This window comes from Salmo trutta, chromosome 37 (genome assembly GCF_901001165.1).
Source record: "Salmo trutta chromosome 37, fSalTru1.1, whole genome shotgun sequence".
NCBI classification, from domain to species: Eukaryota; Metazoa; Chordata; class Actinopteri; order Salmoniformes; family Salmonidae; genus Salmo; species Salmo trutta.
In genome coordinates, this window is record NC_042993.1 from 1532071 (window position 1) to 1603401 (window position 71331).

The 71331-nt window shown below is 45.6% G+C and overlaps 3 protein-coding genes across 11 annotated transcripts in view; 2 read left to right on the forward strand and 1 right to left on the reverse strand.

The window, feature by feature from the left end:
• The window catches only part of LOC115176596 (RUN and SH3 domain-containing protein 1-like), a 17513-nt gene extending 5787 nt beyond the window's left edge, over positions 1 to 11726 (forward strand). Inside the window, exons 2-11 of the mRNA XM_029736678.1 lie at positions 4738 to 4860; positions 5150 to 5226; positions 5928 to 5945; positions 6677 to 6851; positions 7394 to 7499; positions 7585 to 7631; positions 7785 to 8302; positions 8418 to 8662; positions 8765 to 8923; positions 9064 to 11726. Coding sequence (XP_029592538.1) covers positions 4738 to 4860; positions 5150 to 5226; positions 5928 to 5945; positions 6677 to 6851; positions 7394 to 7499; positions 7585 to 7631; positions 7785 to 8302; positions 8418 to 8662; positions 8765 to 8923; positions 9064 to 9229 — 1634 coding nt within the window. The 3' untranslated portion in view covers positions 9230 to 11726. The remainder of the gene's footprint in view (positions 1 to 4737; positions 4861 to 5149; positions 5227 to 5927; positions 5946 to 6676; positions 6852 to 7393; positions 7500 to 7584; positions 7632 to 7784; positions 8303 to 8417; positions 8663 to 8764; positions 8924 to 9063) is intronic.
• Positions 11727 to 15276: 3550 nt separating this feature from the next.
• Positions 15277 to 43375, reverse strand: LOC115176938 (histone-lysine N-methyltransferase ASH1L). Of its 7 annotated transcripts, XM_029737345.1 has the most exons (13): positions 43146 to 43375; positions 42032 to 42062; positions 36383 to 37095; positions 30722 to 35060; positions 22695 to 23001; positions 22210 to 22383; positions 22008 to 22099; positions 18971 to 19044; positions 18843 to 18888; positions 18483 to 18618; positions 18209 to 18372; positions 17612 to 17706; positions 15277 to 17421 (listed from the first exon to the last, which is right to left on the reverse strand). In XM_029737345.1, the coding sequence occupies exons 3-13, from the start codon at positions 36950 to 36952 to the stop codon at positions 17308 to 17310; spliced, it is 6111 nt and encodes a 2036-aa protein (XP_029593205.1). In that variant the 5' UTR covers positions 36953 to 37095; positions 42032 to 42062; positions 43146 to 43375; the 3' UTR covers positions 15277 to 17307. The 7 variants fall into 7 exon arrangements, 5 of the variants coding, with proteins under 5 accessions (XP_029593205.1, XP_029593204.1, XP_029593206.1 ...); XM_029737344.1 differs by lacking the exon at positions 42032 to 42062; XM_029737346.1 differs by lacking the exon at positions 43146 to 43375 and having other exon boundaries at positions 30722 to 35057; positions 42032 to 42468.
• A 480-nt stretch (positions 43376 to 43855) lies between these two features.
• On the forward strand, positions 43856 to 52959 carry LOC115176940 (28S ribosomal protein S29, mitochondrial). Of its 3 annotated transcripts, none has more exons than XM_029737351.1 (13): positions 43856 to 44027; positions 44274 to 44315; positions 46988 to 47101; positions 47190 to 47291; positions 47385 to 47493; positions 49196 to 49288; positions 49387 to 49517; positions 51060 to 51140; positions 51723 to 51887; positions 52107 to 52166; positions 52279 to 52368; positions 52613 to 52730; positions 52827 to 52959. In XM_029737351.1, exons 2-13 carry the CDS (start codon positions 44277 to 44279, stop codon positions 52910 to 52912), a joined length of 1188 nt encoding a protein of 395 aa, XP_029593211.1. In that variant the 5' UTR covers positions 43856 to 44027; positions 44274 to 44276; the 3' UTR covers positions 52913 to 52959. The 3 variants fall into 3 exon arrangements, with proteins under 3 accessions (XP_029593211.1, XP_029593212.1, XP_029593210.1); XM_029737352.1 differs by lacking the exon at positions 43856 to 44027 and adding an exon at positions 44067 to 44126; XM_029737350.1 differs by lacking the exon at positions 43856 to 44027 and having other exon boundaries at positions 44135 to 44315.
• The last annotated feature ends 18372 nt before the right edge of the window (positions 52960 to 71331 follow it).

The window sequence follows — 71331 nt, forward strand, 5'->3', positions numbered from 1 at the left end:
CAGAGAGAGAGAACAGCATACCACTACTGTACAGAGAGAGAGAACAGCATACCACTACTGTACAGAGAGAGAGAACAGCATACCACTACTGTACAGAGAGAGAACAGCATACCACTACTGTACAGAGAGAGAGAACAGCATACCACTACTGTACAGAGAGAGAGAACAGCATACCACTACTGTACAGAGAGAGAGAGAACAGCATACCACTACTGTACAGAGAGAGAGAACAGCATACCACTACTGTACAGAGAGAGAGAACAGCATACCACTACTGTACAGAGAGAGAACAGCATACCACTACTGTACAGAGAGAGAGAACAGCATACCACCACTGTACAGAGAGAGAGAACAGCATACCACTACTGTACAGAGAGAGAACAGCATACCACTACTGTACAGAGAGAGAGAACAGCATACCACTACTGTACAGAGAGAGAGAGAACAGCATACCACTACTGTACAGAGAGAGAGAGTGGCACTAACTATGGACAGTGATAACCTCATCTTTGCCAGTCACCTGCACATATACGTTTTATAATACAGAATACACACTGACGGAAGAGTAGAACATGAAACCACTAGCTTAAACCACTGGAAAAAGGTTTGGGCGTTGTTGAAATAATGGTGAACGACTGAGAGTAGGAAACGAAAGAGAAAGGCTTCTCTAAACCTGAACTTTGACTCCTCTGTTCATGAACCACCTCCATTGACTCTGTCATGTATTGTGGTCAGTCTGTGTGCATCTGTTGGGTCAGACTATTGGACATATGTTGTTGTGTGGGTACTGGGTGGTGTACTGCGTTACTGCATGTTGTGGTGGGGATCTACTGGTTTACATTGCATTCTTCTCTCAACAGACACTAACATTCTCTCCATTTCTCTCTCTCCTCCCAATTTATTTGCAACATACATTTTTGCTCCTCTCCTTGTTCTCATCCCTCTATCCTATCCATCCTTCCAACATTTGTCCATGGCTCTACTTCTCATTTACCTTCCCCTCTTCTCCGCTTTCGCTTGTCCTCCGGCCCCCAACTACCCCTACCTGCCCCAACTACCCCTACCTGCCCCCAACTACCCCTACCTGCCCCAACTACCCCTACCTGCCCCCAACTACCCCTACCTGCCCCCAACTACCCCAACCTACCCCTACCTGCCCCAACTACCCCTACCTGCCCCCAACTACCCCTACCTGCCCCCAACTACCCCTAACTACCCCTACCTGCCCCCAACTACCCCTACCTACCCCTACCTGCCCCCAACTACCCCTACCTGCCCCAACTACCCCTACCTGCCCCCAACTACCCCTACCTGCCCCAACTACCCCTACCTGCCCCAACTACCCCTACCTGCCCCAACTACCCCTACCCCTACCTGCCCCCAACTACCCCTACCTGCCCCCAACTACCCCTACCTGCCCCCAACTACCCCTACCTGCCCCCAACTACCCCAACCTACCCCTACCTGCCCCAACTACCCCTACCTGCCCCCAACTACCCCTACCTGCCCCCAACTACCCCTACCTACCCCTACCTGCCCCCAACTACCCCAACCTGCCCCCAACTACCCCTACCTGCCCCCAACTACCCCTACCTGCCCCCAACTACCCCTACCTACCCCTACCTGCCCCCAACTACCCCAACTACCACTACCTGCCCCCAACTACCCCTACTGGCCCCCAACTACCCCTACCTGCCCCCCCACCCACACACACACACCACTTACTCACACTCCTACCCCCTGAATGCCCCCCTTGTCCACCTCAAATCCACATTTCCACCTCAACCTGCCCCTGTTACTCATACTCCTCTCCCTTCTCCCCTCCTGCCCTTTGCCCCTTTTGACTGGGCAGTGTCCTCACCCCCTCTCTCCCTGGCCCACTCCCAGCCCTCCTCCTATTTCCTCCACTCTGTAATCCCCCCTTACCGCCCAGGATACTGTGGTGCTCATACGAGACCAGTCCCCAGGACCCAACCTCACAGCCACACTGAAACCCAGTCCACAGCCACGGCCCCTAACCCCTACACTACCCAGTCCACAGCCACGGCCCCTAACCCCTACACTACCCAGTCCACAGCCACGGCCCCTAACCCCTACACTACCCAGTCCACAGCCACGGCCCCTAACCCCTACACTACCCAGTCCACAGCCACGGCCCCTAACCCCTACACTACCCAGTCCACAGCCACGGCCCCTAACCCCTACACTACCCAGTTATCTAACCCCTTTGCTACACCATACACTCATACAGATTTAAATGAAGACAGCCATGGAACTTATTCTAAGAATGATATTGATTCTGGATATAGCTATAGTGACTATTTTAAGAAGGATGGAGGCCTAGACTCTGCACGTCGTTTTGGAAAGGACTTCAAGAGCAACATTGATAGTTTGTATCGTTATGTGAATGACTCCAAGACTAAAGAAAAGCTGGAGTATGGCTTTGGCTCTGAATCAATCACTAACTTTGACTCCCTGTACTGCACCGCCAACGCCACTGATAAACAGCCTCACACCGGCTCACACACACTCGTCAGCAATGACACACACACTCAAGGCTGCACCACCCCATATAAAAACGTTGACGCGATGATGATGGCATATGCCAAAACACACACCGTCGGTTCCCTTGGTTGCACTGACACACACACATACACCTCTGGCCCTGGCCAGAGTAGAACCTCTAAAGATCTCCCTCCGCTCCCCTCCTGGTACCTCTACCACCCCAAAAACTGTCCCATCCACAGGGGTGCTCCTCCCCGCCTCTCCCCCATCGGGGCTCTCGACCCCCCCCATCGCTCTGGAGCCCCCCCTCCAGGCCTGGACGCATCCTGCCTCAGCTCACCCCTGTTCCCCCGCTCTCACACCCTCCATGCCCTGGCCGCCCCCCTCTACTACCCCTTCCTCTACCCCCCTATCCCCCCCAGGAAAACCTCAGACCCCCCAAAACTCATCCAGGCTCCGCCGCTGCCACCCGCGCTGAGTAAGAGCTCTCTCTCTCACACTCCCTCCCCCTGTCTAACACCCTGCTCGCCTGTCTGTCACTCTGTCTGTCTGTCTAACACCCTGCTCGCCTTGTCTGTCACTCTGTCTGTCTGTCTAACACCCTGCTCGCCTGTCTGTCACTCTGTCTGTCTGTCTAACACCCTGCTCGCCTGTCTGTCACTCTGTCTGTCTGTCTGTCTGTCTAACACCCTGCTCGCCTGTCTGTCACTCTGTCTGTCTGTCTAACACCCTGCTCGCCTGTCTGTCACTCTGTCTGTCTGTCTGTCTGTCTGTCTAACACCCTGCTCGCCTGTCTGTCACTCTGTTAGTCTGTCTAACACCCTGCTCGCCTGTCTGTCACTCTGTCTGTCTATTTAACACCCTGCTCGCCTGTCTGTCACTCTGTCTGTCTAACACCCTGCTCGCCTGTCTGTCACTCTGTCTGTCTGTCTGTCTAACACCCTGCTTGCCTGTCTGTCTGTCTAACACCCTGCTCGCCTGTCTGTCACTCTGTCTGTCTGTCTGTCTGTCTGTCTGTCTAACACCCTGCTCGCCTGTCTGTCACTCTGTCTGTCTGTTTAACACCCTGCTCGCCTGTCTGTCACTCTGTCTGTCTGTCTGACACCCTGCTCACCTCTCTGTCTGTTTGTCTGTCTGTGTGTTTATCTACATCTCTATCGCCCTGTCAGTCTGTCTGTAGTCTGTCTGTCCGTCTGAGTGTGTATATCTATCTCGCTGTCAGTCTGTCTGTTTGTCTATCAGTCTGTCTGTTTGTCTGTGTGTATATCTATATCTCTGTCTGTCTGTCACTCTGTCAGTCTGTCTGTCCATGCTGTTGTGTGTCTGTGTTGCATGGAGTGCTGAAATAGACACCTCACCTTAATAAAGCTATGACCTTCAGCTTCTGTTGAACCATGATAATCACTGTGATGATGATTATCACGCTTTAGTGTGTGTGCATGAATGTGTGCATTGGTGTAGATACGTGTGTTTAGGTACGACTATACACGATGTGTAGTGATTAATGTAGTGGTGAATGGCTATAAACTGGGCTGAACACTAACCTTCTATAGTGTCATATGTTTCATCATGAGGTCAGACAGGAATGTTCTCACACCTTACTGATACCACAGGAGGCTGTTGAGGGGAGGACGGCTCATAATAATGGTGGGAACGGAGCAAATGGAATGACATCAAACACATGGGAACCAGGTGTTTGATGTATTTGATCCCATTCCAGTCATTCCTCTCCAGACATTACCACAAGCCCGTCCTCCCCAACCAAGGTGCCACCAACCTGTGACTGATAGATGACTTCTGCATGGCTGTCTTCTCCAATAGGAGGTTTTATGTTTCCTGTGTCTGTCAAGGTTAATGCATCCGCTTCCCATTCACATAATGTACCACCCTCAGAAGGGACGATGTCCTGTGTAGAATATTGGAAAAGCAAAGTGTACAAGACAACCATTTTAGAATCTGTGAAAAATATTGGACTGAGATGTTTCAACAAACTAAGCTATGCTATCACTATGCTATCACTATGCTATCACTATGCTATCACTACTACACTACTACTGATAGTACTGCTACTCTACCACTGCTTTAACTAACTGCTAAAACAAGTAATATCACTAATACTGAAACAGTTACACAGAAACACCAAGTAACATTGCTCTTCCTCTCGGTGAGTCCACCACTGATTAGAGTAGAGTAGGTTGTAAGTGATCCTTCCTCTATCTCTGTCAATCTCAGCGGTTCGTAGCGTCTCATTCGCCGGCTCTGTACAGAGAGGCGGGACTTCCTGGATGGGCGATGACGTGAAGGCCCCTCTGAGAGGCCTAGGGCTGTCCTCTCTGTGCCTGCTGGAAAAAAGAGGTACAATATACCTGTATATATTTACATTTGAATCATTTAGCAGACGCTCTTATCCAGAGTGACTTAAGTGCATACATTTTCATACTGGTCCCCCGTGGGAATCAAACCCACAACCCTGGTGTTGCAAGCACCATGCTCTACCAACTGAGTCACACCGGATCATATATAGCCTAGATGTATATTTATATACAGTCTATGTGATATACAGTACATACAGTACATTTATTCATGTACATTTACACTGTTAGAGAAATGATGTTTGTGTATGTCTAACTGTTCCCGTCCACAGCTCTGGTCAGTGCAGTCAGTGTGGCAGTGGAGGCCATTTTGGCTCAGTTCAGCTCCTCACGGACCCTGGTGCAGAAGGTCAGTTTCCACTGTCTCTGCGTTTAACACCATGTTTAACACCATGTTTAACACTGTCTCTTCAGTAACATGGTGTACACACCACATGATGTGAGATATGGAAAATGGCCTTGAGTTTTTAATCATTATGTCTGTACTTTAATGATGTATTTCTGAGGGCATGCCTGTTTGTTTCTACTGTTCGCTGTTGTCTGATGCTGGCAGCAAACCCAGCTTCTCCTCTGTGGATCAATCAATTATATTCATTTCAATTAGGAGAAATATGAGGGCCAATCATCTTCCTCCGATTTCACATTTTGGTTTTAGATCAGGGGAGGTAATCCAATCAGTACAAACCTCCACCCCCGCGTTTATAATACCTAGCTACCGCTCCTAACGACGTATTGTTAACTGTTGCTATGACAGGGTTTCCACACCGACAGGCAAAGTGAAAAACAGACAGACAGAAGATCAACCAGCTCAAACTCCCCAAAGACTTCATTGCCTTATAGGATTTGTGTATCCGTGTCTCTGGAATTAGACGCCGGCCAGTAGCAGCGCTGGTTGCATTCAGCTCATTGGAACTTAACGTGTGACACTTGATGGCTCAAACAGCCTGTTAGTGGCTCTATATCTATATATGAATCCTCCATATATGAATCATCCATTGAATAACAGGACATATGTGTCTCTTTCTGTCTCTCCCTCTTCCTCTCCCCTAGTCTGCCTCCATTAACAAGGTGCTAGGTTGTCTTCAGATATCCCTATCTTTGGCTCAGTAGTCAGAACCTCTGTGTACTAACTCCATCCTTCCACATCCCTCTTTCCCACATATTTCTCTCTACTCCTTTCCTCTTCTATATCTCTCTGTTTTCATCCTTCTCTATTTATCTTCTCTTCCTATCCATAACACCCTCTCCTTTCTTCCCTCTCTCTCCTCTATTTCTCCCCTCCTCCCTCTCCTCTCTCCTCTATTTCTCCCCTCCTCCCTCTCTTCTTTCCTATTTCTCCCCTCTCCTCTCTTACCTCTCTCCCTTCCCTCCCTCTCCTCCCCTATTTATACCCTCTTCATCTCTCTCTTCTGCCATTTCTCCTCTCTTCCCACTTTCTCTCCTATTTCTCCCATCCCCTCTCCTTTATTCTCTCTCTCCTCTATTTCTTGCCTCTCTCTCTCCTCTTCTATTTCTCCCCTCTCCCCTTTTTCTCTCCTTTCTTCCCCTCTCTCTCCTCCTCTATTTCTCCTCTCCTTTCTTCCCCTCTCTCTCCTCCTCTATTTCTCCTCTCCTCTCTTCCCCTCTCTCTCCTCCACTATTTCTCCCCTCTCCTCTCCTCTCTTCCCTCTCTCCTCCTCTATTTCTCCCCTCTCCTCTCCCTCTCTCCTCCCCTATTTATTCCCTCTTCATCCCCTCTTCCCTCTCTCGCATCCTCTATTTTGCCACTCTCCTTTCTCCTCTCCTCCTCCCCTTTCCAGGCTCTATCAGGAGACAGCAGTGTGAATCCGTCTCTGGGTCGGCTGGTGCTGCAGTGTTTGTGCCCCGCCCTGCGGAGCCTGCTCTCCGACGGCCTCAAGCCCCACCAGAGTGATTTGATCTCGGGCAGGAGGCCAAACTCAGCCTGGGGACTGGTCCAGGCCTCCACCAGGCCAGGTAGGAACTCTGGAGCGCAGTACAGAGGTGGGTTACAAGAGAGCATAGACAGCATAGGAGGGCTGTGGTTGTTATACCCCCTGCCTTTCCATATATTTATATATCTCTCTCTATATCCATCTCTCTCTATTTCTCCTTCTCAGACATGATGGAAGTACATAGCCAATCTCTCAATATCTCTCTTCCTCTTTCCAATGTGTATCTCTCTCACCCTCCCAGACATCATGTGGGTTCATAGTACTTTCAGTCTCTCTCTCTTCCTCTCCTCTCTCGCTCTAGTCTGGCGCTCATTATTCTGCAGTGTTGAGTCATCCTTCTCTCTGATTATCACTCTCTCCCCTCCTCTATTCCCTCTTATTCTCTCCTTCCCACTACTCTGCTGATCAGGGTTATTCCATTGACTCAGTACTTGTTCATTTCAATTTCAGTCAATTCAGGTCAAAGGTAACATAACATGTTGATTAGATATTGATTTGTTTCTCTGTGCCAAAGCTTAACCAAAGCCTTTCTTTCTCTCGTCTCTGCTCCCCTTCTCCCTCCAGGGCCCAGCACTCAGTCCCTGTACAGCCTCCAGGCTAGAATAGGAGAGCTGCCCCAGCTCAGGCAGAACAAACACAGGTTCAACGCCTTCCTCCTCGGCCTCCTCAAGTAAGACCTGGCTCTTCTCTCCTAGGGGTTTTTATGTTTGACTTTTTCAATTCCAATTCTCACCTGCTTCTTGTCTCTCGTTCAGCATCAAGCTTATGGATTTCTGGCTGTCCCATCTCCAGTCATGCAGTGGTAAGTCTCTGAAGCCTAAAGTTCATATCCGCAATTTATCTGTTTGAATATTAATATGTTATAACATTATTTCTCTCCTCCCTTCACCCCACCCTCTCTCTCCCCCTCCGTCTCTTTCTCTCTCTCTTTTTCGCCTCCCTCTCTCTCTGTCAGATGTGTTGGTGACGTTCTACCGGCCCTCCTCCTTCATGCGTTTGTCGTTGACTTCCTGCCAGCCTCTGTTTGAGGAGCTCCTCCTCCTGCTGCAGCCCCTCAGTCTCCTGACCCTTAACCTCGACCTGCTCTTCCAGCACCACCACCTGGAGCCAGCCAATCACAGCCCAGAGATCCCCAGCCCACCCAATCAGGACCTGGGATTCAGGCGCTCGCCCCGGGGGTCCGCTTCCCAAGGCAGGGGCAGCAGCAATCTCGAAAGCCTATCAGAGCTGTACTTTGGGAGAGCAGAACCCGAGGCGACCAATCGTAATGCGAGCTCGTCGTCCCTGGCCAACTCAGGGGTGGGAGGGTTGGTGGAGTCACTGAAGCCAGAGAGTCTCAGTGTGGGGCCTGCGAAGGTCTCTGGGGGTCTTGCGGAGACAAGTCCTCAGCTGATGTGGGTTCAGGAGAAAGGAATGATGGAGCTAGCACCTCCTAATGTTGAGGAGGCCAGTCTCTCCCAACAGGCAGGACAGGTGAGCACAATTCAATGTGTGTGTATTTGTGTGTCTGTTTGTGTGTGTTTGTTTGAATGCATGGGTGGGTGTCCGTACCACACAGCACTTTTCTGAGCTGTTATTCTCTCCCTAGGTGATCCAGCAGGGATGGGGGGCTGTGGTACGCTGGGGGGGCAAGCTGGGCCAGAACCTGGCTGAACTCAGCCTGTCTGCAGTACAGAACCAGGAGGGGACATCCAGAGACCCCCCAGAGCCCCAGGCCAGTACCCAGGCCTGGAGTGACCCTCCTCAGGTCGTTGGAGCATTGGCGGTCCCCTGGGGTTTGGGACGGCTGTTTGGAGCCTCCAATAACCCCACGATACCCACACTTCCAACCAGGTGCGCTGGTGTGTGTGTACGTGTTTGTGTGATAGAGTTTTCTGATACTAGACAGTTGAAGTATCTTACTCTTATCACTGATGTATCTCTCTCCCTCCCCAGACGTCCATCTCAGTGGTTGTCTCCAGGGGTGTCTGTTCTGACCCGGATGGTGAGCAGCAGTTCCAGTGCTAACCAGAGGAGGGTGCTGGAGCCCCAGCAGGTAGAAGAGGTGGTAGAGAGAGAGATGGAGGAGACATGGGACAACCCAAGACCCCTCAGGTATTGGAAATATGTGGAAATATATCTAGATTACATGTTTAGTTTGTTCAGTTCAGTAGTCATGACTGTCTATGACGGTGTTACGTCATTCTTATGACACTTTTTTACAGCAGTATCACTTATTTTTCTCTCTTTCTCAGGTCAGTCAGAACACTATGCGACCACTCTGGCACAGGGGCGGAGCTAAGCTTCCAGAAAGGGGAGGAGTTAGTGGTTTTAGGGGGTGTCGATCACGACTGGATTCGCTGTCGTCAGGGAGACCGAGAGGGGCTCGTACCCATTGGCTACGCCTCACTGATCCTGTGATTTCAGACACCTGATCAGAGTTTTGATTGTTTGAATATATATGGGGGAGGGAAAATGAAGTCATGAAGCTATAATGTATTTAGGCAACCATAGAGAGGCTGTGGCGAAGTCCCAATGCTCTCAGAGAAATAGTTCACTCCCGAATCTAAGTTCAAATCACGTTTTCATATCTCTAAAGTAGTCCAAAGTCGTATGTCAAGGTTCCCCAACTGGCGGCCCATGATTTTATTTGGCCCCCAAGTTTTCTGAGCAAAGGGTTAGAATTACTTGTTGGACATAAGACTAAAATCAGCAGTAAATGTTGGAAATCTGTTCCAAAGTATTCCCACACATAGAGAGAGATGTGATTGTTTACAAATCTAAGCAAGGTTTGAAATGATTATATTTTAGTCAAATGACATATCTGTTTGGGCTTCTTGCGGTCAATTTGCAGTCTACAAATGATTTGTGATTATGTTCCAGCCCCCTGACCATCCGTAGCTGAATCTAGTTGATGATCTCTGGTCTAAGTGATTTAGTTCAGTCCGTACGCCGCACCATCTGTTGTGTAGATCCCACTATATGCACTGGTAGAAATCTGCAAAACTCAATCCCTAAAGAACTGTACCATCGAATGCCATCTAATTAGGGGGATTTAATGAAGATTTAATTTAGCTCACCAGATGGTGTGGAATATGGACCCAGCACGACTTCAGACCACTTTTGAAGTGTGAAAACTTCAGACAAACACTTATCTTGGTGTGGACTATCCCTATAAATGTCCTCCATTCATCATCTCCTCTCTTTGGTGACCACTGATCTGAGAAGGACTGGATAAAGCTTTGTAGAATTCTATTCATAGGTTGCACCTCCGTCACGTCATGCCATTGTTATGAACTTTCTCAAGCCGCCATCGGCGTTGCCCTAAAGTGGTGATAAGTCCAGTCGTTCTGAAATAAGTCCAACTACTGTTTAGTCTAAATTACACTATAGTGCCTGTGGAAATACGGTGACGTTGCTAAAGTAGTCAAATATGTAGTAGGAAACAACTTCCCCAGCATGATCATGTCGTCAAATTTACTTTAGACAGATGGCTACGTCATCATCTAGCAAAATTCGGCAAAAATAGCTAGCAAAGCTAACGTTAGCTAGTTACAATCAGGTGGCCTCCCCTCAATTTAAGCTAGTTAGCTAACGTTATACTGCATCTAAAGTCTATCTGGTGACATCAAAATGATGACGAAAGGGTTTCCTAATAATAATTTGCCTGTTTTTGAATGTCATTGTATTTCCAGGCCACTGTAATGCACTTTCGATGAAATCTTCAGCGCTTATTGACGATGCATTGAGTAGAATGCTCATTCGGGCATCAGTCCAGACGAACGTTAACTATTGTGACGAAACATGCAACGCATACATTCAGCTTATCCAGACACTTTCAGATCAGCAGTCACTATGGGAAGATTTATAGCCTGGTAGCCAGGTCGGTTTCTGCTCTAGCCAACTCCTTCGCCTCAGACCCAGACCTTGCCGCCAGGCTAACCGGTGAAGGGAGCCATGGTAGAGTATTGGAGCGTAGCCCCTGTTACGTAACGTAGTACCATAGTGAAATGTAGCTGTTTTCTGTGTTCTATTTGACCTTTCACCCCTATTGATCTCTCCTCTTTCGCCTGGTCTCTGAGTGTGTGTTTGACATGTTCCCACTACAATTAATAGTCAGTTTAAAAAGGATAACTATTTGACTGTATAAATATACATACATAATATATAGGTATATGAATATAGATTAATTTAACTGCGATAGATAGATAACCAAGAGAAACAGATAGTCAAACGTTACTATAGATACGGTTGATCATGAATCAAATTGATAAGTGATCTGGCCTTTTATCCCCAACTCACCAGTCACTACTCTATAGTCATTATACACACGGACAGCTCCAGTGTTTTTGTCAATTATTGGAATCCAGTGGCTTCATCTTAGTGTGTGTTGTATGCATTGTCTTGACTTCATATCCTTCATATCTTCATCATAACCTGATAGATTTAGTCTCATACCTTTACACTGTATTTATTGTATAATGAATGCTTTGAGTAAATGCAGCAGGGTTGGGCTCAATATGGCAGTCAATTCAGGAAGTAAACTGAAATTCCAATTCGATGATTGAAATAGGGGCCTTTATTTTTCATGACTTCATAATGAATTGAAAAGGAGAAGCTATTTATGTTTTTTAATTAGCTGATTTTAAATTCAAATCACTTCCTAAATTGGCAGCCTTCAATTTCGAATTGAGCCCAACCATAGAATGCAGAAGAGTATCTATCTATACGACACATATCTATCTAAAGGACATTCTAGTATCCAACAGTATATAAGTATAACTGGCAAAGCAATGCTGTAACTTCAATCAGTCCACACCTCTTAAACCTCACTAACACATACTACTCAGTGCTTATGGAAATATCAATGCTTTGAGACGGACAGATAAACAGACAGATAAACAGATAGGTAAACAGATAGATAGACAGATAACAGACAGATAAACAGACAGATAAACAGACAGATAAACAGACAGATAAACAGACAGATAAACAGACAGATTAACAGATAGATAAACAGACAGATAAACAGATAGATTAACAGATAGATTAACAGACAGATTAACAGACAGATTAACAGACAGATTAACAGACAGATAACAGACAGATTAACAGATAGGTAAACAGATAGATAGACAGATAACAGACAGATAACAGACAGATAACAGACAGATAAACAGACAGATTAACAGACAGATTAACAGACAGATAAACAGATAGATGAACAGACAGATTAACAGACAGATAAACAGATAGATTAACAGACAGATTAACAGACAGATTAACAGATAGGTAAACAGATAGATAGACAGATAACAGACAGATAACAGACAGATAAACAGACAGATTAACAGACAGATTAACAGACAGATTAACAGACAGATAAACAGACAGATAAACAGACAGATAAACAGACAGATTAACAGACAGATTAACAGACAGATTAACAGACAGATAAACAGATAGATAAACAGACAGATTAACAGACAGATTAACAGACAGATAAACAGATAGATAAACAGACAGATTAACAGACAGATTAACAGACAGATAAACAGATAGATAAACAGACAGATTAACAGTCTGAGGGACTTGAGACCTGTCTCTTTCTACTCAGCCCAGGGTTGATCAACTCTAGTCTGGTTACTTTTCCTTTACCTCATAGATCAATTAGTATTTTTGATTCCCCAGATATTTAACTCGACTGGTTACCTGGGCATTACTAAGTCTGACTACAAGACAATTGAAAGACTACAGGGACCAGTAGACAATGTGGGTTTCCAGGGCCATAGTTGTACATTCCTGACCGAGACTATCCAAGCTTTCAGATGAAGCAGTAAGCTACTCCCTGATGTACTGTATGTGTATGAAGATACCACGACTGTCAAGCCTATGTGTTTGAGGAAGAGGCTGTCCTTCTCCCAACCGTACCTCAGCTCTCATATGTACCTTCCTTCTTTCCCTACCTGTCATGCTAACCCGTGTAAGGTCAGCATTTTTAATACCGTAGTAACGATAGTGGTAGTAGAATAACGTTAAAGTAATAATGTTTATTACTATGTTTATCTTCTGATTTGGTTGGTAGTTATTCTGTAGGCTTGGTAATGATGATGCATAATGATGTACTTCTCAAAGGCTTCTGGTTTAAAGGAACTGTTTGTATGCTGTTTTTTTTGTTTTGTCACTTGCGGGTGACATGGCGCTTCTTGAAGAGTTCAGATTACTTGAGGAATGAAGAATAGAACATATTACCCATAAATTCAAATTCAAATTCAATGGGAATATCACTCTTTTCATTGGTCAGAAAAAATATAAAAGGTTACCATGCCAACACGCCTCTGTGGTGTAGCACAGGGTTAGTGTCCCTATGACAACCCTATGACAACATTAGATTGGAAACATTGTAACTTTGCACTTGCATTACACAGGTTACTTTGCCAAATCTTCCACCAATTGCAATGGTATGGCACTGGCTAGTATGTCAACAACCTAACTAGCTAATCCAAATCGCTGCGTGTCTCAAGACAATGTGTAGCTAGAATAGATAGTTGTTTACCAAACAGTGGAGCCACTGTGTGTCATGGCCAGTCACACTAAACCCCTGGTTTTCTAAAGGCTTTAGCTGGGTCACGGCAACAAAACAAGATAGACAACTACTTTCTTAGGCCAGTAAATTGACATGAGTCGTTTTAGAGCTATCTATAATGTATAATTACAGCTTGTAGTAAATTAGGCTGTATGAGGGAGGAGCTAGTTAGTGTCAGCAAGGCCCACCATTCAATGTGCCACGCCTAGATGCAGGTGAAGGGTAAACCTAACTTCAGGAAATACACATGGTCTGTGACGGTAACAATCTCAGTATGTTGACAAGGATTTTTTTGTTATTTTTGTCATTGATTCGGGTATATTTTCCATTGTGTGAGATAATCCATGATAAATGCATTGATTTGTATGAAAAGCTGTACATTTATTGGATGTCGTATTTATTGACCCTGGAGTCCTTGAAAGGTATATAGCTCTGTTGTATTTGTCCCCTCACGTCTATCTCTCTCTCTATCTATCTGGGGTTCTGTGTATCACAGGAGGTTGGTGGCACCTTAATTGGGGAGGACAGGCTCGTGGTAATGGCTGGAGCGGAATATGTGGAATGGTATCAAATACATTAAACACCTGGTTTCCATTTGTCTGTTCCAGCCAATATTATTATGAGCCGTCCTTCCCTCAGCAGCCTCCACTGGTGTGTGTGTGTGTGTGTGTGTGTGTGTGTGTGTGTGTGTGTGTGTGTGTGTGTGTGTGTGTGTGTGTGTGTGTGTAGCAGTGGGTTCTGTATCTCTCTGGTGTGATGTAGCCTGCCCTGTACCTCACTGTTCCATAGTGTACTGTGTCCCTGTAGCGTCAGTGTCTGACTCCCGCATGTGCTTGTTTGTAAATACCCAATAAATAATCAACATAAACCAAACCTCAAAGTCTCTCATGTGTCTAATTTCTTCTCTCTTTCCCTCAAACTCATCTCTGGACCTCAAAGCCACTTCCACTGTGTTTTTTCATTGTTCCCCTCTAATGAGGGACTGATTTAGACCTGGGACACCAGGTGAGTGCAATTCATTATCAGGTAGAACAGAAAACCAGCAGGCTCCGGACCTCGTAGGGTAAGAGTTGAATAACCCTGCTCTATTCCATCGAGCTATGGCGAATGCTTGCCTAGAAAGTATGTGGTACCTCGATATTAAAGCCATTCCAATCAAAGAGCTTAGTGTATGTTTTCATCTGACCTAGCCACTTCTGTCAGAGCAGTGAAGGGGAGTGCATGAGGGAAGATCGAGGGAAGGACTTACTCTCTGAAATGAGAAACTATCCCTGTTTGAATACTTTAAATGATTTCCTCATTAAAGTACCCACAGACCTGAAAGGGAGGGATTGGCTAGGCAGCTTTAGCTCACACATGCAGTGGAGGCTCATGGGAGGAGCTATAGGTGGACGAGCTCATTGTAATGGCTGGAATGGAATAGATGGAACGGAGTGGTTGCCATGTTTGTTTAGTACCGTTCCATTAATTCCATTCCAGCCATTACAATGAGTCCATCCTCCTGTAGGTCCTCTCACCAGCATCCACTTACACATAGCCTACATAATCACATACAGATCAGTGATTTGCTGAAGGTAAGTAGGAGAGAAGGGCCTCAGGCTCAGTCCTGCCTCTGTCCTCTTGAGGTCACGTCCTCAGATGAGGGTTGTGATGGAGGAAAACGCTGTATCACCTGGCCATTGGAGTCATTCAGCTTTACACCAGCAGATGGTGCTGTATATAACACATTTACATGTTGGTTATTTAGCAGTGGCTCCATTATGTGTAATGAATATCCCACCAGTTATGCAGCGTCTTCATAAGGATGGAGGAGCAGCGATATTCATGGGCCTGTGATAGTATGAATGGTTAAGTGCTTTAGAATATAACAAGTCCACAATGCTCTGTAAACAAAAACGCCATTTTATTGTTATTGATAATAAGGTCAATGTTTGAAATGACATTCTGTCAGATGAACTCTGTGGTATTTTCTCCAAAGACAGGTTATAAGCAGCAATTTAAATTGTACAACAAAGGGCTGGATTCTCACCGCATCGCAGAAGTATCACGGGAGATCTGCGTTATAGCTCCATTTAAATTTAAAGGCAATGTTCGTGGAGACTGCATTCACGATAAACACTGCCTATGTCGGCTTAATCGGAAGTTACCTTTACACTTGAATGCGATCTTCCGCGATACGGATTGAATCCAGCCCAAAGTTACATTTCATGCAAACTACATAAATAACCCTTCACTACATTGATGAATGCTATAATATTCCTAATCACCCATTAGCAATAGTGAGTGAAGCAAATACACAGGTCAACTATAAAACATTCAACTTAGTGTTCAAAGTCAAACTAGAAACTGCACCAAAGAGAACTGTACAAATGAACGGTTACAAATCTCAGATTCAATTCATTTTCCTGATTGACCAAATAAAAAAAAAAGAACATTCCATCAGTCAGAAAAAGTATACAGGTGAAGAAAAGAAAGTCATATATAATCATAACAATATTTAACATAGGTCAGTTATGTTTAACACTTTGTAGCAAAATGAAGGCCTTTGACTATTAACTTTAACGCTTAGATAATAACTATCAATTATGAAATTGATTCATTACATTACTTAGGTCAATGTTACTGCATTATCATTGGTACAATATAACGATCTTGAAATGATCATATTCACTAAGGCAATAAAAACTACTTGGTTTGATACATAGAAGGGTCTCTAGCTGGTACTGGTAGTGATATTAAAGTTACTGTACTGAAATCCTTACAGGACGTATTGCTTTTGGAGGTTGAACTCACTTAGGCGTCAGTTTATTTACAACATGGCACTTTTACATTAAAGGCTTGATTCAATACGTAGAGCTGAAGAGAACATTAAAGGCAATGTCCCGCATTAGCGGAGACTGAATTCACGGTAAAAACTGCATATGTCAGCTCAATTGGAAATGACCTTTACACTTGAATCATGCTATAGCGCCGAACTTCAGCGACAGGGATTGAATCAAACCCTAAGGGCTGTGTATCGCGGAAGATCTGCATAAAAATGTAGAGGTAGGCCTCCCAAGTGGTGCAGCGGTCTATGGCAGCGGTCTATGGCACTGTATCGCAGTGTTGCGGTGACACTACAGCCTGGGGTTCGATCCCAGGCTGTGTTACAACCGGCTGTGACCGGGAGTCCCATAGGGCGGCGCACAATTGGCCCAGGGTTGTCCGGGTTAGTGGAAGGTTTGGCCCAGGGGGCTTTACTTGGCTCATCGCGCTCTAGCGACTCCTTGTGGCAGGCCAGGCACCTGCAAGCTGACAGTCGTCAGTTGGCCGGTGTTTCCTCCGACACATTCCGGTTAAGCAAGCAGGTGTTAAGAAGAGCGGCTTGGGTCACGCTTTGGAGGACGCATGACTCGACCTTCGCCTGTCCGAGTCCATTGGGTAGTTGCAGCGATGAGACAAGATCATAATTGGATATCACAAAAAAGGGGGTAAAATTGTAAAAAATGATATTGTCATGGTAATTTCAGATTGAGCCGACATGCAGCGTTTACTGTGAATGTAGTCTGCGAGAACACGGGAACATTTCCTTTACATTTAAATTGAGCTATAACGCGGATCGTCCGCAATACGAATTGAATCCAGCCCTAAGACTCTATGGTCTCCATCCATCCCTTCCACCCTCTCTGACTATTAAATCAGACTGTCACTGGTCTGCTGACCGTCTGTCAATCATTCTCAATGGTACAGTAAACAACAACACCCTCATTCCTCTCAGAAACAAAGCCCAAAATCATCTTTATAACAAATCATTTCAGGGAAGCTTTTTCCCCCCAACACTAGTGCAAAGTTAGCTGAACTGAGCTACTTGGAAGAAGAAGAGAGACTGAGCTGAGATTTCCCCCCTCCTTCCTTCCTTGTCCTCTCTCACCAATCATGTCTGCCGCAGCTTCAGGAGTATGTTGTTCAGTCGCTCCTTCCGGACCTCCCTCCAGCCCTCCTCTTCCTCCTCCACCTGTTTTTTCTCCTCTTGTCTGTTCTGAGTGAGCTGTGGTGGGGGCAGATGCGACATCAGGAGTTAGTTATAAGAATTAGTGACACAGACAAAGAACTCCATATGAATACTTCAAGACAGCCCTCATGGGAGACACTAATGAGTGAATATCTTTACAGTTACAGTACAGGGGAGAGCACTCAGAGTAGAGTACTCAGAGTAGAGCACTCAGGAGAGCACTCACATGGAGCGTGGTGCTGAGGGGGTTATGGGGGCACTGGGGATCACGAAGGGGCTCACTAGTCCACACAACCTTCTTCTTCACCGCCATTTGTCGACCTAGAGGGAGGGGAAAGAACCTTAGTGCCCATGGATGGTATTTTGTGTGTGTGTGTGTGTGTGTGTGTGTGTGTATATACAGTAGATGTCCTTAAAATTCCCTTATGAGTGTCTGTTCTTAGCTGGTGACTGTTTGATGGAAATCCATTTTGGTTGATAGTTTATGGGGAAAGCTGAACCTAGCTGGATGTTCTTGGACGGCAGTGAAGAGATGACAGAAATGGGAAAGCACTTATTTCTGTGGTTGGAAAACTGCTGTGTGTGTAATGCTGAATATGATATGGCTCAATAAATACTGTAAAACAGAGAGCTAAACTGAGCACTGAGATGAACACACACATTTATGTCCATATAAACATACACTCAGTACAATACGACTGAAAGACAATAAACACATTTAAAATAAAACACACTGACACACAGGTGCACACAAACAGGCGTGCGAGCACACACACACACACCTACAAAAACTTAAACTAACACACACACTTGCTTCATGGACCTGACATGATGTGGCTGTTGTTGTCCCCAGTAGCTACATAGCTGGAAACTCCTCCTCCATCTTTCTCTCGTTCCCCCTCTCTCCCCCTCCTCAGGCGTATCTGTCTGTCTCTGACCCTCTCCCAGTTCCTCAAAAGGAACACGCGGTGCTTCAGGACGAACACCCTGACAATCAAACAAATACATAAATAAGATCATTATTTTGAGAAATGCACACAAACTACTAGTCTGCACCTCCATGTGTACTGACATGGCGGGTTGTCTTCTGTCTTTACCTGTCACTGGTGGTCATAGGCTCCATGTCCAGGTAGGGAAACAGCTTCTTACTGGGACTGGAACACTCCTCCTGGGGAGAGGGAGGGAGGGACACCCCTGTCTGGTGACTGGACAGGCTCTTCTCTTTTGGTTGGTCTGGGAGGAAAACAAAGACAGAGAGATAATGAGGTATGGACCCCTCCACACAGACTGAACACTTTCAACATGTCACTGCAACAGTGGGATGTCCCCCCCCCAACCAAGTAGGGTGGTAAGTCACGTTGAAGTCAAGTATTGATGTACACACTACAGTATTAACGTTGTGTATGGTATGCACCGTATGCACATACAGGAGCCAGCTGTGACTTTAGGGTACTCACAGGATGAGATCTCTCTGGTCAGAGGAACATCTGGCTCTTTGTGGAGCTGGAACACACAGAGACATGGTCATTCAAGTGAGTGAGTTTATTCTGTGTGTGTGTGTGTGTGTGCATAGTGTGTTACACACCTGGCTGTGCCTGAAGAGCCACATGACGTCAAAGGGCAACTGAAAGTCAATACGTCTCATTCTTAGGTACTTCCCTGTGAGAGAAAGGGGGTGTTAAAAACCTGACACACACAATCTCACTCACACAATCAATCTCTCACACACACACACACACACACACACACACACACACACACACACACACACACACACACACACACACACACACACACACACACACACACACACACACACACTTCATTCTGTTAGGTGACCTAAACTGGAATATGCTTAACACCCCAGCAGTCCTACAATCTAAGCTAGATGCCCTCAATCTCACACAAATTATCAAGGAACCCACCAGGTACAACCCTAAATCCAAAAACATGGGCACCCTCATAGATATTATCCTGACCAACTTGCCCTCCAAATACACCTCTGCTGATTTCAATCAGGATCTCAGCGATCACTGCCTCATTGCCTGCATCCGCTATGGGTCCACAGTCACAAGACTACCCCTCATCACTGTCAAACGCTCCCTAAAACACTTCTGCGAGCAGGCCTTTCTAATCGACCTGACCCGGTATCCTGGAAGGATATTGACCTCCTCCCGTCAGTAGAGGATGCCTGGTCATTCTTTAAAAGTAAATTCCTCACCATCTTAAATAAGCCTGCCCCTTTCAAAAAATGTAGAACTAAGAACAGATATAGCCCTTGGTTCACTCCAGACCTGACTGCCCTCGACCAGCACAAAAACATCCTGTGGTGGACTGCAATAGCATCGAATAGTCCCCGCGATATGCAACTTTTCAGGGAAGTCAGGAACCAATACACTCAGTCAGTTAGGAAAGCAAAGGCTAGATTTTTCCAACAGAAATGTGCATCCTGTAGCTCTAACCCCAAAAAGTTTTGGGACACTGTAAAGTCCATGGAGAATAAGAGCACCTCCTCCCAGCTGCCCACTGCACTGAGGCTAGGAAACACTGTCACCACCGATAATCAATAATTTCAATAAGCATTTCTCTACAGCTGGCCATGCTTTCCTCCTGGCTACCCCAACTCCGGCCAACAGCTCCGCACCCCCTGCAGCTACTTGCCCTGCAGCTACTTGCCCAAGCCTCCCCAGCTTTTCCTTCACCCAAATCCAGATAGCAGATGTTCTGAAAGAGCTGCAAAACCTGGACCCGTATAAATCAGCTGGGATAGACAATCTGGACCATCTCTTTATAAAATGATCTGCCGCCATTGCTGCAACCTCTATTACCAGTCTGTTCAGCCTCTCTTTCGTATCGTCCGAGACTCCTAAAGATTGGAAAGCTGCCGCGGTCATCCCCCTCTTCAAAAGGGGTGACACTCTAGACCCAAACTGTTACAGACCTATATCCATCCTGCCCTGACTTTCAAAAGTCTTCGAAAGCCAAGTTAACAAACAGATCACTGACCATTTCGAATCCCACCGTACCTTCTCCGCTGTGCAATCTGGTTTCCCAGCTGGTCATGGGTGCACCTCAGCCACGCTCAAGGTACTAAACAATATCATAACCTCCATCGATAAAAAACAGTACTGTGCAGCTGTATTCATCGACCTGGCCAAGGCTTTCGACTCTGTCAATCACCACATTCTTCTCGGCAGATTCAACAGCCTTGGTTTTGCAAATGACTGCCTCGCATGTTTCACCAACTACTTCTCAGACAGAGTTCAGTGTGTCAAATCGGAGGGCATGTTGTCCGGACCTCTGGCAGTCTCTATGGGGGTGCCACAGGGTTCAATTCTCAGGCCGACTCTTTTCTCTGTATATATCAACAATGACGCTCTTGCTGCGGGTGATTCCTTGATCCACCTCTACGCAGACGACACCATTCTGTATACATCTGGCCCTTCTTTAGACACTGCGTTAACAAACCCCCAAACGAGCCTCAATGCCATACAACACTCCTTCCGTGGCCTCCAACTGCTCTTAGTAAAACTAAATGCATGCTCTTCAACCGATCGCTGCCCACCCGTCCAGCATCACTAATCTGGACGGTTCTGACTTAGAATATGTGGACAACTACTAATACCTAGGTGTCTGGCTAGACTGTAAACTCTCCTTCCAGACTCATATTAAACATCTCCAATCCAAAATTAAATCCAGAATCGGCTTCCTATTTCGCAACAAAGCCTCCTTCACTCACGCTGCCAAACATACCCTCGTAAAACTGACTATCCTACCGATCCTCGGTGTCATTTTCAAAATAACCTCCAACACTCTACTCAGCAAACTGGATGCAGTCTATCACACTGCCACCCGTTTTGTCACCAAAGCCCCATATACCACCCACCACTGCGACCTGCATGCTCTTGTCGGCTGGCCCTCGCTACATATTCGTCGCCAGACCCAGTGGCTCCAGGTTATCTATAAGTCTATGCTAGGTGAAGCTTTATCTCAGCTCACTGGTCACCCTAACAACACCCACCCGTAGCACGCGCTCCAGCAGGTATATCTCACTGGTCATCCCCAAAGCCAACACCCCCTTTGGCCACCTTTCCTTGTTCTCTGCTGCCAATGACTGGAACGAATTGCAAACAATCACTGAGGTTGGAGACTTATATCTCCCTCACTAACTTAAACATCAGCTATCTGAGCAGCTTACTGATCGCTGCAGCTGTACACAGACCATCTATAAATAGCCCATCCAATCTACCTACCTCATCCCCATATTGTTTTAATTGACTTTTGTTGTTCTTTTGCACACCAGTATTTCTACTTGCACATCATCATCTACACATCTATCACTCCAGTGTTAATTTGCTAAATTGTAATTACTTCGCTACTATGGCCTATTTATTGCCTTACCTCCTTACGCCATTTGCACACACTGTATATAGACTTTTTTTATATTGTGTTATTGACTGTACGTTTGTTTATTCCATGTGTAACTCCGTGTTGTTGTCTGTGTTGCACTGCTTTGCTTTGCTTTATCTTGGCCAGGTCGCAGTTGTAAATGAGAACTTGTTCTCAACTGGCCTACCTGGTTAAATAAAGGTGAAATCAATTTTTTTTAAATAAAAACTCACCAACATGTATGGGAGCAGGCAGGAGGCTGTAGTCTTGTTCTCCTGGTGTATATTCCAGTCTCTCTCTGTTCAGCTGGTTCTTAGAGGAGGGACTGGGGAAGAGACACATTTACACTAGGAAATGAATAGAATACACACCATTTGTGAAATCAATTCAGAGTATGTGAAGTTAGTTTGTATGAACAGGTGAATGAAAACTCACTCTGTAGTTTTGTAGTCATCTGAGTAGAGCCCCGCCATCTGAAACCTCTTCCTAGGCAGCTGGTCAGCTCCCTTATCTGATTGGCTGGCTGGGGTTAGGGATGGAGTTTGGGTTAGCTCTGATTGGCCTGTGCATATGGAGGGGGTGTGGGTGACTGGCTCACCTTCACCAGAACTAAGAAGAAGGAATAAAGTGAGAGAGCGAGAGATAGGATAGAGAGAAAGAAAAAGAGAGAGAAAGGGCACTGGCTTAGCACACAGTGCTGTCAACCATGTGTTAATATACTTTGTCTGTGTGAGGTATTAAGTCTTCAGTGCACATCTAGCAGCTAGTTTCAGGGTATGTAAAACAGCATGCATTTTCTAGACTTTCTCAGTAACGTTTTGATCGCTGTGGGAGTGAAATGTTGTTGCGTTAAACTTTACGACCATCTGCGAGGGCACTCGCTGGGTCAGTTGGGATAAGGGTGAGTTCTGACGGTTTACCTTTGGAGACAGGATGGACGCTCGACCTCTTTCTCAATGCGCCTCCTCTTCCGTCTTCTCCTCCTCTGGCTCTGAATCACAGCTTCAATCACCTCTTGTACGGAATCTCCTCCTCCTCTGTTTCTGTCTCTGTTCTGGACGTCTGTCTCAGTTGGAGGGTTTGGTTGGCTTGTAGGAGAGAGAAAGGGGGAGACCAAAGGGGAGGCTAGAGGGTTCTTCCTGGGTCGTCCAGGCCCTCTCTTAGCCCCAAAACTCTGACCGGTTCTCAGCCACTTCAGTTGCCTCCTGCTCAGGTCATAGCGTGGGTCTTGAGTCCAGAGAGAAGTCATTGGAGCGAGGACAGGGAGTGAGAGAGAGAGAGGAGAGAGAGAGGTGGGAGACAGAGAGAGGAGAAAGGGAATGATTGGGAAATATAGAGAGGGGAGGAGAGAGAGGTGGGAGACAGAGAGAGGAGAAAGGGAATGATTGGGAAATAAAGAGGGGAAGAGAGAGAGAGGGGAGAGAGAGAGAGGTGGGAGAGAGAGAGGAGAAAGGGAATGATTGGGAAATAAAGAGAGGGGAAGAGAGAGAGAGGAGAGAGAGAGGTGGGAGACAGAGAATGATTGGGAGATAAAGAGAGGGGAAGAGAGAGAGAGAGAGAGAGGAGAGAGAGGTGGGAGAGAGAGAGGAGAAAGGGAATGATTGGGAAATAAAGAGGGGGGAGTAGAGAGAGAGGGGAGAGAGAGGTGGGAGACAGAGAGAGGAGAAAGGGAATGATTGGGAAATAAAGAGGGGGAAGAGAGAGAGAGGAGAAAGGGAATGTTTGGGAAATAAAGAGGGGAGGAGAGAGAGAGATGAGAGAGAGAGGTGGGAGACAGAGAGAGGAGAAAGGGAATGATTGGGAAATAAGGAGAGGGGAAGAGAGAGAGAGAGGAGAAAGGGAATGATTGGGAAATATAGAGAGGGGAGGAGAGAGAGGTGGAAGACAGAGAGAGGAGAAAGGGAATGATTGGGAAATATAGAGAGGGGAGGAGAGAGAGGTGGGAGACAGAGAGAGGAGAAAGGGAATGATTGGGAAATAAAGAGGGGAAGAGAGAGAGATGAGAGAGAGAGGTGGGAGAGAGAGAGAGGAGAAAGGGAATGATTGGGAAATAAGGAGAGGGGAAGAGAGAGAGAGAGGAGAAAGGGATTGATTGGGAAATAAAGAGAGGAGAGAGAGAGAGAGAGAGAGAGAGAGAGAGAGGAGAAAGGGAATGATTGGGAAATAAAGAGAGGGGAAGAGAGAGAGAGAGATGTATATGTATCAGTAACTGAAACAGCAGCAGTCTGTCTCAGTGTGTCCCTGGGATGGGGTGACTCTACACTTCCTTTGCACTGCTGCCTGGTATTCCCCTCAAATCATATACTCCCCTTCTGGGAATCACAACAAGCAGTCTCTCTCACTCACTCACACACTCACACACGGTATGCACCAGAGGAGGCTGGTGGAATGAGCTTTAGGAGGACGGGCTCATTGCAGTGGCTGGAATATAATCATTGGAACAGAGTCAATCTTTCCATGTATTTGATGTGTTTGGTACCATTCTACTGATTCCATTCCAGGCATTACAAAGAGCCCGTCCACCTATATCTCCTCCCACAAGCCCCCTCTGGTATAAACACCCCCCCACACACAAACACCCACACACACAAATTATACATTAGAATGTGTGTGTGGGCTGTGTGTGCTCAGTCACATATGTGTCTGGTTAGATGATGTGCGACTGCCAAACAAATCCATCCTCCCTCCTCCCCTCTCAAAAACAACTCTCTACCTCCCTCCCTCTGCCCTCCCTCTCTATCCTCCCTCACTATCAGTCCCCCGCCATCCCTCTATCCATCACTTCTCCTCAAGTATCTCCTTTCTTCCCATCTTTCCAAAATTCCCCAACATTAACACTGACTGAGCAGCCTTTCCTTCTAGGGTTTTTCCAGCCAGCCAGTGTAGAGTACAGTATGTTGGCCAGCCAGTCAGGCAGGCAGTGTACAGTATAGTATGTTGGCCAGCCAGCCAGGTAGGCAGTGTACTGTATTGTTGGCCAGACAGCCAGACAGTGTATAGTACAGTATGTTGCCCAGCCAGCCAGCCAGCCAGCCAGGCAGGTAGTGTACAGTACAGTATGTTTGCCAGCCAGCCAGGCAGGCAAGCAGGCAGTGTACAGTATTATATGTTGGCCAGCCGCTCAGCCAGACAGTCAGGCAGTGTACTGTACAGTATGTTGAACAGCCAGCCAGACAGGCAGGTAGTGTACAGTACAGTATGTTTGCCAGCCAGCCAGGCAGGCAGGCAGGCAGTGTACAGTATAGTATGTTGGCCAGCCAGCCAGGTAGGCAGTGTACTGTATTGTTGGCCAGACAGCCAGACAGTGTATAGTACAGTATGTTGCCCAGCCAGCCAGCCAGTCAGGCAGGTAGTGTACAGTACAGTATGTTTGCCAGCCAGCCAGGCAGGCAAGCAGGCAGGCAGTGTACAGTATTATATGTTGGCCAGCCGCTCAGCCAGACAGCCAGGCAGTGTACTGTACTGTATGTTGAACAGCCAGCCAGCCAGCCAATGTATAGTACAGTATGTTGGCCAGCCACTCAGCCAGGCAGTGTACAGTATGTTTGCCAGCCAGCCAGCCAGGCAGTGTATAGTAAAGTATGTTGGCCAGCCGCTCAGCCAGCCTGCCAGGCAGTGTACAGTATGTTGGCCAGCCACTCAGCCAGGCAGTGTACAGTATGTTTGCCAGCCAGCCAGCCTGCCAGGCAGTGTACAGTACAGTATGTTGGCCAGCCAGCCAGGCAGGCAGGCAGGCAGTATACAGTATATGTTGGCCAGCCAGCCAGCCAGCCAGGCAGTGTACTGTACAGTATGTTGGCCAGCCGCTCAGCCAGCCAGCCAGGCAGTGTACTGTACAGTATGTTGGCCAGCCGCTCAGCCAGCCTGCCAGGCAGTGTACAGTATGTTGGCCAGCCACTCAGCCAGGCAGTGTACAGTATGTTTGCCAGCCAGCCAGCCTGCCAGGCAGTGTACAGTACAGTATGTTGGCCAGCCAGCCAGGCAGGCAGGCAGTATACAGTATTATATGTTGGCCAGCCAGCCAGGCAGTGTACTGTACAGTATGTTGGCCAGCCGCTCAGCCAGCCAGCCAGGCAGTGTACTGTACAGTATGTTGGCCAGCCGCTCAGCCAGCCAGCCAGGCAGTGTACTGTACAGTATGTTGGCCAGCCAGCCACGCAGTGTACAGCAAGTCAAATTAAATGAAGCTTTATTTACACAGCAAATTTCAGACATGGAATGCAACGCAATGTGCTTCACATAAAAAATAAAACATATGAAAATATTTACTACACCACAAACATAAGAGGATAAAAAACGAAAGAATAACAATAAAACCTGAATGACTAAAAGCACCCTAAGGAAAAGCAAAGGTATGTTTTAAGATCTATTTTAAATATGTCCACAGTTTCGGCCCCCCTCAGGTTCTCTGGCAGGCTATTCCAGAGACAGGGGGCATAATAACTAAAGGCTGCCTCCCCATGTCTCTTGGTCCTAGGCTTTGGGACAGTTAAAAGGCCAGTGCCAGAGGACCTGAGGGACCTACTGGGTACATAACTTAATTTACATGCATTGGGGTGCACAATCGTGGATTGTTTTAAAAACCAATAGAATAATCTTTAAATGAATTCTAAAACTCACAGGCAGCCAGTGCAGAGACCTTAAAACCGGTGTAATGTGTTCTCTCCATCTGGTCTTGGTCAGTACCCATGCTGCAGCATTCTGTATGTTTTGCAGTTGACCAATGGCTTTCTTGGGTAGACCAGACAGGAGAGCATTACAGTAGTCAAGCCTGTTTGTAATAAAAGCTGAATGAGGATGAGTCTCTCTGTACCAGCCTGAGAGAAAAACAGCCGCACCTTGGCAATGTTCCTCAGGTGGCAAAAAGCTATTTTGGTCACATTCCTAATGTGTGATTCAAAATGGAGTTCAGAACCTAAAAAACACCTAGCTTTATAGAATTACATTTACCGTATGTTGGCCAGCCAGCCAGCCAGCCAGCCAGCCAGGCAGTGTACAGTACGTTGGCCAGCCAGCTAGCCAGGCAGTGTACAGTACAGTATGTTGGCCAGCCAGCCAGGCAGTGTACAGTACAGTATGTTGCCCAGCCAGCCAGGCAGACAGTGTACAGCACAGTATGTTGGCCAGCCAGCCAGGCAGTGTACAGTACAGTATGTTGGCCAGCCAGCCAGGCAGTGTACAGCACAGTATGTTGGCCAGCCAGCCAGGCAGTGTACAGTACAGTATGTTGGCCAGCCAGGCAGTGTACAGCACAGTATGTTGCCCAGCCAGGCAGGCAGTGTACAGTACAGTATGTTGGCCAGCCAGACAGTGTACAGTACCGTATGTTGGCCAGCCAGGCAGTGTACAGTACCGTATGTTGGCCAGCCAGGCAGTGTACAGTACAGTATGTTGGCCAGCCAGACAGTGTACAGTACCGTATGTTGGCCAGCCAGGCAGTGTACAGTACAGTATGTTGGCCAGCCAGGCAGTGTACAGTACCGTATGTTGGCCAGCCAGACAGTGTACAGTACCGTATGTTGGCCAGCCAGGCAGTGTACAGTACCGTATGTTGGCCAGCCAGGCAGAGTACAATACAGTATGTTGGCTAGCTAGGCAGTGTACAGTACAGTATGTTGGTCAGCCAGGCAGTGTACAGTACCGTATGTTGGCCAGCCAGGCAGTGTACAGTACCGTATGTTGGCCAGCCAGGCAGTGTACAGTACCATATGTTGGCCAGCCAGGCAGAGTACAATACAGTATGTTGGCTAGCTAGGCAGTGTACAGTACAGTATGTTGGTCAGCCAGGCAGTGTACAGTACAGTATGTTGGCCAGCCAGGCAGTGTACAGTACCGTATGTTGGCCAGCCAGGCAGTGTACAGTACCGTATGTTGGCCAGCCAAGCAGTGTCCAGTACAGTATGTTGGCCAGCCAGGCAGTGTACAGTACAGTATGTTGGCCAGCCAGGAAGTGTACAGTATGTTGGCCAGCCAGCCAGGCAGTGTACAGTATGTTGGCCAGCCAGGCAGTGTACAGTATGTTGGCCAGCCAGGCAGTGTACAATACCGTATGTTTGCCAGCCAGGCAGTGTACAGTACAGTATGTTGGCCAGCCAGGCAGTGTACAGTACAGTATGTTGGCCAGCCAGGCAGTGTACAGTACAGTATGTTGGCCAGCCAGGCAGTGTACAGTACAGTATGTTGGCCAGGCAGTGTACAGTACAGTATGTTGGCCAGCCAGGCAGTGTACAGTACAGTATGTTGGCCAGGCAGTGTACAGTACAGTATGTTGGCCAGCCAGGCAGTGTACAGTACAGTATGTTGGCCAGCCAGACAGTGTACAGTACCGTATGTTGGCCAGCCAGGCAGTGTACAGTACCGTATGTTGGCCAGCCAGGCAGTGTACAGTACAGTATGTTGGCCAGCCAGACAGTGTACAGTACAGTATGTTGGCCAGCCAGGCAGTGTACAGTACCGTATGTTGGCCAGCCAGGCAGTGTACAGTACCATATGTTGGCCAGCCAGACAGTGTACAGTACAGTATGTTGGCCAGCCAGGCAGTGTACAATACAGTATGTTGGCCAGCCAGACAGTGTACAGTACAGTATGTTGGCCAGCCAGACAGTGTACAATACAGTATGTTGGCCAGCCAGACAGTGTACAGTACCGTATGTTGGCCAGCCAGACAGTGTACAGTACAGTATGTTGGCCAGCCAGGCAGTGTACAATACAGTATGTTGGCCAGCCAGGCAGTGTACAGTTCCGTATGTTGGCCAGCCAGACAGTGTACAGTACCGTATGTTGGCCAGCCAGCCAGACAGTGTACAATACAGTATGTTGGCCAGCCAGACAGTGTACAGTACAGTATGTTGGCCAGCCAGACAGTGTACAGTACAGTATGTTGGCCAGCCAGGCAGTGTACAGTATGTTGGCCATCCAGGCAGTGTACAGTACAGTATGTTGGCCAGCCAGCCAGTGTACAGTACCGTATGTTGGCCAGCCAGCCAGACAGTGTACAGTACCGTATGTTGGCCAGCCAGACAGTGTACAGGACCGTATGTTGGCCAGCCAGCCAGACAGTGTACAGTACCGTATGTTGGCCAGCCAGGCAGTGTACAGTATGTTGGCCAGCCAGACAGTGTACAGTACAGTATGTTGGCCAGCCAGGCAGTGTACAATACAGTATGTTGGCCAGCCAGCCAGTGTACAGTACCGTATGTTGGCCAGCCAGCCAGACAGTGTACAGTACCGTATGTTGGCCAGCCAGACAGTGTACAGGACCGTATGTTGGCCAGCCAGCCAGACAGTGTACAGTACCGTATGTTGGCCAGCCAGGCAGTGTACAGTATGTTGGCCAGCCAGGCAGTGTACAGTACCGTATGTTGGCCAGCCAGGCAGTGTACAGTACAGTATGTTGGCCAGCCAGACAGTGTACAGTACAGTATGTTGGCCAGCCAGACAGTGTACAGTACAGTATGTTGGCCAGCCAGGCAGTGTACAGTACAGTATGTTGGCCAGCCAGGCAGTGTACCGTATGTTGGCCAGCCAGGCAGGCAGTGTACAGTACCGTATGTTGGCCAGCCAGACAGTGTACAGTACAGTATGTTGGCCAGCCAGGCAGTGTACAGTATGTTGGCCAGCCAGGCAGGCAGACAGTGTACAGTATGTTGGCCAGCCAGGCAGTGTACCGTATGTTGGCCAGCTAGCCAGGCAGTGTACAGTACAGTATGTTGGCCAGCCAGGCAGTGTACAGTACAGTATGTTGGCCAGCCAGACAGTGTACAGTACAGTATGTTGGCCAGCCAGGCAGTGTACAGTACAGTATGTTGGCCAGCCAGGCAGTGTACAGTATGTTGGCCAGCCAGGCAGTATACAGTACAGTATGTTGGCCAGCCAGACAGTGTACTGTACCGTATGTTGGCCAGCCAGCCAGGCAGTGTACAGTACAGTATGTTGGCCAGCCAGGCAGTGTACAGTACAGTATGTTGGCCAGCCAAGCAGTGTACAGTACAGTATGTTGGCCAGCCAGGCAGTGTACAGTACAGTATGTTGGCCAGCCAGGCAGTGTACAGTACAGTATATTGGCCAGCCAGGCAGTGTACAGTACAGTATGTTGGCCAGCCAGACAGTGTACCATACCGTATGTTGGCCAACTAGACAGTGTACAGTACAGTATGTTGGCCAGCCAGCCAGTGTACAGTACAGTATGTTGGCCAGCCAGCCAGTGTACAGTACAGTATGTTGGCCAGCCAGGCAGTGTACAGTACAGTATGTTGGCCAGCCAGGCAGTGTACAGTACAGTATATTGGCCAGCCAGGCAGTGTACAGTATGTTGGCCAGCCAGGCAGTGTACAGTATGTTGGCCAGCCAGGCAGTGTACAGTATGTTGGCCAGCCAGGCAGGCAGTGTACAGTATGTTGGCCAGCCAGGCAGGCAGTGTACAGTATGTTGGCAGACAGACAAGCAGCAGCTGAGACAGTGACACATGAACAGGACTATACATAGAGACTAGTGGTTAACTAATGACTGTGTTCTGCTCATAGCTTCATAGCCCAGGGCTCAAACAGCACAGCAAATTACCACAGCAGACATTTCTAAGATCTCTGGCAGATCGGACTGGAAGGGTTATTAACAGACTGTGAGAATGAACCAACAAATGAGGGGAAAATAATGTGTGTGTGCGTGAGTGTACGCGTGTATGTGTGACAGTTCATGTGTCATGCAGGTTCTCTGTTCAAGTCTCTAACTTGCTGTGGTAATAAAAAGAACAGAGACTAATTTCCTCTCTGATGTAGTGATTACATTACCTGAGAGAAGGACAGTCTACCAACCTTCCTACTGTCTATGTGAAAACCTGCTGTCACTGTAGCCTGTGTGCCTGGCTTCAATAATCCTCACTCACTCACTCACTCACTCACTCACACACTCACACACTCACACACTCACACACAACATTCCCCAGTCTCACCTGTGCCTCTCCTCTCTGTCTGTGATGGCTCCTCACTCCTCAGTGACCCGTCTTGACTCCCTGGTCTCCAATTGTTTCCACCGCTCCTCATGCCCCTCCCACTGGTGACAGACGAGGTGAAGAGGTTGGTGTGTGTCGGGGGGGTGAAGGTGCTGTGACAGGGTGTGTGTCTCTCCCCCGCCTCTTTCTCTGACCCCCCCACAGCGGCCGTTCTCTGCCCTTCTGTCAGAGTGCCCCAGGTGGGATCGGGGGGTCTGAATCCTGCCCCCAGCCCCCCTCTCCTCAGCCAGGGGTTCTGACGACCCCCCCAGCTCTCCCCAAACGAGGACAGGTGAGAGGAGCCTAGACAGGTGAGGGGTGCGTGTTTGAGCCTCTCTGATGATGAAGAGGCTGGTTTAGCAGAAGCAGAGAAGAAAGAAGAGGGGTATTTGCCGTGCCTATGTTGCCATGGAGACTCCATCAACCCAGCACTCCCTTGTCCTCCAGTCTTTCTACTTTCTCCTGACCCTGTGGTGAACTCTGACCTTAGCTGTGACCCTGCAACTCTCCCCTCCTCTTCTTCCTTTCCGTCACGATCACGCTGTCTGTGACGATGTTTGTGTCTGAGCTTGTGTTCACTCCCCCCACAGACACAGGACCTACCAGGGATGGCCCCTCCTGGACAGGAACGGACCCCGGCCCTCTTTCCCTCACCCCTAACCCCCACGTCCTCACCTCCACCTCCACCCAACCCAGCCTCCCTCAGCTGCCTGCTCCTCCTCCTGTGGAACCTGGCTGGGTTGAGGAGGAGGTGAGGGGGGTGGAGGTGGGGGTGGTGGGGGGCGTAGGGGTGAGGGGGAGGCAGGGGAAAGGAGGGGTGGGGGTTTGGGTAATGGGCCATGGTCAGAGGATAGCCTCTGTAGTAGCCAAAACCCAGAGGCATGGGGGTGGTGGAAGAGGTGGTGGAGGAGGACAGGGGGGTACTGAGAGAGGAGGGGTGGAGGTGCCCTGCGATACCCTGTAAGGCACACCTCCGCCCCTGGCCACAGTCACCCTGGTCTAGGGACTCACAGGGCTTGGTGGGACAGCCACACCTCAACCTCTGCTCTGGCTTTCTGCTGCCATAAGGCAGGCCGTGGCAGGGGTGGGGGTGGAGCGGGGAGAAGGAGGGGTGAGGGGGGTAAGACAGGGGGTGAGGCGAGTAGTATCCACTCAAGTTGATTCTGTAAACGTTTGAGCGGAAATTTTGCGATGACAATAAGGAAGAGTGGCATCTTTTCCCCCCACTCTCATCGAGATCCTGCCCCAGTCCAGCTCTGGCCCAATCACGGTGGCGACCGATGCGGACCTCGCTGAACTGCCCAATGAGATCGTCCAGTTCAGAGAGGAAGTCTGGGTCGTGTGCGTGCATGAGCAGGTGCTGGTACTTCCTCTTGCGTTTGTGTTTCTGTCTCTTGTGTGTGTTGTGCCCTAGGCAGGGGCAGAGGTCCAGGTGGGAGCGCTGGTTGTGCCCTAGGCAGGGGCAGGGGGGGCAGGTATAGGGACATTCGTACCCCCTCCGCCTGTGCCTGTGTCTGGGTTCCACTAAGTCAGAAGGAGGCGTGTGTCTGGGGGAGGCAGAGGGGGGAGAGGCTGACACTCTGATGGGTGAGGGTACAGGGGGGGGGTGTTCTAATAACATGGAGGGCGAGGGTTGTCTCTGACCCTTCAGGTTGACCCCTAAACCTGTCCGCAACACTGACCTGGTGACATCTGAGGTCATTCCCATGGTTACCCCCCCTCTCCCTCGGCCCCTCCTCTCCCCCCGCTCTGAGATAGTGTTGTGGTCCATTCCAATCACACTGTCGCTAGGCAACATCTCCTTGCTGTGTGATTTACTGATAGGTGAGGGTGTGGCCTCTTTCAGGTGTGCGGGGAAGACAGGCAGATGGGGGTAAAGAGGGTGAGGAGGGTGAGGAAGAGGAGGAGAAGAGAGTCTGCTGGAGGGATGGTGGAAGAGGGGATGTCGTCCCTGACCTGGAGAACTCCTCTTTAGGGAGGGAGAGAGGGATGAGGAGGAGGAGAAGGAGGAGGAGAGAGGACGTGGTGATGCGCAGGAGGAGGAGGGTGAGGGGAGGGAGAAGGTGTGGGGGAGGAAGAGGGAGGGAGCTGGTTCTGTGCAGCCTCCATCACTGTAAGGGCTCTGGGCTCCACTGGAGTGGGTGAGAGATGGGGAGGGGAATGGGTGAGAGAGGGGAGGATGGGGCTGGGGAGAGGAGAAGAGAGAGGGACCAGAGAGACTGGTGAACAGTGTGGACTGAGAGGCAGGGTTAGAGTTAGCTGGAGCTTTGGGTTTGCGTCCTCTCCTCTTCCCCATGTAGATGGTCCCTCTCTTACTCACGTTGATCTGGGGACCTAGGTTACCCCCAAAGGAGGAGGACAGGGAGGGTGCTGTGGCCAACCCACACACCCCTCCTGCACCCCCACGAGAGTTCTCTCTACCTCCCTCTCTTCCTCTCCCCTCCTTCCCCCCTCCACACCCAGAAAGCATTTCCCTGAGTAGTCTCCTCCTCTTCCTCCTCTTCATCTCTCCGATGATGCTCCTCATCCTCAGCTTCCTGTTGCCCTTTTCAGAGGGGAAGTCTTTACCCCCCTCCTCACCTCCAGAGGGGGTCAGTGTACCCCTGTTCTGGTCCTGGAGAGTCTGTTTGGGGAGGAGGGGGGAGGGGGGCAGCCGTTTGGGGCGACCTCGTTTCCTGGGTGTGGGGTTGGGGCTAGAGGGATTGGTGAGGGTGGGACTGTGATCCAGCACTGGGTTGAGCACATGGGGGTCCGGAGTCTCATCATGCCCATGAGGGAGCACCTCAGCTCGGGTAGGTTTGGGGGAGTGTCTGGGTTGGGGTTCGTCCAAGCTCGAGGTTTGGGATTTGGGGCGACCCCTTTTTCTGGCCTGAGAGATGGGACGGTCAGGTCCAGGTGAAGGGCTAGGGTCAGAGGTCAACAGGTGAGACTGGGTGGGGGGTGGGGGTCGCCCTGCTGGTCTGGGTCTCACAGGGGTTGAGGTAGAGGGGGAGAGGGAGGACGGACTGGAGGGTGGGGGAACGGAGGGGGCTAGGCATGACTCAGCTGACCGAAGGTTGGGTGAGTTGGTAGTTGCGGGTGTCTGGGGGGTAGTGGGGGATGTCTGGGGGCTAGTGGGGGTCTGTGGGGCAACTAAGGGGGCATCTTGGGGGCCATCTGGGTTCTCTGCCAGTCTCTGTGCCCGGTTCACCAGTCTGGTCCAGCTTGGCCGTCGGGTCTTACGTTTCTTCAGCGGACGGCTGTCCTGCTCTCGGGGGGAGGTAGGAGGAGAGGAAGAGTGGAGAGAGAGAGAGGGAGGAGGGAGGGAGATGAGGGGAGAGGAGGAGGAGGCAGTGGATGGGTTGGAGGGAGAGACGGTGGGTCTTGAGGGGGCACCAGTATCATCTGATTCCCCTGTTCCTCTGGTCAGGTCTGGGCTGGGTGTACCCGTCTTCCTGCTCTGAACCTCAGACAACATCTGACACTTTGTAGAAGAGGGCGATTTATTCATACTCAAGTCTCTGGGCTTCTCTCTTTCCTTGTCCTCGTCCCCGTCCCCATTTCTCTCCTCCTTCCCTGTCATATCCCTCCTGCTCTCATCCATCCCAGTTCCCTCCTTCGCTCTCTCATCTCTGTCCATCTTTGGACTCTCATTCCTCCCTCTGTCCTCCTTCCCTCTCCCCTTCTCCCCTCTCTTGCCCTTCCCTTTCTCACCCCTCGCTTTGTCATCTTTCTCTTTCTTCTTCTTGGCTTTCTCCTCCTTCCCTCTCTCATTTCCCACAGAGGCCGGTAGTAATGGTCCCCTGCTCAGGCTGGTGAGGGAAGCAGCAGGACTCAGTCTCCCATCAGCCACTGGGGCTCCTCTCTGGTCTGGAAGTAGGGGTGTGGATGGGGGCGGTGTAGGAGGGCAGCTGAAGCCTGTAGTCCTGTCCTGGGCTGCAAGGTCAGCCTGATGGGGGCTGGAGGCTGGAGGTCTTGTTGTTGAGTTCACGTTAGAGGGGGCGGCTGAGGAAGAACAGTTCTGTTTGCGACCTTTGACCTTTGTGAGTCTGGTAGGATGGCAGGTGACTGTAGGTACTCCCCCATTCAGCATACCTCCCTCCCCCTTAACATCTGCCTCACCGCTAGGGTCCTTTACCAAGGGGGAATGGGGTGATGAGGGAGGGGGGTAATGGGGAGATGAAGCTGTGGGCTCAGAGGGGGTTGCCTGGTCCATTTGGGCAGGTGAGGGTAGTTTGCTGTGGGCATCAGGTGGGTCAGGGTGCCTTGGTTTCTCCGGTAGGGTGTCTGACTTCTTATAGCCCAGGTTCACAGGGACCTGCTGGGATGAGAACATGGTTATAAACATCAGATCAGATTGGTCATTTATTATGTCATCTATCAGAAAAGATCTAGGTAATTTACAGGTAAAGATTTTAATATAATCAAAAATATTTTAAAGAAATATTTCTCCAAAAGAATCCCGGTTAGACCTATGATAGAGTTCTGTTCATGTGTTACACAATTGCTATTTTCTAATAATTTACAGCATTGTGCCCTTGTTGACAAGGAAGTAGAGGTATGTAAATGTAATGTGTTTCAGAGCTGCATAGTTCATTAGCATTAGTGGGTCAGAGAGAGGACAGGGAGAGGAAAGAGAAAGAGGGAGGGAAAAGGAGAGCAAACAAGAGAGAGAAACAGTAAGGGTGGGGTGCTGGTGCAAGCCTGTTGGAAGACAGCTAAAGGACACAATGACAAAGAGAGAGATAGAGAAAGAGACAGGAAGAGAGAGAGCGTGAGAGGAAGAGAGAGAGGAAAAGAGAGAGAGAGCGAGAGAGACGAAGAGAGAGCGAGAGAAAGATAGAGAAATTAGGACAAATGGGAGGAGAGAAGCTGAGGTGATGGAGACTGAAATGAGGTTGACCCGGCAAGAGGAGAAATTGAGCGATCGAGAAAGAGAGAGAGGTGGAGAGAAAGAGAAATGAGAGCAGGTAGAGAAAAGAGGGTAAAAATAGACAGAGAGAAAGAGACAGAGTAGAGAGAGAACTAGAGATCGATCGAGAAAGAGAGAGAAAGGCAGCTGTGCTATTGGTAGCTATAAATGGCCACGAATAGAGATGAGGAGGCTTGACATTTCATGCTTGTCCTGTAATTTGGGAGCTGCGTTGTTGCAGCCTGACTGGTGTTTGCAGCTAAAGCAATAATCTACTCTCTGGGGTGGGTGATTGTCATAAGAGCTGATGGACCAATGTCTGGATCAGCTGCTAATAGTTGCTGTGCTGTGTGACTATTAATAGTCCTGTTCTCTATTCTAATGCACCACTGCTGCTGCTGTTTAACTTTCTCTATCCAGACAATCACTCACTTGACCTTATTATTATTAGAAACCATTAGGAACCGCTGAGTGTTCTGGAGCGGATAACACGCCTGCTGGGGGATGAATAGGAAACACACATACTGAACACTAATGCATATCATGCACAAGCCTACATAAATGTGTAATAATATATAATTGTGTCAAATGTGAATACTTCTTCACACTGGAGAGATTTGTAGGGGAGCCGGTGTATAAAACAGAACTGAAGTACTAGTCAATGTAATAAACTAGTAGCAAGCGATTAACAAGTCAGGTATTCAGTGAGGTAGTAGTGGTTCTCTTCTTACCTGTTTGGCTGGCGCAGTCTGAGGGTTGGCTGGGCTGGGAGGGGTGGTTGTAGGGGCTGTTGATGATGATGATGATGAAGACGGAGGTGAGGAGGAGTGTATCTTCCTGGTCTGGGTGGTGCTGGGGTCTGACCCCTGGTTCTGCTCTCCGTCCCCCTCCTCCTGAGGGCTGTTCCCCTGCCCACTCCCCCCTCCCTCCTGACTCCCCCTCCCTGCTGCCCCCCTCCCAGGCCTCTGGTACGTCCTGATGGTGGGTTTACACTCGTAGCCCTCCAGGGTCTTGGGGGGTTTCTTGGTGCGTTTGGCGGTTTGGACTCCGATCCTCAGCCTCACATTGCCCTCAGTGCAGCTCCTCTCTCTGCCTGGGAATGGGAGCTCTCTCTGCCCTGCAGCACCACAGCGCCCCTCAATGAGCACCTCCAGTACTGCACCACCTGCTTCCTTCTCTATCCTCTTCCTCGTCCCACCGCCTACCTCTTTCTCTGGGTACTGCTGTGGTGGGGCTGTGGGGAGGAGAGGCGGTGAGGATGGTGGAGGTAGAGATGGGCCCCCCTTCGCTCTCTGGTCCATCAGAGATGTGAGGGGGGAGGGGTGGGGGGTGAGGCACCCAGGGTGGGAGGGAACAGGTATTGTCCAGAGATTAAATATCAAAAAGCTTTCTTGACCCAACTGTCCAGCGCTCTGTCCCTCTCTGTCTGTCAGTCAGGCTTGAACTGAGAAGGATGGAGTGAAAGAGAGAAACAGACAGAGAAAGACATCAGACATTAGTAACAGCAATACAACAACAACAGGAGAAGTCTGTCAGCTTTACTGAAAAACAACAGAATGACAATCCAAAAGTACTTTACAAGAACGTGAAAACACAGAAACTATACTGCCTCTAAACTATACTGGCACTTAATATAATGCTTTCAACAGACGACAAAAGACACCAGCTAAATGTCAGCTTACAAGTAGGCTATGTCCTGTTCTCCACTGCAGCTGACCACAGCATCACCCAGCCTGGCAACCCGACACTATACTAAACCCTACAGCTGGAGTCAGCTCCCTCTCTTTCCTCCGCTCTCTCCGGCCAAAGTCCTGAAGAAAATGCTGCAATACAATTTCCCTAGCCGCGTGTGTATGTGTATGGTGTGTGTGTGTATGGTGTGTGTGTGTATAGTGTGTGTGTGTGTGTATAGTGTGTGTGTGTATATAGTGTGTATGTGTAGTGTGTGTGTGTGTGTGTGTGTGTGTGTGTGTGTGTGTGTGTGTGTGTGTGTGTGTGTGTGTGTGTGTGTGTGTGTGTGTGTGTGTGTGTGTGTGTGTGTGTATGATCGTATGAAGCAGATGGCAGTAAAGTCACTCAGGAGATGATTCAGATGATGACCTCACTGATGACCTCACTGAACGGAACCCCAGGGGACCAATCATACTCAGCAGAGCAGCCCTTTCCAAGAATGCCTGCACTTACTGGAAAACTCTCTTCAAATTCTTTAAAAAGGTATCATTCCTTCCTTCCTCCATCTTTCTTTCTTTCTTTCGCTCGTGAAGGGATCACAGATCTAAGGGCTCATGCTCGATACCAACTTCTACTTCTCTCCACACCACAACCCTGCTACCTTTCCCTCCCTCCTCCCTCCTCTCTACTCTCTACTCTCTACTGTACTCCGCCTTTCTCTCTTTTCTCTCCAACCTTCTCTGTTTCATGTCTGTCAGCAACCCTTTGCAACTCTCTCTCTCTGAACAGACCACACAGTGAAACGGTCAACCCAGCACCAGGCACCGTATCCATGTTAATGAAAACCATATTTCCTCCCCCTCTTCTCTTCAGTCTTTTTCTCCTCTTCAACCTCAATCCTTCCATTCACGTCCTCCAGAACTTTCCCCTCCTCCCCTCTCAGTAGTGGTGTAACACAAATCCGTAGGAACGGGCAAAACTTATTTTTGGAAACGAGTGTGAATTCCTCCCCCTCCCCTGGTTTCCTCTAAGTCAAGTAAGCTTTTCATTGACCCCATTGTAAATGGACGTTTAATGTGATGCTATGGCAAGTAACACACCCAACAATAACGTTCCCCTGAACAGCCATACTTTACTCTACTCTCTCTCTGTCTCCCTCTCTCTGTCTCCCTCTCACACATACACACTTGCTCTGTAGTCTATGTGCTGACCAATACATGCCAAAACAAACACCATCTCCTATAACTCTTTCCCTATCATCCCCTCTGTCTCATTCCCCTATGTCTCATTCCTCTCTCTCTCTCTCTCTCTTCATTTCCTAATAAAACACACCCTGTTGTACATTCTTTACTCTCTATGGAGAGCCTCTTACGAAACAACTCATCTGTCTCTCAACAGTGCCTTGTCCTTCTCCTCTGAAGAGGCTTCCAGTCAGACCATGTTATCATATAGAGCTCAGTATCTCTCAGACTACTGGTCACCTCTACAGTGACCACTACTGTGGCCTGACCCAGATAGACAGACACACACACACACAGACAGACACACACACAGAAAGAGAGAGAGAGAGAGAATACATATTGTGGAGGTCACAGTGACATGAAGACATGGTGAGATAGAGGACAGTATAGTACAGTATACTACAGTACAATATAGTATAGCCCTGTTTGTCAATACAATGTCAAGTTGGCTAGATTGAGTGACAGGTTGAAATACCTTTAATTTTCAGAATATGGCATTATAGAATAGGCGACATTACGTGTTTAGATAACACAAGTACAAGTGCCATGAGTCAACAAGCAGGCCCACACGTAGCCTACATGTAGATAGACTGAGGAAAGAGGTGTGGCCAATACAAACTGGATAGAACAAAAGCTAATCGTATTATTCACTATGACTAAATATGAATGTTATGACCCTCAGTCCTATAAACAGCCTGTCTGTCTGTTCCAAGAAAGTGTCTGTCGTACTAACTAACCAGCAGTCAACGATATCGCAACATTAAAAGTACTCTCAGCGATATGACGTAGATGCAGAAAGTAAACAGCATACTGGGTCAATTTTCGCAACAACTACTGTAATTGAGCATTACAGTCTCTGTTTTGATGGCCTGGCTACCACGCTGTGAACAGCGTGAAGCGAACCCCTGCACATGCGCAGATACTGTGTGTGACTGAGTGAGAGTGAAGTCTTGCATCTTGCTCATCTCAATATCTCCGGTGCTGCTCGTGGCAAAGTAATTTCGCTCAGTCTGCCTTTAAGCAGCGGGTCTACAGCTATTGCGGATGTCAGAGTGATGGATAGACTTGACACTATTATCATTGTGATCCTCTGCACTCAACAAGCAGTGGGTTAAATCATTGTAAGGGCCCTCTCATATCCAACCATCTCCATCAGACTGTCACTGTTATCAGCCATAACTACTAGTACATTAGCATCTCTATGACAACACACTACTGACAGAGCATCCCATTATACGTTATATATATCGGATGGGGCCACAGTGTCTCCTGACCCCTCCTGTCTCAGCCTCCAGTATTTATGCTGCAGTAGTTTGTGTCGGGGGGCTAGGGTCAGTCTGTTATATGTGGAGTATTTCTCCAGTGTCCTGTGTAAATTTAAGTATGCTCTCTCTAATTCGCTCTTTCTTTCTCTCTCTCTCTCTCTCTCTCGGGGGACCTGAGCCCTAGGACCATGCCTCAGAACTACCTGGCATGATGACTCCTTGCTGTCCCCAGTCCACCTGGCCATGCTGCTGCTCCAGTTTCAACTGTTCTGCCTGTGGCTATGGAACCCTGACCTGTTCACCGGACGTGCTACCTGTCCCAGACCTGCTGTTTTCAACTCTCTAGAGACAGCAGGAGCGGTAGAGATACTCTGAATGATCGGCTATGAAAAGCCAACTGACATTTACTCCTGAGGTGCTGACCTGTTGCACCCTCTACAACCACTGTGATTATTATTATTTTGACCCTGCTGGTCATTTATGAACATTTGAACATCTTGGCCATGTTCTGTTATAATCTCCACCCGGCACAGCCAGAAGAGGACTGGCCACCCCTCATAGCCTGGTTCCTCTCTAGGTTTCTTCCTAGGTTTTGGCCTTTCTAGGGAGTTTTTCCTAGCCACTGTGCTTCTACACCTGCATTGCTTGCTGTTTGGGGTTTTAGGCTGGGTTTCTGTACAGCACTTTGAGATATCAGCTGATGTAAGAAGGGCTATATAAATACATTTGATTTGATTTGATTTGATAATTTGATATACAAAAGTATGTGGACACCCCTTCAAATGAGGGGATTCGGCTATTTCAGCCACATCCGTTGCTGACAGGTGTATAAAATTGCGCACCCAGCCATGCAATCTCCCCAGACAAACACTGTCAGTAGAATGGCCTTACTGAAGAGCTCAGTGACTTTCAACGTGGCACCGTCATAGGATGCCACTTTTCCATCAAGTCAGTTCATCAAATGTCTGCCCTGCTAGAGCTGCCCCGGTCAACTGGAAGTGCTGTTATTTATATTGTAATGTGGAAACATCTGGGAGCAACAACGGCTCAGCCACAAAGTGGTAGGCCACACAAGCTGACAGAATGGGACCCCTGGGTGCTGAAGTGTGTAGCACATAAAAATCGTCTGTCCTCAGCTGCAACGCTCACTACCGAGTTCCAAACTGCCTCTGAAAGCAACGTCAACACAATAACTGTTCGTCAGGAGCTTCATTAAATGGGTTTCCCTGGCTGAGCAGCCAAACACAAGTGGTGTCCATACAGAAATGGTTTGTCAAGATCGGTGTGCACTGGCATGCACAGAGCCCTGACCTCAACCCCATCGAACACCTTTGGGATGAATTGGAACGCAGACTGCGAACCAGTCCTAATCGCCCAACATCAATGCCCGACCTCATTAATGCTCTTGCGGCTGAATGGACACAAGTCCCCGCATCAATGTTCCAACATCTAGTGAAAAGCCTTCCAGAAGAGTGGAGGCTGTTATAGCAGCAAGGGGGGGGGGGGGACCAGCTCCATATTAATGCCTATGATTTTGGAATGAGATGTTCGAAGAGCAGGTGTCCATATACTTTTGGTCATGTAGTGTTGATACATGATACATGATAGTGTACATGATAGTGATCGGTTGAGATCCTCACTTGTGTGATCTACCCGCGTTCACGGTGTCACTGTCATGTCAACATTACGCACTAGTTTATTTTGCGAATGGCGATGCATCGTGTGAACTATGGTAGCTTGTAGTAGCTTGTGGTAGCTTGTAGTGCACACATAACGTAGGTGATGACACGACACGTGCCATTGTTGTTGTTGTCATTCATATAGCCTATATCATAGAACATTTACCAATAATACATATAATTGCACAACGAATTTAACCATTAAACTATTACATGTCTGTCAGTTATCGCAATTCTCTATGATGATACAGTCTTTTTTTGTGTGATGAGTCCATGTCCCTTTCCCCTCCCTCATCTGTCCTCTGTCTGCCTTATAATACTTGTGTCAGCAACATTGGCTTAATAAATATTATCACAGTCTGCGAAGGGAAAATTCAACCCTGGTCCCACACCCCCATAATAAATTATATGACAGATGCAATATTGTTGCAACGCTGTGATACAGCACGCTAACATATACTTACTAACTAACATAACATGATGGTTTGATATGCTACAAAATTAGACATATTCGTGCTACTTACCGAGCGTGCGCGTCCCAGAACTGCGTTTAGCCTACATTAGACAAGATAAGAGAGCTTGGTGATACTGTCCTATCCTCTCGACAACCGTCAACAATCATGCGATGTATTCAGATATTGGTTTGGTTACATAACTAAAGTCGCTAGGCCTACTCCTCCTAGGAAACCCTACGCATAGGCTGGCTGGATACAGAAGAGAACAACATTTGCGCGGCGGTTTTCATAGCGCTGGGTTGAAGACACTACAGTAGCATTCTCCGTAGTAACTTGTCTCGACAGCTAGGTGGAGAGCTTGTTACAGTACTGCAGGCGAAGACAAGTAGATTCAGCCGCGGAGTCGATGGTTATGGGCCGGTGCATAATTATAATAATGCTGCAAATTCACCACAACTAATACCAATAATAGATTGTATTTTGAAAATAACAATAATTTCATACCTTGATTACATTGAGACATGATCACATACAAAAGACATGTCTCTTTTTTAATGTGGTATACTTGGGAACATATTTCCTAAATTAAACAAATGTGTAGCTGAATTCCTTATGATTTTAGTCTTTTTTTTTTTTTACATAAACAAAATCCTATGTTTTATTTTGTAATAAAAAAATGGGGGAGGTGGGGTATCAGTCGCGGGCCAGTTTTGTTTAGTTTATTTTGTAACTATTTCTCAGCCAGCCAGGAAAAGGGAAAGTTCGGCTACATTGTTTCCTTCAGCCTGATCAGATGGTGCGCTGTGCTAGAGGACGGTGAACGCCCCCCGTGAGGCTGCGTCATTCTGTGCCAAAACATTGTTGACAGCTAGGCTTTCTATTCGATTGCATAGTTGCGAGCTTCACTCGTAATAAATGATGAGCACATACGCCAGCAATCTCTTAGCAAAGGCAACTTTCATGAGAAAATGTATTCAGAAGCTATATGTGCAGTTGGCCGAAATAATAAATACCTCAACAGTTTAATGTGCATCTAAATGATTTAAAAAAGTACCTAAAAAGTTATGTTCACAAAGTACCCTAAATTATTTAGAAATACATAATGATATAAAAAAAAACGAACAAAATGGCGACGACATATCAAGCCTTGCTTTCTCTTGGCCCTTCTTTCCCAAGCAGTTACCTGTTTGCATATCTGAATTCGTTCCTTGCGCTACCCGGGCACGGTTGAAGTCAGAGCGGACTGAAGCCCATTCACAAAACCGGGGCTTCTGAGCGGAAAGCGCCCGTAGTAGAAGCACTGAGTAGAAGGTTACAGCAGTCTCAAACAAGCTGAAAGCAACACACCGCACTCTTTCAGGAGCTCCAAGAGGCGGGAGAGGAGGGTGATTGATGTGCGCTATGGGAGATGCAGTAGATTGTAAGCCTATACAGCCAAAGCCTACTGTTTTTTTTATTGTTGAGAAATTGTATTTCATTTAAAAAATGATCTCTATCGAGCATTATTGTGGTTGAATGTCAAATATTAGGCCTAAGGCTATAATTATGTTTACAAACGAAAACAATATATTTTTTGGTTTCATTCCCGCATACTCCACTTTGAAATGTATGGGACCATCTTGCATAGAATCATCCTGAGAATGTTTATACAGTTTTTCCCCATCCTGTCATAACCATTGGAATCCTATAGGCCTAAATCCTCGGTTCATTGACTTAAATCTATTTTAGGCCAACTATTCTCATCACCCACCATTCAGCTATCCAACTGTACACTCTATATATATATATATATTTTTTTTTTAAATCAGACTGGTTCTAAATAAGACCACCGAGCTCTAAAAAAACTGTGGATGACATCTCGATTTGCGGAAACGATGTGCATATTTGAACTCTACGTAACATCCCTTCGTCTACAAACCAAAATGGCGGCTGCCACAGATTTAGCACCGTGACAGTTCGACCGAAATTGTGCAACTATTCAGAGTTTTCAAAATAGACCTGAACCGTCTAAAACTACATGACCTTGCTTGTTTGGATCTTAATTTTGAATTTAATGAATTAATTGGTTGGTAAATTGTTGTTGTGTACCTACAGTTGTTGTAGTCTTGCTGCAGTGTACTGTAAAACAAGGATGCATGTTACAGTGTCTGCTAGCTAATACAAGGTTAGCTAGCTATTGAGCTGAGATTACATTGCTAGTCCTAAAAACATAGTCATTATTTTACAGTGAAGGTCGCCCCTGCAATAGTACAGATGGCACCAGTGTAACTGTGTAAACTGACCTGGGTTTATGTACTTATTCATGTTCCAGACCATGGCCCTTCGCAGACTATCCTTCAGATTACGACAAACGGTGAGTCCATGGTGCAAGATCCCATGACATTCATAGCTTTATTTATTTTATTTAACTAGGCAAGTCAGTTAAGAACAAATTCTTATTTACAATGACGGTCTACCAAAAGGCAAAAAGGCTCCCTACGGGGGCTGGGATTAAAAAAAAGAAATATATAGGACAAGAGAGACAGCACCACACTACACAAAGAGAGACCTAAGAAAACAACATAGCAAGGCAGCAACACATGACAACACGGCATGGTAGCAACACAACATGGTAGCAGCACAAAACAGGGTACAAACATTTTTGGGCACAGACAACAGCATAAATTAGCAAGAAGGTAGAGACAACAATACATCACACAAAGCAACCACAACTGTCGGTGTCTATGATTGTCTTGAGGCTTGCACTAATACTATAGTCCCTTATACCTAATTATGTGCTGACTCAACTCTCATTTCCATTACACATAAGTCATTGGACGAAGGCGTCTTCTGTATGGGGATGTTTAGTTAAGAGCCCCAACGCTCGGTCTGAACATTAACATGCATCGCTTCCTTATCTTTTATATCAGCGAGAAACAATTAAAAAAATATACAGTACCAGTCAAAAGTTTGGACACACCTACTCATTCAAGGTTTTTTCTTTATTTTTTTACTATTTTCTAAATTGTAGAATAATTGTGAAGACATCAAAACAATGAAAAGCTCAAAGCTCTGCACACTTGCCATTCTCTCAACCAGCTTCATGACAGTCACCTGGAATGCATTTCAATTGAGAGGTGTACCTTGGTAAAAGTTTATTTGTGGAATTTCTTTCCTTAATGCATTTGAGCCAATCAGTTGTGTTGTGACAAGGCAGGGGTGGTATACTGAAGATAACCCTATTTGGTAAAAGACCAAGTCGAATTGCTGCAAAGAAACCACTACTAAAGGACACCAATAAGAAGAAGAGACTTGCTTGGGCCAAGAAACACTAGCAATGGACATTAGACTCGTAGAAATCTGTCCTTTTGGTCTGATGAGTCCAAATTTGAGATGTTTGGTTCCATCCGCCATGTCTTTGTGAGATGCAGAGGAGGCCCACCTCACCGCTGCCCACCTCAGCCACGCTCAAGGTCCTAAATGATATCATAACCGCCATCCATAAGAGACAATACTGTGCAGCTGTATTCATCGACCTGGCCAAGGCTTTCGACTCTGTCAATCACCACATTCTTATCGGCAGACTCAACACCCTTGGTTTCTCAAATGACTGCCTCGCCTGTTTCACCAACTACTTCTCAGACAGAGTTCAGTGTGTCAAATCGGAGGGCCTGTTGTCCGGACCTCTGGCAGTCTCTATGGGGGTGCCACAGGGTTCAATTCTCGGGCCGACTCTTTTCTCTGTATACATCAATGATGTCGCTCTTGCTGCTGGTGATTCTCTGATCTACCTCTATGCAGATGACACCATTTTATATACTTCTGGCCCTTCTTTGGACACTGTGTTAACTAACCTCCAGACGAGCTTCAATGCCATACAACTCTTCTTCCGTGGCCTCCAACTGCTCTTAAATGCAAGTAAAACTAAATGCATGCTCTTCAACCGATTGCTGCCCACACCGGCCCGCCCATCAAGCATCACTACTTTGGACGGTTCTGACATAGAATATGTGGACAACTACACATACCTAGGTGTCTGGTTAGACTGTAAACTCTCCTTCCAGACTCACATTAAGCATCTCCAATCCAAAATTTAAATCTAAAATCGGCTTCCTATTTCGCAAAAAAGCATCCTTCACTCATGCTGCCAAACATACCCTAGTAAATCTGACTATCCTGCCGATCCTTGACTTAGGCAATGCCATTTACAAATTAGCCTCCAACACTCTACTCAGCAAATTGGTGGCAGTCTATCACAGTGCCATCCGTTTTTGTCACCAAAGCCCCATATACCACCCACCACTGCGACCTGAACGCTCTTGTTGGCTGGCCCTCGCTACATATTTGTCGCCAAACCCACTGGCTCCAGGTCATCTAAGTCTTTGCTAGGTAAAGCCCCGCCTTATCTCAGCTCACTGGTCACCATAGCAGCACCCACCCATAGCACGCGCTCCAGCAGGTATATCTCACTGGTCATCCCCAAAGCCAATTCCTCCTTTGACCGCCTTTCCTTCCAGTTCTCTACTGCCAATGACTGGAACAAACTGCAAAAATCACTGAAGCTGGAAACCCATATCTCCCTCACTAACTTTAAGCACCAGCTATCAGAGCAGATCACTGCACCTGTACATAGCCCATCTGTAAATAGCCCATCCAACTACCTCATCCTCATCAGTCTACCTCTGAAAATAACATAAGGTCCTTGGACCTTAAGGAGTAACGGCGACGTTAGGCTCCTTAAGAGTACATCTTGAGCTAGTGCTAGCTATGAATATTTATGAACATTTAAGATGCATTGGGATGTCATTTTCCATGTGATCAATGCATTTTGAAAAGTCAGCACGATACATACAGTACATGTCTTTCTGGAGATGTGCTGGTACTAGTTAGAATGTGTTTTGTGCCTCACCACTGTACTGTAGTTCATTCTAACGGTCCTAAATTCTAGAACACTGCTGTGCTTAGGCGTACACGTTTTGGACTATGATAGACGCTCAACACCTCCACCTGCATCTTACCTGTGGAATGTGATGATGTCACGGACAGGTAGCGCCGGTGCGGCCGCTCCATGGCAGTGGGTGTGGCCAGCAGCTGGATGCGGTTGGCATGGAGACGAGACCGGAGACATTCTCCATCTTCAGAACACAGGAGAATGACCCGGTAGGTGGAATAATCAATCACACTTTATTCTGTAGCATGTGGTAATAAGTGTGGAGAGTACTGATGTTTCATCTCCCTCTGTCCCCAGGCCTGTCAGTCAGAACAGCACCTAGGGCAGTACTACACTGTGCCCCCCTCCCACTTCCACACTGTCTTCCCCCACGGCCTGCCGCCACGATACCAACAACAGGTATTGTGTGTGTGTGTGTGTGTGTGTGTGTGTGTGTGTATATATGTGTATATATATATTACAGTATGACTGACGGTCTGTACCCGTGTCCAGGTGAAGACGTTTAACGAGGGTTGTGTGATGGTGAGGCAGCCAGCTCTGGAGCTGATATCTCACCTGAAGAGAGCCGACTACAGCAAGCCCACCATACGCTACCTACTCTGTATCCTACCCTACCTAATACACCTGATCACACCTCAATGTACCTTTACACATTTAATATAGTCGTGGCCAAAAGTTTTGAGAATGACACGGATATTAATTTCCACAAAGTTTGCTGCTTCAGTGTCTTTAGATATTTTTGTCAGATGTTACTATGGAACACTGAAGTATAATTGCAAGCATTTCATAAGTGTCAAAGGCTTTTATTGACAATTACATGAAGTTGATGCAAAGAGTCAATATTTGCAGTGTTGACCCTTCTTTTTCAAGACCTCTGCAATCCGCCCTGGCATGCTGTCAATTAACTTCTGGGCCACATCCTGACTGATGGCAGCCCATTCTTGCATAATCAATGCTTGGAGTTTGTCAGAATTTGTGTGTTTTTGTTTGTCTACCTGCCTCTTGAGGATTGACCACAAGTTCTCAATGGGATTAAGGTCTGGGGAGTTTCCTGGCCATGGACCCAAAATATCAATGTTTTGTTCCCCGAGCCACTTAGTTATCACTTTTGCTTTATGGCAAAGTGCTCCATCATGCTGGAAAAGGCATTGTTCGTCACCAAACTGTTCCTGGATGGTTGGGAGAAGTTGCTCTCGGAGGATGTGTTGGTACCATTCTTTATTCATGGCTGTGTTCTTAGGCAAAATTGTGAGTGAGCCCACTCCCTTGGCTGAGAAGCAACCCCACACATGAATGGTCTCAGGATGCTTTACTGTTGGCATGACACAGGTCTGATGGTAGCGCTCCGGTCTTCTCCGGACAAGCTTTTTTCCGGATGCCCCAAACAATCGGGAAGGGGATTCATCAGAGAAAATGACTTTACCCCAGTCCTCAGCAGTCCAATCCCTGTACCTTTTGCAGAATATCAGTCTGTCCGTTATGTTTTTTTCTGGAGAGAAGTGGCTTCTTTGCTGCCCTTCTTGACACCAGGCTATCCTCCAAAAGTCTTCACCTCACTGTGCGTGCAGATGCACTCACACCTGCCTGCTGCCATTCCTGAGCAAGCTCTGTACTGGTGGTGCCCCGATCCCGCAGCTGAATCAACTTTAGATGGTCCTGGCGCTTGCTGGACTTTCTTGGGCGCCCAGAAGTCTTCTTCACAACAATTGAACCGCTCTCCTTGAAGTTCTTGATGATCCGATAAATGGTTGATTTAGGTGCAATCTTACTGGCAGCAATATCCTTGCCTGTGAAGCCCTTTTTGTGCAAAGCAATGATGACGGCACGTGTTTCCTTGAAGGTAAGCATGGTTGACAGAAGAACAATGATTCCAAGCACCACCCTCCTTTTGAAACGTCCAGTCTGTTATTCGAACTCAATCAGCATGACAGAGTGATCTCCAGCCTTGTCCTCATCAACACTCACACCTGTGTTAACGAGAGAATCACTGACATGTCAGCTGGTCCTATTGTGGCAGGGCTGAAATGCAGTGGAAATGTTTTTTTGGGGATTCAGTTCATTTGCATGGCAAAGAGGGACTTTGCAATTAATTGCAATTCATCTGATCACTCTTCATAACATTCTGGACTATATGCAAATTGCCATCATACAAACTTCGGCAGCAAACTTTGTGGAAATTAATATTTGTGTCATTATCAACTTTTGGCCATGACTGTGTACACAGTCATCCCCATACCGCTCTATGACCAGTGTTGTCTACCTGTCTTGTATTGTGTTGGTGTTGACCTTGACTGGTTGTGAAGATGGGATGAAGGGCAGTGGGAAGACCATGTCTCTCTGTCATACTGTCCACTACTGCTCCACACAGGGATGGCTAGTACTACACATACCAGATGGTACTACACATACACACACCCCAACATGGCATACACACACACGCACAAAATAATGGTGATGATGATAATAATGATTGTGATAATAATCTCCTCTATAGCCCACCTGTGGGTGAAGAACTGTAAGGAGCTGTTGCCCTCCTCCTACCACGCCTCCCGCTTTGACCAGCCAATACAGGCCTCCAACTGGCTACGCAACTTCAGAACCACCAATGAACACTTCCTCTCCAAGGTAGCTCCTCCTCCTCAGATTGATAGTGGGCGCCAGGTACAGTGCCAGTCAAAAGTTTGGACACACAGTGTGTGCAAAGCTGTCATCAAGACAAAGGGTGGCTACTTTGAATAATCTAAAATATTTTCTGATTTGTTTAACACGTTTTGGGTTACTACATGATTCCATATGTTATTACATAGTTTTGATGTCTTCACTATTATTATACAATGTGGAAAATAGTAAAAAAAAAAAAAAAACTGGAATGAGTAGGTGTTTCCAAACTTTTGACTGGCACTGTACGTGTTGCCTGTAGGAACAAATCTATGATCAGTTTACCATCCCCTAATCCTAACATTAGAAGTAAGATACAGTGCCTTTAGAAAGTATTCACCCACCTTGACGGTTTCCAAAGCAGGATTAACATTGATTTAATTGTTGTTTTTGTCAACGATCTACACAAGTTCTCAAAGTGGAAGAAACATTTAATTTTTTTAATTCATGGAAAATAAAACCGTAATATTTTGATATGAGTTAATACATGTCAATCACCTTTGGCAGCAATTACAGCTGTGAGTCTTTCTGGGTAAGTCTCTGAGATTTTTGCACACCTGGATTGTACAATATTTGCCTATTATTCTTTTTTTATTTTTTTTATTGTCAAGCTCAGTGAAGTTGGTTGTTGATCATTGCTAGACAGCCATTTTCATCTATTGCCATAGATTTTCAAGCTGATTGTAAGTCAACACTAACTAGGCCACTCAGGAAAATTCAATGTCATCTTGGTAAGCAATTCCAGTGTATATTTGGCTTTGTTTGTTTCCCAGTGTCTTTCTTTTTATCCTAAAAAACTCCAGAGGCCTTGCCGATGACAAGCATACCCATAACATGATGCAGCCACCACCATTCTTGAAAATATGACATGATACTCAGTGATGTGTTTGTTGGATTTACCCCCAAACATAACGCTTTGTATTCTGGACAAAAAGTTAATTTCATGTCACATTTTTGGGGGTATTACTTTAGTGCCTTATTGCAAACAGGATGGCTTCCTTCTTTTCACTCTATTTCACTCAATTATGTTAGTATTGTGAAATAACTACAATGTTGATCCATCCTCCGTTATCTCCTATCACAGCCTTTAAACTAACTTTTTTTAAATCACGATTCGCCTCATGGTGAAATCTCTGAGCGGTTCCTGCCTCTCCTGAAACTACGTTAGGATTGCCGCCTGTATCGTTGTGGCGAAGTGGGTTTAATTTTACACTTTTGATGGTGCATCAATAATAGCTCCACCATACTCAAAGGGATATTCAATGTCTGTTTTATTTGTATTTTTACCCAACTATCAATAGGTGTCCTTTGTGAACCATAGGAAAAGCTCCCTGGCCGTTGGTTGAATCTGTGCTTGAAATTCATTGTTTGACTTAGGAACCTTATTGATAATTGTGTGTGTGTGGGGTACAGAGATGTCATTTTAAATACTATTGCACACAGTTGTTAAGCATATTTTTACTCCTTGAGGCATCCTGTATTTGTGACTGTCTCCCCTTGTTGTTTTAGATCAAGTTGAGGCAGCGGTACGTGTGGACTAAGAGAGAGAGCACTGAGGAGGGACGGCCATTAGGGGAGCTGGTGGACATGGTGAGTCCAGTGTCAACGTGCCCTTTATTAAGGCGTCAGCATCCTTCAGTTTGGCCCAACTTGGCTAGGCGAACCGAATGAGTGTGCTCGCATGCTCCCTTAAAATACCTTCACTTGAAAAATGAGTGTTAGTGCTGTTTGTCCATTTTTGAGATGCCGTAGTCAGAATTAATCTAAAATAACTTAATCTGTTATGACGTTTTTGCCAAGGATATCTTAGTCGTGCAATTTTATATCTAACTAAGATGTATGGTGCAGTATTTTCAATGAAAAAAGGTGCATGAAAACAAGTAATCTCTTGTTGAATGACAGACTTTATTGCAGAATCCCTACTGTTGACCAATCACCAACGAAGGGGCGTAGACTTCAGCTACCGACTTCGGCTTGCCTCCAGAAACAAATGAACACAAACATCACAATGTCGTCGTAATATATGCAAACTGTTCCGACCTGTTTTGGCTGGGAATCATGTGAACGCCTTGCGTCTGGGCTCCAGTTCTGAAACATAACTGGTTCAGTGCACTTCTCTTGAGAATCTCATACCACGTATCATTGTTAAACTGTGTTTTTTTTTCACCCCAGGGAGTGTCTCGTGTGAAGAGCAGCAGTGATGTGGTGGGGGCAGTTCTAAAGGAGCTGAGGCTACAGGCTGGGGGGACAGAGGGGGGCTTCAGGCTGGCTGTGGCTGTTGATGGAGTCAACGGTCTCTGGGGAAGGACCACGCTCAAGAAGGAGGATAAGAGCCCTGTACTTATACACCTATACATTCATTCACCTCTCACTGTGGATCTAAAAAAATATATGTTCATTTCTATTGCTTCCATTTTTGTGTCTTTGTAATTTCTGTGTAAAGGTTGCTTAATTGACTGACCTGTCTCTTTCTCCCCTCCATTTCATCCTCTTTTCCTGTCACTTTTCCCTTCTCTCTCTACTTTTTCTGTGTCTCTCTCTTCTCCTGTCTGTCAGGTGGCTCCAGAGGAGTTGACGTTGGTTCATAACTTGAGGAAGATGATCAACAATGACTGGGTGAGAACTGCATAGAGTTGTTATCCTCTGTCTAATAGACACTAGAAAATTACATGATTGTGATTTACACCACCACCCCTATCTCTCTCTCTCCCTCTCTTTCTCTCCTCAGTGTGGAGGGGCGGTCATCGCCACTCTGTCTCAGACAGGGTCTCTCTACGCTCCAAGCTCTGCCTACCTGCCCCAGGAGCTGCTGGGAGAGGTCAGGGGTCATGTTTATATCCTGGTTAATGTTGTTGTATGTCCAGTCCAAAAACTACCTCTAACCCTTGGTGTCTATTGATCTGGGCTAGCAAGGGCTAAGGGGAGGATCTAGACGTTTTTGGACAAGACCCTTCTGACGTGTTTACATGCATCATGTTTCATGTTATTGTATGACCAGTCAAATAGAAACAGAAGTTCACCTATAAAAACGTCTATCCTCATCCTCTGTGTTCCTCCTACAGGAGGGCTTTGACAGCATGGACCCGTTTGTCCCAGTACCAGTCTCCCTCTACAGTGAGAAGGAGTTTGAGAGCTGTTACCTCTACTACCTGGACCGCCACTGGCTACAACACCCACACAGTAAGAGATATTCACTTTCACCACTGGCACTGTTTGTGATGGTTTAGATTATGACATGTTGAACTGATTTCTGAGAGATTTCTCTCTCTCCATCAGGTCAGACAGAGGAAGGGAAGAAAGAACTGATCTTCCTCAGCAACAGAAACCCTTCTATACTGGAGAGACTGTGTGCCTTCCTGTAACATCACACATGGACCCACACCCTCCCACTCACACACACCCTCCCACTCACACACACCCTCCCACTCACACACACCCTCCCACTCACACACACCCTCCCACTCACACACACCCTCCCACTCACACACACCCTCCCACTCACACACACCCTCCCACTCACACACACCCATAATCATGGACAAACCATAGAGATAGATAGAGGACTCATCTTTATATCTGTGCCTTTACAGCGTCTGTGACAGCATGGGCAGCCCCATTGAGGCTACAACTCATAGGAATCCCCACTCAGTTGACTACTTTGACTACTTTAAAATGGCGGAAGCATGGTGGAAGCCCTCGATGGTGCTGCCCACGCACTATCAAGGCCACTAGCAGCCTCTATCATTCTCTATGGGACGAACACCAATACAGACTCGCGCATAACTGCAACGTTATAATCCATGTATATGTGTGTATCCCTCCATAAATTATTCTGGTGTGATGCATGATAGTGTCTTTTTCATAATAAAAATGTACATGAAAAACAGATCTCATGTTCTCTTATATGAGCCAATAAAGCTATTCTCTCCATGATAAAGTTAGTAATGATGTTTGTCTTTTGAATATAGAGAGTATCTGACACAATGCGCAGAATTACAACACAAACCACTACTTTAAAAGTCAATACATTTTTATTTGACCAAATCAAAGGGTTAAAAAGCCTCAAGGCTTTTGAATCCACATTTTAGTGGAATAGACAGGTATGGTAAAGTGAAGATGTTACTCTGCCTCATTACTAGTGTCCTCACGAGCACCAGACCACATTTCTGGGACTGTAGAGCACCGGGTCACCTTTGTCAGTGAGGATGAGTTGACCTCTTTGTGCATTGTTGGGTGGCCTGTGGGATGTCCCTGTGGTGTAGATCAGGGTTTCCCAAACTCAGTCCTGGGGCCCCCCTGGGTGCACGTTTTACTTTTTTTGTCCTGGCACTACACAACTGACTCAGCAGGACTGAGTTTGGGAAACCCTGGTGTAGATGACCAGGTTCCCATCCTGTTGGAGGATGAGCTCATGAGCATCTGTGTTCAGAGTTTGATTCCCAGAGAACCCGACTCCAACTGTAGAGCACAAAGTTGCCATCGGCCTGCAAATATAAAATTAATTGGCGTAAAAGGATGCCTTTGGTAGTTGGGTAAAAATACAAATAAACAGACATTGAATATCCCTTTGAGTATGGTGGAGCTATTATTGATGCACCATCCAAAGTGTAAAATTAAACCCACTTCGCCACAACGATACAGGCGGCAATCCTAACGTAGTTTCGGGAGAGGCAGGAACCGCTCAGAGATTTCACCATGAGGCGAATTGTGATTTAAAAAAAGTTAGTTTAAAGGCTGTGATTGGGCATAAAAGGATGCCTCTGTTCTGTACTGCGGTGTGCATTCCCTTGATACTTTTAAATGATTATTTTTAAGTGAACGGGATAATTAAGAGGGTGATAAAATTTCCTAAATTAAATTTTTTTCATATTAGCATAGTGTACGTCAGCAAAATATACAGTGCCAAAAGAAAGTCTACACCCCCCTGAACTTTTTTCACATTTTGCTAAGAACGGGTTACATTAGATTTTTTCCTACAGGTCTACACAACCTAATTCACATTTTAAAAGTGAAAATGTTCCAATAAATAAATGTCATAATTTGATAAGTAACAGGGTTACCCCCCTCCTCAGAGTAGTACTTGGTGGAAGCACCTTTGGCAGCCATTACCTCTGTAAATAATTTTTATTAAGATTCTACCAATTTTGCACAACTCTTAGGGTAACACAGTATATCCATCGATTTTGTTAAAATTTCCCAGGCTTAGTGCATTGTTGCTTGGGGATTATTGATGGGAAGTGATATTTATACCTTGTCACCTCTTGGCAATCCATTCTGGTGTGTCTTTGGCATTAAAATGTGTGCAATTGTCTAGCTGAAAAATAAAACTATCCCAGGGTCAGGTTTTCCGAAGACTAACTTTTTACCTGGGCTTTGTTCCTTTCATATTTATTTTGATCCTGACAAACTCCCCAATCTCTGCCAATGACAAGCATACCCATAACATGATGCTGCCACCACAATACTTGAAAATAGAAAAGGGTTTCACTCTGTAGGTTTTAATTTAGGCCAAAAAGTGAATTTATTTGCTGTGCTGTGCTGTCTTGCAGTATTACTTATCCGACAAATTCGTCCCGTGGGCCGCCAGTTGGGGAACCCTGCTGTAGGCTATGTTTTGGATCTCCGTTCATCTTTGGTTTACTGCGTTTATTTACTGTTAATATAACTAGCCTAAATATAGATTGTGTCATGCCTTTATTCATCTGATTGTTTGTTTACTACTCCTACTAGTTGGTACCACTGTTTGTTTTGTTCGCAGTTTTCGGTATTCTAAGCCAAAACTGCTATTCAGTATTTTTGTTTGCATGCATGAATAACTAGGGTACAACTTTCAGCAGTTAGTTTGCATTATTTTTGGTAAAACAGCTGTGTGTACGACTGCATTCACATAGGCTGTTTGTAATAGGTGAATTGCCCTATCGATCTTTTAGGTAATATTCATTACCAAAAAGGCCTAGCTGTAGGGTGTCCATTGTGCTAATACAGCGCATCACAGATTTCAAAAGCATTTCAATGATCTCTGAGTCTCGGCATTTGAACTTTATGTGTATTGTGGTATAGCGTGATTATACATTATAATCAGAATTCTATTTAATTTCAATGCGAAACCCCCCCAAATGTTTTGCCCCATCGCAGATTTGACCGCCCCCCTTAGTCACTTTATCCTGGCGCCGCATCAGATAGTATCTTAAGCAATATAATGTGTTTTTAAGTTTTAGTTTGAACATTCTGAAAGTTCTGTGGCAGGGATTTCAGTTAAGAATGTTGAAGCCTGCAATCCGCCATTAAAATGAATGGGGATAGAACAAGCTTTATAGTTTATAAAGTATGAATGGTAGCAAAAAGCTGTGTTGACATTATCTATGTTGAGTCATTCTGCACATTTGAATGTTGGGTTGGTCTTTAGCTGAACCGGATCAAGAGCAGTGGCAAATCCCACATTTCCCTTTGAAGTCGATGGCGATTTTAAGCTAATTTCAAATGATTATAGTTCAGAAAGCACAAATAGTATCAACAGTCTTTTGACAGGCAATATAAGTTGGGTCAGTATGTACATGTAAACGGTTAAAAACAGTGGCAAATCCAAATAAATCTAATCAAATTGTATTTGCCACATGCTTCATAAACAACAGGTGTAGATTAACAGTGAAAGGCTTATTTATGGGCCCTTCCCAACAACGCAGAGAGAAAAAAAGAGAACTAATAGAGAAAAAAAGTAATTAAAGAGGAGCAGTAAAATAACAAGGAATAAATACACAATGAGTAACGATAACTTGGCTATATACACGGGGGAACCAGTACCGAGTCAATGTGCAGGGGTACGAGGTAATTGAGGTTATTGAGGTAGATAGGTACATATAGGTAGGGACTAGGCAACAGGATAGATAATAAACAGCAACAGCAGCATATGTAATGAGTTAGTGCAAAAAGGGTAAATGCAGATAGTTCGGATAGCTATTGTTACAGTGGGGGAAAAAAGTATTTGATCCCCTGCTGATTTTGTATGTTTGCCCACTGATAAAGAAAGGATCAGTCTATAATTTTAATGGTAGGTTTATTTGAACAGTGAGAGACAGAATAACAACAAAAATATCCAGAAAAACACATGTCAAAAATGTTTTTTGCATTTTAATGAAGGAAATAAGAATTTGACCCCCTCTCAATCAGAAAGATTTCTGGCTCCCAGGTGTCTTTTATAAAGGTAACGAGCTGAGATTAGGAGCACACTCTTAAAGGGAGTGCTCCTAATCTCAGCTTGTTACCTGTAAAAAAGACACATGTCCACAGAAGCAATCAATCAATCAGATTCCAAACTCTCCACCATGGCCAAGACCAAAGAGCTCTCCAAGGATGTCAGGAACAAGATTGTAGACCTACACAAGGCTGGAATGGGCTACAAGACCATCACCAAGCAGCTTGGTGAGAAGGTGACAACAGTTGGTGCGATTATTCGCAAATGGAAGAAACACAAAAGAACTGTCAATATCCCTCGGCCTGGGGCTCCATGCAAGATCTCACCTCGTGGAGTTGCAATGATCAGGAGAATGGTGAGGAATCAGCCCAGAACTATATGGGAGGATCTTGTCAATGATCTCAAGGCAGCTGGGACCATAGTCACCAAGAAAACAATTGGTAACACACTACGCCGTGAAGGACTGAAATCCTGCAGCGCCCGCAAGGTCCCCCTGCTCAAGAAAGCACATATACATGCCCGTCTGAAGTTTGCCAATGAACATCTGAATGATTCAGAGGACAACTGGGTGAAAGTGTTGTGGTCAGATGAGACCAAAATGGAGCTCTTTGGCATCAACTTAACTCGCCGGGTTTGGAGGAGGAGGAATGCTGCCTATGACCCCAAGAACACCATCCCCACCGTCAAACATGGAGGTGGAAACATTATGCTTTGGGGGTGTTTTTCTGCTAAGGGGACAGGACAACTTCACCGCATCAAAGGGACAATGGACGGGGCCATGTACCGTCAAATCTTGGGTGAGAACCTCCTTCCCTCAGCCAGGGCATTGAAAATGGGTCGTGGATGGGTATTCCAGCATGACAATGACCCAAAACACACGGCCAAGGCAACAAAAGAGTGGCTCAAGAAGAAGCACATTAAGGTCCTGGAGTGGCCTAGCCAGTCTCCAGACCTTAATCCCATAGAAAATCTGTGGAGGGAGCTGAAGGTTTGAGTTGCCAAACGTCAGCCTCGAAACCTTAATGACTTGGAGAAGACCTGCAAAGAGGAGTGGGACAAAATCCCTCCTGAGATGTGTGCAAACCTGGTGGCCAACTACAAGAAACGTCTGACCTCTGTGATTGCCAACAAGGGTTTTGCCAACAAGTACTCAGTCATGTTTTGCAGAGGGGTCAAAAACTTATTTCCCTCATTAAAATGCAAATAATTTTATAACATTTTTGACATGCATTTTTCTGGATTATTTTGTTGTTATTCTGTCTCTCACTGTTCACATAAACCTACCATTAAAATTATAGACTGATCATTTCTTTGTCAGTGGGCAAACGTACAAAATCAGCAGGGGATCAAATACTTTTCTCCCTCACTGTAGCTGTAACGTTATAATCCATGTATATGTGTGTATCCCCCCATAATTTATTCTGTTGTGATGCATAATACAGTATCTCTGAGGTCTCATATATTATTTTATGTGAGCCAATAAAGCTATAATCTCCATGATGAAAAGTTAGTAGTGATGTTTATTGTCTTCAGAAAACATTGAGAATCAGCACAGTCACAATGCACAGAATTACAACACAAACCACTACTTTAAAAGTCAATATATTCTTTATTTTACCAAATCAAAGGGTTACAAACGAAGGTTCTCAATTTAGAGGGCAGGAGTCGTAGGCTGAACATCAAACTCGTGGGGATTTTGGAGGAGGTCCTGCCATCCAGGACCTCTATACCAGGCGGTGTCAGAGGAAGGCCCTAATAATTGTCAAAGACTCCAGCCACCCTAGTCATAGACTGTTCTCTCTGCTACCGCATGGCAATCTAGGTCCAAGAGGCTTCTAAACAGCTTCTACCCCCAAGCCATAAGACTCCTGAACACCTAATCAAATGGCTACCCAGAATATTTGCATTGCCCCCCCTTTTACACCGCTGCTACTCTCTGTTGTTATCATCTATGCATAGTCACTTTAATAACTACCTACATGTACATATTACCTCAACTAACCGGTGCCCCCGCACATTGACTCTGTACCGGCATCCCCTTGTATATAGTTTCGCTATTGTTATTTTACTGCTGCTCTTTAATTACTTGTTACTTTTATTTCTTATTCTTATCCGTATTTTTTAAAACTGTATTGTTGGTTAGGGGCTCGTAACTACACCTGTTGTATTCGGCGCATGTGACTAATAACATTTGATTTGATTTGAAAAAGCCTCAAGGCTTTTGAATCCACATTTTAGTGGTATAGACAGGTATGATAAAGTGAAGATGTTACTCTGCCTCATTACTAGTGTCCTCACGAGAACACCAGACCACATTTCTGGGACTGTAGAGCATCAGGGCATCTTCGTCGGTGAGGGTGAGGTGACCTCTTTGTGCATTGTTGCAACGGCCGGTGTTACAGTGGACAGGTATGAGGATCCAATGATGTTATGATGTCCAGATCACCTCTCCATCTCCGTAGAGCTCCAGGGTACCTTTGTCAGTGAGGGTGAGGTGACCTCTTTGTGTATTGTTGCAACGGCCGGTGTTACTTGCCCAAATGGGACGGTCCTGTGTGGTGTAGATGACCAGGTTGCCATCCTGTTGGAGGATGAGCCTCTGAGCATCTTTGTTCTCAGTGTTTGATGCCCAGACAACCCGACCCCAACCGTAGAGCACAAAGTTGCCATCGGTCTGCAAAGAGAAAATGAATTAGCATATAAACATGTTAGAGAAAGATGACCTCTGTTCAGGATGCCTCTGTTCAGGATGCCTCTGTTCTATACTGCTGTGCATTCCCTTCATCCACTTTTAAATGATTACTTAAAAAATAAATAATGAAGTTATAGGGTGATAAAATTTCCCAAATTATTTTTCCTTATTCGCGGAAAGTGTTCGAAAGCTAAATTAAAGATATTAGGGGTGTGCATTTATCCCACTCAAGACGATTTGATACGCATCTAGATACTTGGTCTGCGATATGATACAGGAATGATACGTTTTCATATGAAACAATTCGGTGTGATTCGGTTTGATTAGAGAATAATCAATGCGATTTGGTTTGGTGCGATGTAAATCGATGCACTAAGATTTGTTTCATTTTCCATTCTAAATTAAAATCTGCAATTCGTAACATATCAATGGAAATGTATAATGAACATCACAAATGAATACACACATTAGGAAACGTAACATATCAGTGGCGACGCGTCATTGAGGGAAGGTGGGGCAGAGCCTGCTTTACATGTTATTTTGGCATTAATACGTGTCACATATCAGTTTGCAAACAATGTAAAAAATATATAAAACATTTAGTTAATAAATCCGCATAGGAAACATGGTCTCTTTTTTGCTTTCTTGAGTAAGGCAGCTCCAAAATGCAGGTGTCTCAGCCAAGCTCAGTGCTTTCTGTGGTGGTGAGGCAGCCATCGGAAAATACGGAGCTAGGGGTTGGTAATGTTCTCTAGTTGTGCCGTGATTGGCACAGTGTTCTGTCACTCATGGGGACACTACATCACTGCAAAATCTACAGGGAGACCTCAAATTCAAGCCCCATGGGTGCTGCCATAGAGTAACATTAGAAGTCATTGGCCAAAGATAAATTGTCAAAACACGTTATATCTACCGTAGCTTTGATTAGACTGATCATGTCAACATCATACTTTAAACATTTTTGCTAGCAAGCTAGACAAACAGTCATCATCATGAATCACAGTGACAATCTGCTAGAAAATCCTTGTTATATGAAGAGAAATTATAGATAAAATGTATTGGTGCTCATCTGCCATTTGACATAAACATTACACAACAAGTTGGAAATTGCAAATTCACCAATGAGTGGTTTGGAAGGAATCAGTGGCTAAATGAAAGCATTGCAAAGCAATCACTAGCCTGCTATTCAGTGGAGAGGGTGTGTGGTCCAAGTCTCGGTTTAAGGGTCTCTATTCCAAGCTTAAAAGGATAAACATTCAACACCATGGGCCAGAAAAGTTTGGATACATTGGCCATGCTGTCAATCCAACATGCCTTCTGCCGCGTTCAAAACAACTGGAAACTTGGAACTTGAAAATCTCAGACTTTAGTGAGTTCAAGACAACTGGGAACTGAAAAAAACAAGCTCAGACTGGGAAAATATGTTTTGAACGGTCGTTCAACGCGGAATTCTAAGTTCTGAACTTGGGCCTCTATCTAGAGCTCCGACCTGAAGATCACTGACGTCATGATTCAACTTTGTTTTTTTCCGAGTTCCCAATTGTCTTGAAAGCACCATCAATCCAGAAAATGCCAGACTTTGATGACAAAGTTTGATGAAAAATTTGCCCACAAGGACCGCCGCGCCACCTTCCTGTTCAAGTGAGCACAGCACAACAAGGGGAGTCCAAAAATGTCTTGTTTGCTACTGCATAAATGATGTAATATACCAGTGAGATATGTATACTGTAGCTAAGAAAGTACTACTAGGTGTATGTTGTGTAGTAAGCTGTTAGTAGCCCATGTGTCTCACCCTAATAATTTGGTCCCTTTCCCCCCTACTGTTCTGACTTGGTGGTGCACATGTAGAGAAATGTAATAATTGAATATTGTAAGAGCTTTCTTTGTCTGCTTATATGCCCCCTTTATCCTACGGTACTGACTTGGTGTACAGGGAGAATACTGTAAGAACGGCCCATGTTCTGAATTCTGTCGCTGTACATTTCAAAAGTGCTGAACAAATAGCTATATTGACTAAGTCCGTCCTAGATCGCTCATTAATGTCGTAATCGAAATTACGGATTGCCTCTTATCCGCTCGTTGTCCCCTTATGCCATAGTTTGTACATCTCAATTATCAGTAGAAAACACATTTGTTTAAACAAGTCAGCCATATCAGCTATGTTTTTTTAAAAGGCAGTAAATGAGGATGAATTAACTGTTTCGCTGCCAGACAAGGCTCCACTGATAGCCAGGTGTAGCAGTGGTAATGATTTAGTCCATTGTGCTGAAAATAAATCTCTGCTGCTGGGACAGCTTTATGTAGGCCCTAACAGTTTGTGGGCATCGTTTGTCACCATTATAGTGCAATTCGTGTATTGCTTAGTGTTGTGTAGTGGCTTTGCTGTCATGCATCTAAAACATTTTTTGTTGGTTCACCCACCAAGATTTACATGCTAAAATCGCCTCTGCATATCCATACTAAATGCAGTGTCTCGGATTTACTTACAGAATAACAGGAAATGCTCGGAGACCACATTGAGTGGGGTGGTAGATGCCTAGTCTCCATTATTGCTAAACGAATTGCTCAGCTCAGGTGCCAATACACACATACATCATTTACACGCAGACACACAGATCCAGCTCAGAGAGGCCTAGCCCATGAGCTCCATCAGCAGCAGATATTCATTTTGAATTGGAAATGAATGTGTTATGCAACAAATGTTAGAGCATCGAATCATATAGCATCAAACTGAATCTCATCAATTGGTTCTCTAATCAAACCATATCGTTTCAAACTAAAACATATAATTTATGTGTCATATTGTAAGTCCATTCAGCAGGTAATTCTATGAGAAAGCTGTCCATTCCTGGTGCTTTTTCTCCACGCTAATGTTTTAAAGCATCTAATATTTATTTTTTGGTGGTCTCTGCTTTTAGTGATTTATTTTTCATCTGCTGATAATTGCTTCAGGGTTGTTGAGTCTAAGAAGGCTACAGGATTCGTCCAACTGTTTAATTCTGATTCATATCAATTTCCATTGAAGCTTTTAAAATTGTCATTATCTGCGTTGTTGTTTCTAATTAACATGAATTTGAATCTTTATCTTTTACAATTATAACTGGTTTAGCGTGTATTCCTTTTGTGAGATATTTACCAGGGTTATTTTCCATTAAGTAGTATTCTTTATTTGAGTTGTTGGCTCTCTTCAAAAGTAAAATAACGTATTCCTGCTTAAATTCAGAAATGTTATTTTCTTCTTTATCTTCTAAAGATTTTTTATGGGATTTTTCTAAGATTGTGATTTATTTATTTTTCTAAATCAGATTTAACTTCTTGCAGTATGAGATCATCATTCCCCTTCAGTTTTTTTACATTTTATTTAACTAGGCAAGTCAGTTAAGAACACATTCTTATTTACAATGATGGCCTAGTTGGTTAACCGTTTGACTTGTTTTAACAAGGTTTAGCAGTAGCTTTTTTGATTCCTTTGTCTGCATGTTGAACGAGTGGATTACTCAAAATCAATGGCGCCATCTACACAGACTTTTTGGGATATAAAGAAGGATTTTATCTCACAAAACAACCAGGCATGTTGTAGCTGGGACCGCTTGGATTGCACAAACAGAGGAAGATTTTCAAAAAGTAAGTGATTATTTAATCGCTATTCGTGATGTTATGAAGCCTGTGCTGGTTGAAAAAATATGTTGATGTGGGGCGCCGTCCTCAAACAATCGCATGGTATGCTTTCGCTGTAAAGCCTATTGTAAATCGGACAATGCAGTTAGATTAACAAGAATTTAAGCTTTTAACCGATATAAGATACTTGTATGTACCAAAATGTTTAATATCCATAATTTTTATGATTATTTATTTGAATTGCGCGCCCTCCAATTTCACCGGAAGTTGTCGACTGGTGTCCCGCTAGCGGGATGCCGATCCCAGAGAAGGCATACCAAATTATATCGGCGGTTGGCTTTTCTCTGTCCTCAATGTCTACCTTTGTAATGGTAAGGTTTTAATTTACGTATTTAATACATTTCGGATCCAGAAGATGCCCGCTGATGATTCTCCAACCACTGTTCCTAAGTGTATTTTTCTGTTGGTGTAATTAAGCAGAATGATCAATATCACTACAGTTGAAGTCGGAAGTTTACATACACCTTAGCCAAATACATTTAAACTCAGTTTCACAATTCCTGACATTTAATCCTAGTAAACATTCCCTGTCTTAGGTCAGTTAGGATCACCACTTTATTTTAAGAATGTGAAATGTCAGAATAATAGTAGAGCGTGATTTATTTGAGATTTTATTTCTTCCATCACATTCCCAGTGGGTCAGAAGTTTACATACACTCAATTACTATTTGGTAGCATTGTCTTTAAATTGTTTAACTTGAGTCAAACGTTTCGGGTAGCCTTCTACAAGCTTTCCACAATAAGTTGGGTGAAATTTGGCCCATTCCTCCTGACAGAGCTGGTGTAACTGACTCAGGTTTGTAGGCCTCCTTGCTCGCAGACACCTTTTCAGTTCTGCCCACACATTTTCTATGGGATTGAGGTCAGGGCTTTGTGATGGCCACTCCAATATCTTGACTTTGTTGTCCTTAAGCCATTTTGCCACAACTTTGGAAGAATGCTTGGGGTCATTGTCCATTTGGAAGACCCATTTGCGACCAAGCTTTAACTTCCTGACTGATGTCTTGAGATTTTGCTTCAATATATTCACATACATTTTCCTCCTCATGATGCCATCTATTTTGTGAAGTGCACCAGTTCCTCCTGCAGCAAAGCACACCCACAACATGATGCTGCCACCCCCGTGCTTCACGGGTGGGATGGTGTTCTTCGGCTTGCAAGCCTCCCCCTTTTTCCTCCAAACATAACGATGGTCATTATGGCCAAATAGTTATATTTTTGTTTCATCAGACCAGAGGACATTTCTCCAAAAAGTACGATCTTTGTCCCCATGTGCAGTTGCAAACCGTAGTCTGGCTTTTTTATGGCGGTTTTGGAGCAATGGCTTCTTCCTTGCTGAGCGGCCTTTCAGATTATATCGATATAGGACTCGTTTTACTGTGGATATAGATACTTTTATACCTGTTTCCTCCAGCATCTTCACAAGGTCCTTTACTGTTGTTCTGGGATTGATTTGCACTTTTCGCACCAAAATACATTCATCTCTAGGAGACAGAACGTGTCGCCTTCCTGAGCAGTATGACAGCTGCGTGGTCCCATGGTGTTTATACTTGCGTACTATTGTTTCTACAGATGTACGTGGTACCTTCAGGCATTTGGAAATTGCTCCCAAGGATGAAACAGACTTGTGGAGGTCTACCATTTTTTTCTGAGGTCTTGGCTGATTTCTTTTGATTTTCCCATGATGTCAAGCAAAGAGGCACTGAGTTTGAAGGTAGGCCTTGAAATACATCCACAGTTACACCTCCAATTGACTCAAAGGATGTCAATTAGCTTTTCAGAAGCTTCTAAAGCCATGACATAATTTTCTGGAATTTTCCAAGCTGTTTAAAGGCACTGTCAACAAAGTGTATGTAAACTTCTGACCCACTGGAATTGTGATAAAGTGAATTATAAGTGAAATAATCTGTCTGTAAATAATTGTTGGAAAAGTTACTTTTATCATGCACAAAGTAGATGTCCTCACCGACTTGCCAAAATTATAGTTTGTAAACAAGAAATTTGTGGAGTGGTTGAAAAATGAGTTTTAATGACTCCAACCTAAGTGGATGTAAACTTCCGACTTCAACTGTACATCACCATTTTTTTTATCCAGTAAATTGTTGAATGCATTTTTGGAGAGAAAGAAATGTAGTCAATTCTTGAGTAGTTTTTCTTACTTAGAGAAAAAAATGAATAATCATTTGTAGTTGGGAATAGTAATCTCCAGGTGTCCTGTACATTATTTGTAGAGATGACATTTTTCAGCCTCTTTAGAGGCTCCTTAAATGTGACTTTTTTATTACTAAGTCTGTCAATCTTATCGAATGTATGATTTAGGTCACCTGCTAAAATAATAGTTCCTATCTGGATTTGATCTAATATAGCTTGAATTCAATCTAAAAACACTAGATTTGCCTCTGGTGTGACATACAATTAAATCAATGTGTATTTTTCACCATGTAAGGTACAATTCAACATTAGAAAAAAGGCCTTCTTGGTCCATGTGCTAGGATATAAGGGACATTTGTGTATTCTTATTTATCAGTATGCCTACACCTCTGCTGTTACTACAGTAGGTGGCAGCATAGGCCTCTCCAACCCAGCTCCTCTTTAAATATGACAATTCTCCTTTTCTTAAAAATGGAACACTTGCAACCACATCTGCTGACAATCTCTTTAAGTGTTCGAGAACCATATGCCCCCCCTCCATTATGTTGCCAGTGCACATTCCATGTAACCAGTTGGATTTTGTTGGTATTTACTTGTATTGAATAAAAGTGAACCTAATCTATCACTGAAGAACCAAATAAAACATTTTAGCAGACATTACATAATGGGGCGGTGGGCATTCACACACACAACTGGCCGTGATTGGGAGTACCATAGGGCAGCGCACAATTGGCCCAGAGCTGGCCCAGGGTTTGGCCGGTGTAGGCCGTCAAAGTAAATAAGAATTTGTTCTTAACTGACTTGTCTAGTTAAAAAAGAGGTTAAAACATTTTTTTTTAAAGACTTTAAAATTAGCTACTTTTTCCACATCGGAAATCTGTAAGTCTCTTTGCTATAAACAATATGGGACAGTGCAGGAACTGACCAATGGCAGGTATCAATGGACTGACCAATGACAGGCACCAATGGGTATTTCCTAATATGATGGGCTGAGCAATGGCAGATACCGACAGGCGTTTCCTGATAACAAGGAACGCCCGAATTGTGGTCTGCAATTACACCATATTGCACAGAAGTGCAAGATCAAATGACTCGATCACACCAACAGTGTTATTCCATTTTGGTACACCGGAAGTACATTCATTTACAATGGAATGCTGCCTTTGCCTTGCAGCATTGAGTTACAGAGGCAGTCGCAGTGCGTTCTGTGTGGTGTATATGTGTATGCGTCAAACTGTTTGCGAAGATGGCTTGACAGAAATGGTACCAGAAGGTGTATGTTGAACTTTTGTTGCAAACATCTAAATGATGCTGCGTACCATTTTGCGCAAAACACTGTGCGTGTGATCAAGGCTTTTAAGAACAGGCCACCTACCTTGCTTTGGCAGCGTGCGAACCTATTCACAGTGCGAAGCTGGGCAGTTTTCAAAGCTGGGCACACTGCGCAGTTTGAGTAGGTTACTGATATTCCCTGGGGGATTTTCAGCATGCAAATTGACTTGTAGATCGATGACTTTACTAAGTTACATGCTGGGTACCACACTGAGGAGTGGACGCACCAATTGTTGCATAAGTTGAGGTGTTTTCGGAAGGTAGAAAGAAAGTAATATGAGCAGAAATTATCGGTGAAGCAGCTATTCGTAAAGGTTTGAATCGATTTTCTGACCAATGTATGCTACATTTGGATCGGTTTTGTGTCCGCGGACCGCTGCAGTTATATCTTAATAAATATTTCAATTGGGACCAATGCATAGGCCTATCGGTCACGTCTTGATCAGACAAACAGGAGTACACCTCTTTCACACCTACAGCATTATTGCGCAAAATGGTACGCAGCGTCATCTAGATATGTGTGCTACAAAAGTTCAACATTCACCTTCTGCTACCATTAATGTCAAGCCGTCTATGCATCATTTCGATAAATCCAACCTATGCACCACACAGAACGCACTGCAACTGCCTCTGCAACGCAACGCAATGCTGTAAGGCAAACGCAGCATTCCATTGGAAATGAATGTACTTCTGGTGTATAAAAAATGTAATGAAGCTGTCGGTATGATCGAGGCATTATTGCATTTAGGTACACCAAAAGTACATTAATTTCCAATGGAACGCTGTGTTTTCCTTTTCAGCATTGCGTTGCAGGGGCAGTTGCAGTGCGTTCTGTGTGGTGCATATGTTGGATTTATCGAACCCACCAACCCCACTTTTACGCTACTGCTACTCACTGTTTATCATATATGCATAGTCACTTTAACCATATATAGCCTCGCTACTGTATATAGCCTCGCTACTGGTCCCGTGGTCCCATGTGGCTCAGTTGGTAGAGCATGGTATTTGCAACGCCAGGGTTGTGGGTTCGATTCCTACGGGGAAAAAATAAAATGTATGAAAATGTATGCATTCACTACTGTAAGTCGCTCTGGATAAGAGCGTCTGCAAATAACACAAATGTACTGTTATTTTACACTGTCTTTTTATTGTTGTTTTTATTTCTTTACTTATTGTTCACCTAATACCTATTTTTTACTTAAAAATTGCACTGTTGGTTAGGGCCTATAAGTAAACATTTCACTGTAAGGTCTACCTACACCTGTTGTATTCGGCGCACGTGATAAATAAACTTTGATTTGATTTGACTGGGACCTTACTCATACTGTAACTATCCATGGGCTAGAGAATTATATATTTTTTTGTGAAACTGATTTGCAGTATATATATTCAGGAACAAATTAACCAAATCAGGGCCAGGTTTTTTGATCCACAAGGAAACGTGCAGTTAAACCTAAACTTATCAAAGAGAAACGACACCCCTGAACCATATGTCCACCTGGACCTAACAAAAAGCCAAAGGTCAGTTTGTGCACCACTCAGATCCGGAACCCTCCCTCTGGCTATAGAGACAGGTAGGTTTAACAGAGTGCCTGAAGAGGAGAGAATGTAAATAAAACATGTAAAGAGTTGGTTCCATGTTTCATGAGCTGAAATAAAAGATCCCAGAAATGTTCCATATGCACAAAAAGCTTATTTTTCTCAAATTTTGTGCAGAAATATGTTTACATCCCTGTTAGTGAGCATTTCTCCTTTGCCGAGATAATCCATCTAACTAACAGGTGTTTGATATCAAGAAGCTGATTAAACAGCATTATCACTACGCCTTGTGCTGGGGACAATAAATGGCCACTCTAAAATGTGCAATTTGGTCGAACAACACAATATCAAATATGTCTAAAGTTTTGAGGGAGTGTGCAATTGCCATGCTGACTGCAGGAATGTCCACCAGAGCTGTTGCCAGAGAATGTAATGTTAACGTTGTTTTAGAGAATTTGGTAATACGTTCAACCAGCCTCACATCCACAGAACATGTGTAACAACGCCAGCCCAGGACCTCCACATCTGGATTCTTCACCTGCGGTATCGTCTGAGACCAGCCACCCAGACAGCTGATGAAACTGAGGAGTATTTCTGTCTGTAATAAAGCCCTTTTGTGGGGAAAAACTAAAATCTTATTTTCTGGGCTTGGCTCCCCAGTGGGCAGGCATGTATTGTTGTCTCTACCTTCTTGCCCTTTGTGCTGTTGTTTGTGCCAAATAATGTTTGTACCATGTTTTGTGCTGCTACCATGCCGTGTTGTCATGTGTTGCTGCCTTGCTATGCTGTTGTCTTAGGTCTCTCTTTATGTAGTGTTGTGTTGTCTCTCTTGTCGTGATGTGTGTTTTGTCCTATATTTATATTTTATTTTAAATGTTTCATCCCAGCCCCCATCCCCGATGGAGGATTTTTGCCTTTTGGTAGGCCGTCATTGTAAATAAGAATTTGTTCTTAAATGACTTGCCTACTTAAATAAAGGTTAAATAAAATAAAACATAAATAAAATGGCAACCAATGGGGTGAGTCTATGCCCTCCCAGGCCAACCCATGGCTGTGCCCCTGCCCAGTCATGTGAAATCCATAGATTTCAGGACAGGAAGGAAGCCATTTAATGGTTGAAAAAGTAACTTGTAAAATAAGAGCAAGATTTTATTGGCCAGGCTAGCGGAAAGCCATAAAGCAGTGATGTAAGGGCTGCGTGGCATGCGATGCACACAAGTTATAGGGACCAGCGTCCAGAGCATCCATGACAAAATCTATCACAGGTTGACATTTTGAAAGAATAGCTGTAGAATTAATGGGTCCTTTACAGAGACTGGATGAGGACACAAACATTATAGTTACTGTACTAGGTGGTGCACTCTCAGAAAAAAAGAGTGCTACGTAAAACCCTTTATCCTGTAGGAGAACCCTCTGAAAAAAGGTTCCAGATAGAACCCTCTCAGGTAAGATGAACCCCTTTTTGTCTACAAATAGCACCGTTTCCGATCAATATAATTTCATTTTTTGTTGTTGACAAAGAAAAAAAGTTTGGATGAGATTCGCCATAAAATATGATGGCATACAGGAGTACTACTCAATTTTCCACTGGGTTCACACCATACAATTTGTTATTTTATTGAACCTTTATTTAACCAGGTTAGTCTTGTTTTAAGGGGAGACCTGGACTCAAGAGAGTGTGGTGAAATATTCTAATCAAGTGAGAGAGACTGTCATTTCTTCAAACAATTATCTTTATTCAATATCGATTAATTATTGCAATAATGAAACTACTCAACCCAACAGCCTAACTGAAAATGATCAAACAGATTATATAGGACCTAAAAATGCTTAGTCGGGCTGGTTCCAGTCAGGCTTGTCCGTCTCCTGGTTGTCTGCATGGGATGTTGTTTTACCCCAACCCGGCTTAGTTTCCCAGATGCCAGGAAGATGAGACAATGAGGCAGTGTTCTATACTCTTCCAGGCTATCTCAATCTCAGGTCACACACACACCACATCTTGTCTATGGAATGCTAGCTTTAGGTTTTAAATCACCAAGTCATTGTCAGCTCAATCTATCTCTAGCTAAATCTAATTTCCTTGAACATACGCCCAGACAAACTGCAGGAAGCTAGAGTGGAAACCATCTCTTTACAGTAACACATAATTAAACAGAACATAAATGTCCTACTTTTTGTTAAGTATATAGCCGTTAACTATTAATATCAAACAAATCAGGTAAATATGTAATCTTTCTATCACAAGAGACATGGACTCAAGTAAGACCTGGACACAAGGCCCAAGAGAGACCTGGACACAAGGCCCAAGAGAGACCTGGACACAAGGCTCAAGAGAGACCTGGACACAAGGCTCAAGAGAGACCTGGACACAAGGCTCAAGAGAGACCTGGACACAAGACTCAAGAGAGACCTGGATACAAGGCTCAAGAGAGACCAGGACACAAGGCCCAAGAGAGACCAGGACACAAGGCCCAAGAGAGACCAGGACACAAGGCCCAAGAGAGACCAGGACACAAGGCCCAAGAGAGACCTGGACACAAGACTCAAGAGAGACCTGGACACAAGGCTCAAGAGAGACCTGGACACAAGGCTCAAGAGAGACCTGGGCACAAGGCTCAAGAGAGACCTGGACACAAGGCTCAAGAGAGACCTGGACACAAGGCTCAAGAGACCTGGACACAAGGCTCAAGAGACCTAGACACAAGGCTCAAGAGAGACCTGGACACAAGGCTCAAGAGAGACCTGGACACAAGACTCAAGAGAGACCTGGACACAAGGCTCAAGAGAGACCTGGACACAAGGCCCAAGAGAGACCTGGACACAAGGCTCAAGAGAGACCTGGACACAAGGCTCAAGAGAGACCTGGACACAAGGCTCAAGAGAGACCTGGACACAAGGCTCAAGAGAGACCTGGGCACAAGGCTCAAGAGAGACCTGGACACAAGGCTCAAGAGAGACCTGGACACAAGGCTCAAGAGAGACCTGGACACAAGGCTCAAGAGAGACCTGGACACAAGGCTCAAGAGACCTAGACACAAGGCTCAAGAGAGACCTGGACACAAGGCTCAAGAGAGATCTGGACAGAAGGCTCAAGAGAGACCTGGACAGAAGGATCAAGAGAGACCTGGACACAAGGCTCAAGAGAGACCTGGACACAAGGCTCAAGAGAGACCAGGACACAAGGCCCAAGAGAGACC

Bases quoted from the DNA above. Each gene is read 5' to 3' on its own strand.
- LOC115176938 (XM_029737344.1), bottom strand. From the start codon at position 36,952: ATGGACCAGAGAGCGAAGGGGGGCCCATCTCTACCTCCACCATCCTCA. The intron at 22,384-22,694 runs GTAAACCGTCAG...CCTTCTTCTTAG, and splicing joins CGTCCATCCTGTCTCCAAAG to TTCTGGTGAAGGTGAGCCAG. The intron at 19,045-22,007 runs GTGAGTTTTTAT...TTTCTCTCACAG, and splicing joins GCCTGCTCCCATACATGTTG to GGAAGTACCTAAGAATGAGA.
- LOC115176940 (XM_029737350.1), top strand. From the start codon at position 44,253: ATGTACTTATTCATGTTCCAGACCATGGCCCTTCGCAGACTATCCTTC. The intron at 47,292-47,384 runs GTATTGTGTGTG...ACCCGTGTCCAG, and splicing joins CGCCACGATACCAACAACAG to GTGAAGACGTTTAACGAGGG. The intron at 51,888-52,106 runs GTACTTATACAC...CCTGTCTGTCAG, and splicing joins AGAAGGAGGATAAGAGCCCT to GTGGCTCCAGAGGAGTTGAC.